At 48.3% G+C, this 71058-nt stretch overlaps 7 protein-coding genes across 7 annotated transcripts; 4 read left to right on the top strand and 3 right to left on the bottom strand.

Moving 5' to 3' along the window:
• Positions 1-23860: 23860 nt before the first annotated feature.
• On the top strand, positions 23861-24537 carry LOC130267585 (histone H1B-like). The gene has a single exon (XM_056517590.1). It carries the CDS (start codon positions 23861-23863, stop codon positions 24518-24520), a length of 660 nt encoding a protein of 219 aa, XP_056373565.1. The 3' UTR covers positions 24521-24537.
• An 896-nt stretch (positions 24538-25433) lies between these two features.
• LOC130367509 (histone H3) lies at positions 25434-25844 on the top strand. The gene has a single exon (XM_056569931.1). The coding sequence runs from the start codon at positions 25434-25436 to the stop codon at positions 25842-25844; it is 411 nt and encodes a 136-aa protein (XP_056425906.1).
• Positions 25845-28014: 2170 nt separating this feature from the next.
• On the bottom strand, positions 28015-28407 carry LOC130367508 (histone H2A type 1). Its single transcript, XM_056569929.1, has one exon. The coding sequence runs from the start codon at positions 28405-28407 to the stop codon at positions 28015-28017; it is 393 nt and encodes a 130-aa protein (XP_056425904.1).
• Positions 28408-47722: 19315 nt separating this feature from the next.
• On the top strand, positions 47723-48080 carry LOC130267590 (histone H4). Its single transcript, XM_056517596.1, has one exon. It carries the CDS (start codon positions 47758-47760, stop codon positions 48067-48069), a length of 312 nt encoding a protein of 103 aa, XP_056373571.1. The 5' UTR covers positions 47723-47757; the 3' UTR covers positions 48070-48080.
• A 1700-nt stretch (positions 48081-49780) lies between these two features.
• LOC130367131 (histone H2B 1.1) lies at positions 49781-50401 on the bottom strand. Its single transcript, XM_056569530.1, has one exon. It carries the CDS (start codon positions 50172-50174, stop codon positions 49794-49796), a length of 381 nt encoding a protein of 126 aa, XP_056425505.1. The 5' UTR covers positions 50175-50401; the 3' UTR covers positions 49781-49793.
• Positions 50402-50487: 86 nt separating this feature from the next.
• LOC130367526 (histone H2A type 1) lies at positions 50488-50900 on the top strand. Its single transcript, XM_056569948.1, has one exon. The coding sequence runs from the start codon at positions 50488-50490 to the stop codon at positions 50878-50880; it is 393 nt and encodes a 130-aa protein (XP_056425923.1). The 3' UTR covers positions 50881-50900.
• A 1771-nt stretch (positions 50901-52671) lies between these two features.
• Positions 52672-53257, bottom strand: LOC130367507 (histone H4-like). The gene is made up of 2 exons (XM_056569928.1): positions 53243-53257; positions 52672-53028 (listed from the first exon to the last, which is right to left on the bottom strand). Exons 1-2 carry the CDS (start codon positions 53255-53257, stop codon positions 52672-52674), a joined length of 372 nt encoding a protein of 123 aa, XP_056425903.1.
• Positions 53258-71058: the final 17801 nt, after the last annotated feature.

Raw genomic sequence — 71058 nt, 5'->3', positions numbered from 1 at the left:
CGGAAGAGTTGGCCTTTGGGCAGTCAATCCTAAGTGCCACTCTGCCGTAGTCCCTCCCTATTTGTGTTGTTACTCGCTAAGTCCCCACTTGTGCTGCTGGTTAGGACGTAAGGGAAGCGTTAATTTTTAACGTAAATTTGTTTTCCCTTAGTCCTAACAGCAGCACACAAATTTCCCACCCTAAACTTTTTTGTTACTTGTTATTAAGCGAGATGGCCTAGGGGAGGAGGCCTTTTATGGGGGGGGGGGGGGGGCTAATTAATTTAAATTGCTTGGGCGGAATAAAAAATTCCACCGTCCTGCCAGCTTCACAGGGGCAGAACACCCCACTTCACCACTTGTGCTGCTGTTAGGACTAAGGGAAAACAAATTTACGTTGAAAATTAACGCTTTTAGGTAAAAAAAAAAATTTACAAAAGTCATGAAACACCTGTGGGGTATAAAGGTTCACTTAACCCCTTGTTACGTTCCCCGAGGGGTCTAGTTTCCAAAATGGTATGCCATGTGTTTTTCTTTGCTGTCCTGGCACCATAGGGGCTTCCTAAATGCGGCATGCCCCCAGAGTAAAATTTGCTTTCAAAAAGCCAAATGTGACTCCTTCTCTTCTGAGACCTGTAGTGCGCCAGCAGAGCAATTTTCACGCCCATATGGGGTGTTTTCTGAATCGGGAGAAATTGTGATTCAAATTTTGGGGGGTATTTTCTGCTATTACACTTTTTAAAAATGTAATATTTTTGGGAAACTAAGCATTTTAGGTAAAAAAAAAAAATTTTTTTACATATGCAAAAGTCGTGAAAAACCTGTGGGGTATTAAGGTTCACTTAACCCCTTGTTACGTTCCCCGAGGAGTCTAGTTTTCAAAATGGTATGCCATGTGTGTTTTTTTGCTGTCCTGGCACCATAGGGGCTTCCTAAAGGTGACATGCCCCCCAAAAACCATTTGTCGCTCCTTCCCTTCTGAGCCCTCTACTGCGCCCGCCGAACAATTAACATAGACATATGAGGTATGTGCTTACTCGAGAGAAATTGGGTTTCAAATACAAGTAAAAATTTTCTCCTTTTTACCCCTTGCAAAAATTCAAAAATTGGGTCTACAAGAACATGCGAGTGTAAAAAATGAAGATTTTGAATTTTCTCCTTCACTTTGCTGCTATTCCTGTGAAACACCTAAAGGGTTAATACACTTACTGAATGTCATTTTGATTACTTTGGGGGGTGTAGTTTTTATAATGGGGTCTTTTATGGGGTATTTCTAATATGAAGATCCTTCAAATCCACTTCAAAACTGAACTGGTCCATGAAAAATAGCGAGTTTGAAAATTTTGTGAAAAATTTCCAAATTGCTGCTGAACTTTGAAGCCCTCTGGTGTCTTCCAAAAGTAAAAACTCATAAATTTTATGATGCAAACATAAAGTAGACATATTGTATATGTGAATCCCAAAAAAAAATATTTTGAATATCCATTTTCCTTACAAGCAGAGAGCTTCAAAGTTAGAAAAATGCAAAATTTTCATTTTTTTCATCAAATTTGGGGATTTTTCACCAAGAAAGGATGGAAGTTACAATAAAATTTTACCACTAAGTTAAAGTAGAATATGTCACGAAAAAACAATCTCGGAATCAGAATGATAACTAAAAGCATTCCAGAGTTATTAATGTTTAAAGTAACAGTGGTCAGAATTGCAAAAAACGCTCCGGTCCTTAAGGTGAAAAAGGGCTCGGTCCTTAAGGGGTTAAGGACCCATGACGTATGCATACGTCATGTCTTTTCCTGGTCTCCGCTGCTCACCCGGCGGAGATCGGAAGCGGATCCCTGCTGAAATCCTTCAGCAGGGATCCAGGGCAAACGCCGAGGGGGGCCATGTAGGTTTGCGATTAGCCCTTGCGATTAGCCCTTGCGATTTGCGGTGATACCGGGCTGATCGGGTCTCTGGGACCCGACCGCCCGGTAATTTCGCATGATCCCGGCTGTCACAGACAGCCAGGACCATGCTGAAGCCTAGGAGCGAGGTGGCAAGCCTGCCACCTCCTCCGATCCCCTGCAATTCTTCGGTTAGTTAACCGACCAATCACAGGGGGAGGGGGGGGGGGAGCGGTTACTTCCTCCCGTCCTGCCCGGCCCCTTGAAGTCCGGAGAGGACGGGAGGAAGACCGGAGGACGCGGCGGGGGACGGGGGAGTGCTGGGGACCGGCCCCGGTACTTACCTCGTCCCTGAAGACACGGATCCCGGCAAGGAAGATGGCGGCGACAGGTGAGTAGATCTTCAGCCGCGGTCGGGCCCTCTACAGCAATGCACGTCACCGTAAAGCGACATGCATTGCTGTAATGGGACCCTATATACTACAACTCCCAGCATGCCCAGACAGCCCTTGGCATCTGGGCATGCTGGGAGTTGCAGTTTTGCAACATCTGGAGGTCCACAGTTTGGAGACCACTGTGCCCTTCCAGATGTTGCAAAACTACACATCCTCAGCATGCCCTTACTGTCCAGGCATGCTGGGAGTTGTAGTTCTGTAACATCTGGCCCTTCAGATGTTGCAGAACTACAACTCCCAGCATGCCTGGACAGTTTTGGCATACTGGGAGTTGAAGTTTTGCAACATCTGGAAGGGCACAGATTGGGAACCACTGTATTAGTGGTCTGCAAACTGTAGTCCTCCAGATGTTGCAAACTACAACTCCAAGCATGCTGGGAGTTGTAGTTCGGCAACATCTGGCTCTAAAGATGTTGCCGAACTACTACTCCCAGCATGCCTGAGAATGTTTGGGAGTTGTGGTTTTGCAACAACTGGAGGCACACTGGTTGGGAAACATTGTCTGTTTCTTAACTCAGTGTTTCCCAACCCGTGTGCCTCCAGCTGTTGCAAAACTATAACTACCAGCATGCACTGATAGACTGTGCATGCTGGGAGTTGTAGTTTTGCAACAGCTGGAGGTCCCCACCTTGTGAATGTACAGGGTACATTCACATGGGCAGGGGGCTTACAGTGAGTATCAGGCTGCAAGTTTGCGATGCAGCAAATTTTGCGCCGCAGCTCAAACTCGCAGCGGGAAAATTGCTGTAACCCCCCCTGCCCGTGTGACTGTACCCTAAAAACACTACACTACACTAAACACAAAATAAAATAAAAAGTAAAAAACACTACATATACACATACCCCTACACAGCCCCCCTCCCCAATAAAAATGAAAAATGTCTGGTACGCCACTGTTTTCAAAATGGAGCCTCCAGCTGTTGCAAAACAACAACTCTCAGTATTGCCGGACAGCCGTTGACTGTCCAAGCATGCTGGGAGTTTTGCAACAGCTGGAGGCACCCTGTTTGGGAATCACTGGCGTAGAATACCCCTATGTCCACCCCTATGCAAATCCCTAATTCAGGCCTCAAATGCGCATGGCGCTCTCACTTCGGAGCCCTGTTGTATTTCAAGGCAACAGTTTAGGGTCACATATGGGGTATCGCCGTACTCGGGAGAAATTGCCTTACAAATTTTGGGGGGCTTTTTCTCCTTTCACCCCTTATGAAAAGGTGAAGTTGGGGTCTACACCAGCATGTTAGTGTAAAAAAAATATTTTTTTTTTACACTAACATGCTGGTGTTGCCCTATACTTTTCAATTTGACAAGAGGTAAAAGGGAAAAAAGCCCCCCAAAATTTGTAATGCAACTTCTCCCGACTATGGAGATACCCCATATGTGGGCGCAAAGTGCTCTGGGGGCGCACAACAAGGCTCAGAAGGGAGAGTGCACCATGTACATTTGAGGTGATTTGCACAGGGGTGGCTGACTGTTACAGTGGTTTTGACTAACGCAAAAAAAAAAAAAAAAAAACACATGTGACCCCATTTCGGAAACTACACCCCTCACGGAATGTAATGAGGGGTGCAGTGAGAATTTACACCCCACTGGTGTCTGACAGATCTTTGGAACAGTGGGCTGCACAAATTAAAAATGTTGCACAGCCCACTGTTCCAAAGATCTGACAGACACCAGTGGGGGGTAAATGCTCACTGTACCCCTTGTTACGTTCCTCAAGGGGTCTAGTTTCCAAAATGGTATGCCATGTGGGGGTTATTTTGCTGTTCTAGCACCATTGGGGCTTCCTAAATGTGACAAGCCCCCCCCGAGCAAAATTTGCTCTCAAAAAGCTAAATATGACTCCTTCTCTTGTGTGCATTGTAGTTCGCCCGTAGTGCGCTTCAGGTCAACTTATGGGGTACCTTCATACTCGGAAGAGATGGGGTTACAAATTTTGGGGGTATTTTCTGCTATTAACCCTTGCAAAAATGTGAAATTTGGGGGTAAACACACATTTTATTGACATTTTTTTTATTTTTTTTTTACATATGCAAAAGTCGTGAAACACCTGTGGGGTATTAAGGCTCACTTTATTCCTTGTTACGTTCCTCCAGGGGTCTAGTTTCCAAAATGGTATGGAATGTGGGTATTTTTTGCTGTTCTGGCACCATAGGGGCTTCCTAAATGCGACATGCCCCCGAGCAAAATTTGCTCTCAAAAAGCCAAATATGACTCCTTCTCTTCTGAGCATTGTAGTTCGTCCATAGTGCGCTTCAGGTCAACTTATGGGGTACCTTCATACTCGGAAGAGATGGGGTTACAAATTTTGGGGGTATTTTCTGCTATTAACCCTTGCAAAAATGTGAAATTTGGGGGTAAACACACATTTTATTGACATTTTTTTTATTTTTTTTTACATATGCAAAAGTCATGAAACACCTGTGGGGTATTAAGGCACACTTTATTCCTTGTTACGTTCCTCAAGGAGTATAGTTTCCAAAATGGTATGCCATGTGTTTTTTTTTTCCTGTTCTAGCACCATAGGGGCTTCCTAACTGCAACATGCCCCCCAAAAACCATTTCAGAAAAACGTACGCTCCAAAATCCCCTTGTCGCTCCTTCCCTTCTGAGCCCTCTACTGTGCCCGCCGAACACTTTACATAGACATATGAGGTATGTGCTTACTCGAGAGAAATTGGGCTACAAATATAAGAATACATTTTCTCCTTTTACCCCTTGTAAAAATTCAAAAATTGGGTCTACAAGAACATGCGAGTGTAAAAAATGAAGATTGTGAATTTTCTCCTTCACTTTGCTGCTATTCCTGTGAAACACCTAAAGGTTTAAAATGCTGACTGAATGTCATTTTGAATACTTTGGGGGTGCAGTTTTTATAATGGGGTCATTTGTGGGGTATTTCTAAGATGAAGACCCTTCAAATCCACTTCAAACCTGAACTGGTCCCTGAAAAATTGTGATTTTGGAAATTTTGTGAAAAATTGGAAAATTGCTGCTGAACTTGCTGAAATTTTGGGATTTTTCACCAAGAAAGGATGCAAGTTACCATAAAATTTTACCACTATGTTAAAGTAGAATATGTCACGAAAAAACAATCTCGGAATCAGAATGATAACTAAAAGCATTCCAGAGTTATTAATGTTTAAAGTGACAGTGGTCAGATGTGCAAAAAATGGCCAGGTCCTAAGGTGTAAAATGGCTGGGTCCTTAAGGGGTTAAGATCCATATTTAATAGTGAAATCGGGCAAAAGCTGCCACAATCACTCGGATCCTTCCCCTCTTTGGCCAGTAGGGAGATGTGTGCCTCTAAGGATTGCCTAGGTAATTGGGAGCCCTCAAACAGCGAGGTGCACCATTCAGTCAAATGGGGGGTCAGTACGTCTCGGTACCTCGTATAGTACTGGAGGGGGAGGCCGTCAGGGCCCGGGCTCTTGCCTGGAGGGAAAGAGGTCAGAACACGCCCAACCTCATCATCAGTGATGGGGGCTAACAGGCTCTCGGCCATCCCCTCCTCCACACGAGGCAGGGAGAGGTGTTGTAACAAGTCCTCAATGAGTGAGGTCTTCGTTTTACAGGTGTAGAGGAATCTATCGTGGCGTCTAAATTGTACAATTTAGAGTAAAACTTCTGGAAAGCCACCGCAATAGCCTCAGTTGTGGTGCAAGAGTCGCCCCGTTCGTCCCTAACATGGTGGATATGCTGTTTCGCCTTAGCTTTCTTAAGCAGGGACGACATGAGCTTGCCTCCTTTATTACCATGAGTGTACAAGCGGTGTCTAAAGTTAAGATATGCCTTAGAGGATTTATAGTTTAGGAGTGACAATAATTGTTCCCTGAGTGAATGTAGGTCATCCTGGACGGGGCCAGTGCATGTGGTCTTGTGTAATCTTTCTAAGCTAGCTATTTTAAGTAGGAGAGTGTCTATCTCTTTCTGGTATGTCTTTTTCAATTTTGAGCCTCAGGCGATGAAGATCCCCCTGATGTAGGCTTTATGGGCCTCCCAGACTATAGGGTAGGTAAGGGGAGAAGGAGGTAGGGAGGGGGGGTAGGACTAATTGAGTTAGGAGAATGGGAATGTAAGAGTGATGGGATAAGAAGGCGAAGGGATGGTGCAGCTTTCAGAAAGGATGGAAAGCGAGGCGAGAAGAAGAGAAGGGGGGGGGGCAGAGGTAGAATTAAGTGGGCAAGGGGCGTGGCTTGGCACGCTGGAGACAGGCAGCAGTGTGTGAGAGCTCCGGGCCGGGCCGAATCTTAACGGGCTAAATTCGGGCTATGGGAGGCAGATCCAGAGCCAGAAAAGCACGCTCGGCTCCCTCACACCACAGTGCTCCTACTGGCCGAATACCGGCTTATTTTGTACCGGTACCGCCGACCGCGGCCCTGACAGTGCAAGGACCGCGGCCATTACGGGAGAAACCTCCGGCTCCTCCAAACTCCTGCCCAACGGCAATTGAACTCCCCGCAGCGAGTAAGGGACTGACAAGATCATCTCCACAGTCACCTGCGACCGGAGGCCGTCACCCCGAGACCCACACCGGATCCCCAGCGGCGCTGAATAGGGTGCGCACGCGAGACCTGCCGGCTCCGGAGCGTACAGGGCTCCACAGACAGCAGAAGGAGGCCTTCCCTGAGCCCCGACCATCGGGTGAGTGGACCGTCCTACCCATACAACAACCGCAGATGATGACCCTAACAAACGATAGGGGGGCCCAGAAGATGGACACCCAGACCCCTGTTGGTGCTGCGGCACCTCCCTATGCCACAATGGAGGACATTTCACCTCTTCCCCCAGCTGAGACACTGCTAAACCACCACCCTGCTGCCTTGGAGGTAGATTCAGATCCCGGACCTGCACTTAACCCTTCCTCTCCCAGTTTTGCAGGAGCTTGTTCTGCACCATCTCTCTCAACATCCCCTGCAGTAATTGATAAGACTGTGTCTGTCCACATGGCCCCTGTACCAGGCCCACCAGCACAAGTGGTCACTGACTGGGCAGCGGAAATGGACTCTGATGATAAGTCTGCTCAGAGCTCACAGGACTCCTCAGAGGGTAGTGATTCGCCTGGTTTCTGGGAAGATAGCCCCCCTGCTAAGAAGAAGCTCTTTAAGACACCACTGAAGTACCCTGCTCACCGGGACACTGATACTCTAAGATCGTCCTCGGATGATTTACAGAAACGTACTAGATCTGAGAAGCGTCACCCCTCTACACACAAACCGAGAATCGCTCCTATGAGACCTCAAGAACCTGTGCGAATGTCCCCAGAGCCCATCCTGCCATCTCCCGAAATGGCGGCTAATACCTTGAAAAGCTTTCCTGAGTTGCAAGCTCTATTGGCTTTTTTACCTTCCAAGAACGATCTACTCTCTATGGCGTCTGACTTAAAATCGGCGTGGCAACAAGACCTCCAGCCGGTCAAGACTGATGTCTCTGAATTGCAGACCAAAGTGAAGGAACTTGAGACCTTCCGCTCCACAATCTCTTCTCAAGTCCAAGCCCTGCAGCAAACCACGAAATCGCTCTCTGACCAACAGGCTGCTACCAATTGAACACCTGGACGATATAGATAACCGAAACAGAAGAAACAATATTAGAATCAAAGGACTAATGGAAACTGTCCCCCCTCAGGAGATTTCTCATTGCTTACAGAAACTCTTTAACCAAATACTTCAAAAACCACCTGATAACCTAATCGAAATGGACAGGGCTCACAGGGCTCTCAAAGCTAAAGACCCAGACCCCAAGCGCCCTCGAGATGTGATCTGTAGAATACATCACTTTCAGCAGAAAGAAGAGATTATGCGCAAAGCGCGCTCCCTGAAAACAATTGCCTATAATGGTTCCGAAGTCCGGCTGTATCCTGATCTATCACTCCGTACCCTCAGACTTAGGGCGACTCTGAGACCTCTCCTGCAATTACTCCTGAACGCTCAAATAACCTACAGATGGGGGTTTCCATTCGCTCTGATTGCAAGACACGGATCGACGACAGCTATCCTTCGCAGACCTGAAGATCTCCAGGGATTCCTGATGACCTTCCGCCTCCCTCCCGTACAACTACCTGAATGGGTCAGCATGTTCCGACTGCCTATGATGCCTCCATTGACATCACAACCATACCGCACTCTGGCGGAGGGTGTTGAAGATGCCAGCCTACCAAGATCGCTACCACAGCGACAGAAGAAGAAGACCTGACTCTGTTATGGACTCTAAGTATACTTTTTCTCTTTAAACCCTGTCCTGATAACTTGACCCCCTCATGGCACGTTTGTCCTGGGGCCAACTCAGACGGAGTTGTTCAATGTCGGTAGAGATGTTGTTCTTTTTTGTATTACCTGAATGTGTTCTACCGCTATCGGGATAATACCCGTAGAGTTCAGATGTCATTCCTAATTTTCAACTCTGATATGACATTTGGATCGCTGTCCCCACTTCTCTTCCTCACCCACCAGTTGTGTGCTATATCTTTTGTTTACACATAGTTTACTGCCTCCCATCCACTGATAGTCAGAGGGCGCTTTAGCCCCCTTTATTTTTCCATTAGCCCACCTTAATTAGAGCCTTCATGCCCACATGGGTGTGGAGACTTCCTTTATATGCCTAATGGCCCTTATGTTCCCTGCTACATGTTATTGATAGTTTTCTTTATATCTATCCTGTACTGGCTTGCCGTGAAGCAGCTTGCTTCCTGGCGTGCCTTCTGCGTATCCCCCACTAGGTCACAGATCGGACTGGTTCCGATCATAGTGCTGGCCCTTATGGCCATATCTCTTAGCTCCCTTGCTCCCATGTCTATATGGTTGCTCTCTTACTCACTGCATCTTTCCTCTCTCCTCATTCACTCTCCTTTTCTTGTCTTTAGCAGGCCTCTCCTACCCAGTACACCTGAACCTCGTGGGCTGGGCGCTCCGGTGACCTCCAGATCGTGTGGTAAGTGTAGACCCGTGTTCTCATATCCACATGGCAGCTGAGATAAAAATAGCCTCATTCAATGTGAAGGGATTCAACACCCCAGAAAAAAGGGCACAGATACTATATTCCTTACACAGACAAAAAGTTCAGATTATAGCACTACAAGAAACCCACTTCAAGGAGGGTCATCTTCCACGAATCGCTGATAGATATTATTCACAATGGTTACACAGCACTAACCCTGAAGCAAGGACGAAGGGTGTCTCGCTCGCATTTCATAGGTCCTTGCCGGTAACTATACATTCATCACTCATAGATTCGGAGGCGAGGTACGTGTTCGCTAATTGTGAGATAGCTGGTCGCAGACTAACGGTAGCCTCAATTTACGCTCCCAACCAGGGACAGATTCCCTTTCTCATAAAGACCATTGACAGATTAGCATCCTTTGCCACAGGCCCGATGTTTCTTTGTGGAGACTTCAACCTGCCCCTCTTTCCCTCTGTTGACACATCTTCAGGATGCTCCCATATTTCACATGCCAAACTTCGTGCCCTCAGACGTAAATTACACTCCCTCCAGCTTAGTGACATCTGGAGATCACTCCGGCCCCAAGATAGGGACTATACATTCTACTCCCACCCCCAACGGTCCTACAGTAGGATAGATTATATATTTTGCCCCCACAATTTCCTACCCTCAGTCTTATCTGTCAATATTGGAGTAGTTACGCACTCGGATCACGCCCCTGTGTTCTGCACCTTCACTCTTCCCTCTTATGACAAACCTCAACCTAGTTGGAAACTGAATGAGTCTCTCCTTCTTGACGCCTTGTGTCTCAAGGACTTGAAAGACTCGGTATCTCACTTCATGCAAGATCATGAAAATGACCCCTCATCACCTATGGTGAAATGGGAAGCCCTTAAATGTGTATTAAGAGGTGTTTTAATGACCCATGGGGCAAGACTTAAGAGGGAAAAGGCGACTAAATTTCAGGAACTTATTCGAACCCTACAGATACTGGAAACCCAACACAAACAGACCCAACTAGAGAGCACTTTTCGGGAACTGATAAAAGTACGCCATGGTCTACTTTCCCACCTCAATGACAGATACCGCTACTATAGACAGATCACGGGGAAAACATTTTATGAATGGGGTAATAGAGCGGGTCGACTATTAGCTACTGCCCTTAAAGCGAAAAGGTCCACATTATTCATCCCAGCGATTCGCACCCCTGTGGGCTCCACCTCTTTTCTTACACCAGACATTCTCTCTGTTTTCCGTTCTTACTATTCTGCTCTTTACAACTTGCCAAAACCTCAGGTCCCGGCCTCTTCTGCAGAGGCTTTTCCCTCTTTAGAGCAATACATAGCATCAACGGCACTTCCTGAACTTCCCCAAGAAGTGGCCCAATCACTAGAATCTCCATTCTCCTCAGAGGAACTGATGGGGGCGATATCTTCCTTAGCGGCCGGTAAGAGCCCGGGACCTGATGGTTACACTGCCAAGTTCTACAAAATACTAGGTACTGACCTCTCTCCCACATTACTCTCAGCTCTTAACTCCATTTCAGGAGACACCCCACCCCCTGCCTCCTTCCTGCGCGCCTTCATTACTGTCATCCCAAAAGAGGGTAAGGATCCTTTGCTCTGCCCCAGCTACCGACCTATTTCTCTAATTAATAGTGATGCTAAACTGTTTGCAAAACTTATTGCGAATAGGTTGGCGGATCACATGCAGTCCCTCGTCCACCCTGATCAAGTAGGTTTTATAAGGGGGAGGGAGGCCAGAGACAATACCCTAAGGGTGTTCTCGGTTCTCCACGGTGCACGATCACATGATATCCCATTGTGTCTGCTCTCTTTAGATGCAGAAAAAGCCTTCGATCGGGTGGATTGGGGATTCCTGCATGCCACCCTCTCCCAAATTGGACTGGGTGCAGTCATGAAGTCGCGCATAATGGCACTTTACTCCCACCCTCAGGCCCAAATTAAGATAAATGGTCATCTGTCGTCTCCCTTTGACATTGGCAATGGCACGAGACAGGGGTGTCCTCTTTCTCCACTTCTATTCGTGCTTTGTATGGAGCATCTCCTTGTAGATATTAGACAGAACCCGAACATCACAGGTCTCTCACTCTCCTCGGGCCATTGCAAATGCTCGGCATACGCAGATGATCTTCTTCTCTTCCTCTCCTCACCTGTCACCTCTCTCCCTTCTCTGCTCGCTTCTATACGCAGATTCTCTGCCTACAGTAATTATAAACTGAATACTTCCAAAAGTGAGGCCCTTAATGTGAACCTCCCCCCTATGACGGATAAGACACTACGGGACTCCTATTCCTTTCAATGGCAATCGAAATCCCTAAAATACCTAGGCATTCGTGTCCCAGCTAACCCTGCTGACATCTACACTCTCAACTTTCCCCCCTTACTATGCGCCCTGAAGTCGGATCTGTCGAGGTGGGATAAAACTGATGTCTCATGGTTAGGTAGAATTAACATATTTAAAATGAATGTACTCCCATGACTCCTCTACCTGTTCGCGGGTATACCCACTCATATCCCTCGAACCTTCTTCCAGGCATTGTCCTCCCTACAAACTAGATATGTATGGGCGAATAAACATCCCAGACTAGCTAGACACATACTCATTAGGCGTAAGAAAGACGGAGGACTGGCTCTTCCTGACTTCCTTTCATACTACCTTGCGGCGATCCTTTCTAGAGTGTTGGACTCGTTCCGTACAACTGATAGGAAACAATGGGTTTCCCTAGAAAGTGCTCTATCTGGCAGAGATATTAGAGCTATCTTATGGACGAATACACACCTGGCCTCCCCCCTCCCTAGACCCCCCATATACGCCTCCATTATACGTGCCCGACTGACTTACCTAAGACGCTCTCCCTTTTTCTCTTCTGACGGACCGCTCACTCCGCTCTTTGGTAATGCAGCATTCCCACCAGCTTTTAGAGCTCGTACCTTTCTGACCCTACCTCGCTCTGAAGGCACAACCTTTCATACTCTCACGCGTGATGGGGATCTAAAAACCTTAAGTGAACTTTGCCCAAATAGTCCGACTATACCATTATATCAGTTCCAATACGCCCAGCTATCTCACTTTTACCGCACCAATAAACAAAGCTTGGCTCTCAATCGTCCCTTGACATCGTTCGAGCGCCTTTGTGCTGAATCGCACCCTTCCAGGGGTCAAATTAAGATGCTATACGCCCTCTTTTTAGACAGCTTTGCCTCTCCCCCACTTAGATTTAGGTCCTCATGGGAATCTGAATTGGGACACACGATTAGCGATACAGACTGGAACAGGGCGATATCAGTTTGTCACAAAATGACGATTTCCTGTAGAACGCAAGAGACCAACTACAAAGTGCTGACCAAATGGTATAGAGTCCCATCCTTGTTGGCCCATATATATCCTGGGGTCTCGGAGATGTGTTGGAGATGTGGAGTTGAGAGAGGTAATATGACCCATATTTGGTTCACCTGCCCATCACTTGACTCCTATTGGACGGGCACATTAAAACTCATGTCCAAGCTAACTTCCTGCACATTCCCCAAGACCCCGGAACTGACTTTATTATCCATCCTGCCCCCATCGCTTCCTAAACACTCAACCCGCCTTCTACACTACGTGTTGATGGCTGCCAGATCGGTGATCCCCAGGCTATGGAGATCTCCCAGACCTCCAACCCTCTCGTCCTTGCTCCAAGAAATATCACATATTTGTAGAATGGAGGAACTGATGGCAGTATCGGAACAACAGATTGACAAATACCAGCATATCTGGGGTCCTTGGCTTGCCTTTATGTCTTCTGGGGAATTTGAGTCCTTTCACTTGGAGGCATAATGTGCTACATCTGTGCTCAGCTGCCACTCTTTTCAGTACTACCCTGGTGGCCGCGGATCTGGAGGTGACCGGACCTGCCAGACTCATGAGGTACGTCCTTCCCTAGCTCGCCTGCTTCCCTATTCCTTCTTTTCTCTCTAACATTCATCTCACATTCTTGTCCTTGTTCTACTTTGATCCCCCCCACCCCCCCCCTTTTTTCCTTTCTCTTCTCTCTCTTCTCTCTTGATCTATGTGACTGTGCTTATATCTTCCATAACTTGACGGCCCTTACCTACACCTGGCCTACACCCTTATTGAGATTTACATTCCAGTTACTGTGTTTATTCTCATGTTCTCTCTGAATTGCACTGTTATATTGAATTGAATTAACCATTGTCATGCTGTAAGAAGCACCTTCTATGATATTGAACTGGCCGTCCCATGAGCGTATCGAAGAGAGTCACTTATATCATCCTTTTTCTCTGTAAGATGCTCTTGTTGTTTTTAGTGTCTTGTCTGCTATTTTTGAAAATAAAAAATTTTACTTTGAAAAAAAAAAAAAAAAGAATTAAGTGGGCAAAGGGTAGAGAAGAGGAAGGGAGACGAATGATGCATGGATGATGAAAAGCGAAATGAATAGGGGATAAAGGTAATAGTAGAGGTACAGATATAACACCTAAGGGAGATAAAGTAAGCTCTGTTGGCCACCAACAGTGAAAGGGCCAGACAGTAACTAGGTCACCATGCCGAATTTCAGGGCTAGGAAAATCTCGATCTAGATGAAGGAGGGATCAGTAGCAGTCACCCGTCCGTGGGATTTCATCGGTGGCTCCTCGGAATGCCAGGGCATTCCATGCCAGGGATCTGCCCGGTGCATCTCAAGCAATGCAGACCAGGTATTTGGGATGGGGCAGGAGAGTCAGGGAGGGGGGGCGATGGGGGGGTGAGGAGACAGGGTGAAGTCCTCGTATCCACGCTGCAATCCCGGGCACTAAAATTCTCTCAATCCTCCACGCAGAGGCAAGGTGGGCAAAACAAAATAACAGGAGAGTTCTAGTTACAGCATCAATCAGGAAAAGTCACTGGTCAGCCATCCATATAGGCTGGAGATGAGGGCCATCAAAAAAGTCAGAAGGGGTTACTTATCTCAACCCTCTGGGGCAGGCGTCTTCACCGGGGTCTTCTTCTGCTTCGGAGACTTGGAGCGAGCGACCATCTTCCACTCTCCCAAGTTCGGCAGCTGCGGGAGCGGCACATGATCTGACAGCGGCATCCACGATGGTACCTCAACAGGGACGATGTCCAGGACTCGCCAGGCGCTCCGCAGGTCGTCAGGGGTCCTAATGGTGATCATCTTCCCTCCTTTTAGAACCGAAAGCCCGAACGGGAACAACCAGGCGTACGTCAGGTTTTTCTCCCAGAGTTTTTCGAGGAGGGGGGCGCATGATGCGTCTCTTCATCAGCGTAGTAGGAGCAATGTCCTGATATAGGGAAATGTCATCTGCTCCGTAGTGGATGGGTCTCTTTTCCCTCGCAGCTTGTAAGATGGCAGCAGTATCCACAAACGACAAGAGACCACAGATAACATCCCTGGGGGTTCAGCTGGCTTCGGCCGAGGCCGGAGGGCCCTGTGAATGTGCTCTATGACGATGGAGCCAGCGCGCTCGTCCCCCAGCAATCCAGCAAAAATCTCACGGGCAATTTTAGGCAGCGCATCAGGCGCCCAGGATTCCAGAAGTCCTTTGAAGCGAATATTTTTCCGCCTACTGCGATTTTCCTGGTCTTCGATCAAGGTAAGGGCATTATTGACATGCGTCTCCATGGCTTCGGTTCTGGTGGCAAGTGCAGCAGAGTGTGTGGCGAGCTCCGTGCATGCCGACTCGAGGGCCTCCGTGCGAAAGCTGATGGCCCGAACCTCCGATTTGATTTCTGCCAGGTCCGCTCTCACTGGCTTCAGGGCTTGTGTTAGAGCCTTCTTCATGAATGATTTGAAGAAGGCTGGCGTAATAGCCTCCACTCTGCCGCCCTCTGAATCGCTGTCCTGGCCTCCTTCTTCTTCAGGGTTACAGCGTGTGGTGGGATCAGGCGCCATCTTGAGCGCTCGTGCATGAGACCGGTCGCAGCGTTTAGCAAAGAAAGTCGTAACAGCTGCTTGGCTTTTCTGTTTAGGCATCGCAGGTGGGTCACCAGGTATATAGCAACCAATTTTCACCATTCCTGGTGAGATAAAGTGGGAATAAAAGGGTGCTCAGGAGGTGCGAGGCAGGAGCGCTCAGACTCGCACAGCCATACCAGTCCGCGGCCAGACTCCGCCCCCCACTCATCTGATGTATTGTCCCTTCCTTTCCTCTTCCTCTGTATGGTACCTGGGGGAAGAAGCAAAGGAAAATCCTCCTAAGAGTGGGCGCCAGCAGCTGAAGGGGGTTTAGGTGCTGCTGAGCCAGGGGAGAAAGGAGGCTGGGTGGGGCGGGTAGCAGGAGAGAGTGCCCGGGCAGGGGAGGACGGGGCAGCGGTGGGACGGGATGCGAGCGGTCTGCTTGGTCCTGGCCATGATCCTCTGTACACGTACACAGCGGAGAAGTGATGGGAAGAGAGGAAAGAGCAGAATATTTATACTCCTGGTCTCATCCTTATTGGCTCATGTAAACCACACCCCTTCTTCCCATTGGCTGATTCATACAAACTAGAGCCCGCCAAAACACATGAGACATCTGTGATGGATCTTTGTTCTGAAGCGGCGGGGCCCATCCTCAGCGATGATAGCGCCCCCCATGTATGACACGATGCCGGGTCCCGGGCGTTCACACTGATTCCCCGCTCCTCGGATACAGACTCCTTTATGCCTACAATTCCTCGGAGCTCTATCTGCTTCACTATTTCCAATCTCTATATACATGGGGCAGTACAGTAGAGTGACCCCATGATCGAACAAAATGCCCAGTAATTCTCAGAATGGGTTAGTAACTTCATATGTGCACAACCTATTAAGTAGAGTAGAGGGTTAAAATCAGCACAATGTTTCTGGTTAATTAATATTAATAATTTCCAATAAATATTTTCTATCAGTCACTGCACGAAATTCTTACAGTTTCAGGATAGACAAATCAGTTACAGTGTGAGTGTTACAATAGCGACACCTGGTGGTGAGAGCTTTGTATTCTAACCTTTGCATGTTGCCAGATTGTAACAAGTCTTTACATTTCCTCAAGAACTGACACTAAAATTGTTACAGAGGCGCAAATAGATACAACTAGATGTTATATGAACACCACAATACCAGGCTCTCTAATATGGAGAATATAGTCAAGCCGGGAGCTTGTGTCTCTTCTTGAGGATCTAGGACAAAGGCATATGCATTGTAATGTGTATGTGTGTGTGTGTGTATATATATATATATATATATATATATATATATATATATATATATATATATATATATATATATATATACACATACACACACACACACACACACACACACACACATACACATTTCTCACCCACTCTAATTTGTTTTATATAAAACGCAGGTTATACTACAGTGTATGTAATGAGTATTTAAAAGCTAAATTTTAATAATCGGTTCAAAGGTATTGGGGTAAAATTAAGAGGTCAAAGTGTCTCCTGATGATATGCATGATTGGCAATGCGCCCCAGGACTTCTGTAAACCCTCGGCCTCCTCCCCTTACATCCTGGGCTCTAATCCCTCAGTATATCTGCGCTCCTGTCCTGTTCTGCCCCAGTAAACCCCAACAGGATTCCCCAAATACACCAGACTATGATGGCGCTTCCTTCTCTTCAGGATCTCTGCTGTCTGGAGGAAAATACACGGGCTCCGGGGAGTGTTAGGTCGGTAAGAGAGGAGGAAGATGCCGCAGGTATAAGATATGATCCGACTGAAGCTCTGGATGTGGAAATGGTGGGGTCGGCGGGTGATCTCCGGGCTGCTCAGCGGTGAGAAGAGAGCGGGAGAAAGGAGACAGGGATAGCGGGAACCGGCGAGGACAGCGGAGGGAGCGGAGAGCAGTGAGGGGGTCAGAGGGGCTGAAGATGAAGAATAAGGGAAGAGAACAAAGGAGAAGATTCTGAGAAGGAAAGTAATAATCCTGATCCAGATACAAGACGATCCGGACTTTCTGTAGGATCCTTCACAGACTGAATTGTATCCGCAGATCCCTCGTCTATTCAGTGATGATCTCTGGGATCTATTACAGAATTGAAGATTCCTCTCTATTATTATGTATAGACGATATAACATTATAGTGACGTCATACACGTCTTGGAGGTAAAGCTCTATACTGCCCATTACTCTATTACAGTCTCTGCTCATTAACCCTTAATTCTCCTGAGAAGTCTCGTTGAGAGCAGGAAGGGGAGTTACAAAAGTATACAATGTAACAACAATGTATTAATAAGAATAAACAAATGAATAAATAACTAATGTATCAACGTGGAAACTAACAGACAGGAGTCCATCATAAAGAGTGAATAAGATGTGTTGGTCCTGGAGAGACTGCACAAAACAAAGAATTTATTACTTTATAATGTTGCCCCGTTGTGGATGGGCTGTGGTCTGGTGTCATCTATATAATACATGACATGGACATTCTGTAACACAGTAGGTGACATGTCCCTAATGTACATGGGCCGTGACGTCATCGTTCTCTCTGCACATTTACAATGGAAGTATAAATGACATCATTCTATCAGAGACAGGAGGATTTATGGTTATAGAGAGTTATACCGTGTTATATCCCGTTCCGAACCTGTAGGGTGGAGTCTAGTTTGTGGACTTACCTGTTACATCTGTATGAATTCACATTGTTATCTATATAAACCATTTATATTAATATGATGCATTATAATTCCGTGCATTGTATAAGGTAAACATAATATTTTATTACATTATTAATTAGAAGATAATAAAGAAGAGTTTTATTGTCCGCCCGGGCTGGAGTTCCTCTTGGATGTCGGCAGTCTGATGCTTGCTGTGCGGCTCTCCACCTTTCCCGAGCACAGGAGCTGGGATTCAGCAGGCGGACTGGCTTCATACAATTGTTGTGTGGAATACAAATATGACATGGAAGTATCAGTGCAGCGGCCGGGATAGGGCTTTCTCTCCCAGGTATAATGTTCTCTGTTATCAGGACCATATATACAACCAATATAAGAATCCCCGATGTCATCCTGGTAATATACAAGCAGGTCCTGTAATGGAGATAATCTGTGAGAGAAATCACAATAGGATCCTCGGGGTCATCACTTAACAGACGAGGGATCTGGGGATAGAAGACATTCTGTGAGGTGGAAGGATCCTACAGAGAATACGGAGTCTCTTGTATCTGGATCAGGATTCTGACTTCTTTGTTCTCTTCACTTCTCCTTCCATCTTCAGCCCCTCTGACCCCCGTCACTGCTCTCCGCTCCCTCCGCTCTGTCCTTGCCGGTTCCCGCTATCACTGTCTCCTTTCTCACCGCTGAGCAGCCCGGACACGATCCTCCGACCCGACCACTTCTACTTCCAGAGCTTCAGTCGGGGACCGGATCAGATCTTATAACTGCGGCATCTCCTTCCTCAGTTCCCGGCCCGAACACTCCCCGAAGCCGGATCAGCTGTGACAGCTCCTGCCCGGTGGCTTCAAAACACGTTGGAGATTACAAAGAATAACAACAAGGAGATCACATAATTCCCCATCATGGAGAATCTGTATCCCCTTCCCTCTGACCTCCTGCACAGCCGGGATGTGAGAGAATATCCCCAGGGGTAGGAGCCCCAGCTCTAGGTCCAAATCCTCCTCCTCCCCCCCGCACCCGTGCCAAGTGCTCTCTGCAGACATGAGGAGACATCTGCGGGTGTTATGGGTCGGGAAGCTGTAAGGAAGATGAAGGAGAGAACAGTCATCACATCTACTTGTAGACAACTCCCCCCATCATCTCCGGGTCAGTAAATGGACACGTTGTCCGTATTATATCTATATATCAGGACAGGGAGCCGGCAGTGAGCGGAGGCGCCGCCTGTGTTACCCTCCGGGGCTCTCAGCAGCTCCAGGCCGTCTCCGCATCGTACAATCAGCTTCCTGGACGGTAGATGTTGTATTAAAGATCCGTGTGATGGTGACCGGTGCCGGGAATAGAAGGAACGATCCCCAGCAGCAGATTTATATTCCCGGATACACAGTGATGTGCAGATCGGGAAGACTGTGACGGAGATCCCGGGGCCTCCTCCCGGCTCCTCCCCGGCACCTCCGCCAGTGACGGGTATAGACTGTTAGGGGGGATGTTGGGGAGGAGGAAGACACGGAGAAGGGGAGCTCTCCTGTCCGGTTCTAGCCGGTAAAGATCTTTTATCCCGGGCAGGGAAGCACAAGGTTGTAGCGGAACTTTGGCCGGGTCCAGACGGGATGGGGCGGGGCCTGTTCTCTGTGTCAGCCAATAGCAGCTCCGGACGGTGACATCTCAGCAGCCAATCATTGCGCAGCCGCTGTACATATAAGAGGCGCCAGCAGCTCCGGTCTCAGCATTTATCGTTCACGATATTTCTGTAGTTTTGATTTCTAAGATGGCAGAAACCGCACTCTCTCCTGCCCCCCGCCCCACCCAGCCTCCTTTCTCTCCTGGCCCAGCAGCACCTAACCCCCCTCCAGCTGCTGGTGCCCGCCCTTCGGAGGACTTTCCTGTGCTTCCTCCCCCAGGTACCATACAGAGGAAGAGGAAAGGAAGGGACAACGTATCAGAAGAGTCCCACAAAAGAAAGATAATCGAGACCTGCGAGACCCCTCAAGCTTCAGATGAGGAGGAGGAGATGGAGCAGGTCTGCGAGAGCCTTGAAGCTTCAGAAGGAGAGGAGGTGATGGAGCAGGCCCAAGTGGAGCAGGTCCAAGCAGAGCCAGTCCAAGCTCAATCTATGGAGGAGCTGCTGCAGGACCCAGAGGTTAAGAAAATCCTGGACACTCCGTCCAACACGGTCTACGACGAGTTCTTGGAAGGGCGCTACGAGAAGCCACAGGAGCCGACAGGCGCCAGAGAAGAGGACCCGTCCGACCAGACTGGTAACTAGTATCAGAACTAACCTCTCTTTTTATTCCCATGGCTGATCTCAACATCTTCTGCATTAATGTGAGGAGTATTAGAGCTTGGTTTAGATTTCAGACTGTTCTTACGTTCTTAGATTCCCAGAGGTGTGATGTTTACATGTTGCAGGAATGTGCTTTGTCTGCTTCTAGGTCTTACAACCATCTGGCCAGGCAGTGGCCTCACGGCCCTTCCTACTGGTCTGGTGGGGGCGACAATAGGTCTGCGGGGGTGGCCATCCTGATCAGGGGAGGTAACTTTGCACTTGATTCCGTCCGGGAGCTCGTCTGTGGCAGACTTCTTGTCGCAGACGGCTCCTGGGCGGGTGAGCCCGTGCGGCTCATCAACGTGTATGCCTCCCCTGAGAGGGATGTCCGACTGGAGGTTCTCCAGGCCCTGCGGGCTGAACTCGCCACCACTAGAGCAGTAGTGTTGGGTGGTGACTTCAACTGCCCCATTGAGGTGGACGGGCGCAGTTCTGGCACATCCGCCAACCTGGACGTGACGTCTAAACTGCTGATTGAGATGGTGACGGAGGCATCCTTGCAGGACGTTGTCGGGTCCATCGGGAACGGCTCCGTAAACTATACGTGGAGCCGCCCCGATGGCTCGCTCCGTTCTCGGATAGACTTCATCTTCACTTCGAGAGCAGTCAGAAAGGTGTCGTACTCTATGGTCCCCTGCTTCTTCTCTGACCACAGGGCCATTCGATTCCGGGGGACTCTGGGCCATGGATTCCCACCTGGCCCGGGCTCCTGGAAGTTGAATTGTGCCCTGTTGGAGCAGAGGGAGGTCATGGAGGAACTTAGGGATGCTTACCTTGTATGGCGAAATGACAAATGTCTGTTCAAGTGCATCAGCGATTGGTGGGAATATGTTACAGTCGAATTCCGTTGTTTCTTTCAGGCAAAAGGCAGACAACAGGCGTGTGCGAAGAAGTGGGACTTGAGGAAACTGCAGCGCGAGCTGCGGTCCCTGCAGGACCTGCTCCAGTGTGGCTGGGACGTCAGGGAGGAGCTGGAGGAGACCAAAAAGAGCTTGAAAAGGCACTTTGAGGAGGAATCCAAGCGAATCGTCTTTCGTTCCAAGGTGGAGAACCTGGAGAAGGGTGAGAAATGTAACTCTTTCTTTTTCAGGAAGCTCCATGCCGGCCACACGCCCCTGACTGAGCTACGAGATGAGACCGGACACATGAGGAGCGGCAAGGAGGAAGTGATGGGGGTCGTCCACGACTTCTACAGCAACCTCTACGCCCCCAAGTCATCCGACCCCGAAGCCGCCGAGAGGTTCCTGTCAGGTGTCACTAACGTTGTTGATCCCGCAGGTGCGGCGGCTATGGACGATCCCTTGACGGTGGGGGAGCTGCTCTCTGCCGCTAAATCCTTTAAGCCCGGCAGGACCCCGGGCAGTGACGGTCTCCCGGCCGAGCTCTACGTAGCGCTGGGTGACCTGATCTGTCCGGACCTGTTGGAGGTGTACGAGGAGATGGTGGTGGGGGGCAGAATGCCTCCGTCGTTGAGGGAAGGGATGATCACGATCTTGTATAAGCGGAAGGGGGAGAGATGTGACCTGAAAAACTGGCGTCCCATCTCTCTCCTGAACGTGGACTACAAGATCCTCGCCAAGGTGCTGGCCAACAGGCTGAAACCTGTCATGGGGCAGATCGTCCATCCGGACCAGACCTGCAGCATTCCTGGCCGCAGGATTGCCGACAGCCTTGCCCTTGTGAGAGACACGGTCCATTACATCCAGGACCGCGGGGGCCGCGCCGCCCTGGTCAGCTTAGATCAGGAGAAGGCGTTCGACCGTGTCTCCCACGCATTCATGGACAGGGTTTTGCGCGGGCTGGGTCTGGGGAAGATGTTTTGCTCTTTTGTTAACGTTATGTATTTTGACATTTACAGCACGGTGTTGGTGAACGGCTGGAAGACTGACCCCTTTCCTATTCTTTCAGGGGTTAGACAAGGCTGCCCTCTTTCACCTCTCCTTTTTGTTTGTGTTATAGAGCTCTTCGCTGAGACTATCCGGCAGAATGGAGAGATCAGAGGGATCACCGCACCAGGACCAGATCGCCACGAGGTCAAGTGCTCGCTCTACATGGACGACGTGACCGTCTTCTGCGCTGACCAGCGTTCGGTGACTGCACTCGTCCAGACCTGCGAGGACTTCGGCAGAGCTTCGGGGGCAAAAGTCAACTGCGGGAAGTCGGAGGCCATGCTCTTCGGGGAATGGCACCTGGCTTCTTCCGCCCCCTTCCCCTTTGCTGTCAAGCCGGACTTCATTCAAATTCTTGGAGTCTGGTTCGGGAAGGAAGGAGCGGCCCTTAAGTCTTGGCAAGACCGACTAGGAAGGATAAACTCGAAGATCGGACTGTGGAGCTCCAGAAAGCTCACGATGGAAGGCAAGGCACTTGTCCTGCGGAGTGAAGTTTTGCCTGTGCTCCAATATACCGCACAGGCCTGGCCTCCCCATACCACCGTTTGCAAGGCCATCACCCGGACAGTGTTTGGCTTCGTCTGGGGCAAAATGGACAGAGTCAAGAGGACCGTGATGTACAAGGAACCCCGCAAGGGTGGGAAGGGAATACCCGACATCCCCGCTCTGCTGAGGGCCTCCTTTGCATGTGTCACGGTGCAGCGGACTCTTGTAGAAAAGACTGGCTCAGCGGGCAGGTCCATGTCTCGCTTGCTTCTCATGCCCCTCTGGAGACAGCTGGGCTGGGACAAGTGGGACAGCTCCATCCCTTACAACTGGAACACTCCCTGGTTCTATGGGGATGTTGTCCGGTTTGTGAGGGAGCACCAGCTGGAAGGACTGAAACCAGACCTATGGAAGCCAAAGACAATCCACAAGCTCATCCGAGCTAAGGACTCGACCGAGCTGGTTCCGGGACTCCCCGCAGCCACTGCAGAGACAGTTTGGAACAATGTGGCCTCAAAGCGGCTTACCAATGGACACAAGGACTTGTCGTGGATGGCCGTCATGGGAGGTCTCTCTCTCAGGTCATTCATGCATGCCCGCAACCTGTGCAAGACCCGGTACTGCCCCCGTTGCCCCTACGTGGAGGAAACATCTTTCCACGTGTTTTGGCAGTGCCCCTTTGCACAGGGTCTGTTGGACGCCCTAGAACAGGAACTCAGAGACTCAGTGCCCAGGAGCTGCCTATCGTACCATTCGGTGCTTTACGGCCTGTTCCCTGGGACCCACGACGTGGAGGCCATCCAGGAGGCCTGGCGCCTTATGAACTGTTTTAAGGACGCAGTGTGGCTTGCCAGGAACCGCCTCGTGATCAACAGGGAAAACATGTCCGTCCGGGACTGCCGCAGGTTCATCAAGAACCTGCTTAGAGACTATTCCATCTTGGACAGCTCGGCCGTTGATGAGGAAGAAGAGGAGTGAAGACCCCTCTCCTTCTCCCATGTCTCCCTGAAGATACAGCCCAACAGTTTGGCCCTGTGATCCGCCCCCTCCCTACCCCCACATAGTCGCCCACACCCCTACCCCGATCACAGATTGTATTATTTGGTTTTTGTTTGATCTCTTGTGCCTTTCTATTGCAGGATTGAGCTGAATGTTAGAGTAGCATGGTGTGCGATGTATAGCTTAGGGAACCTTTGCTGTGTATTGTACTATCATGCTTTGTGTGACTGTAATTTATTGTACGACTTGTAATGACTGAACGGAAAATAAAGCTCTTTCAATCAAAAAAGATGGCAGAAACCGCACCAGCCGCTGCTCCTCCCGCCGAACCGGCCGCAAAATCCAAGAAGCAGCCGAAGAAATCAGCCGCAGGGGCCGCCAAGAAAAGTCACAAACCCTCCGGTCCCAGCGTGTCCGAGCTGCTCGTTAAAGCCGTGTCCGCCTCTAAGGAGCGCAGTGGGGTGTCTCTGGCCGCCCTGAAGAAGGCTCTGGCTGCCGGAGGATACGATGTAGACAAGAACAACAGCCGCCTGAAGCTGGCCATCAAGGGGCTGGTGACCAAGGGAACCCTGCTCCAGGTGAAAGGCAGCGGCGCCTCCGGATCCTTCAAGATCAACAAGAACCAGCAGGAGACTAAGGACAAGGCGGCCAAGAAGAAGCCGGCGGCTGCGGCCAAGAGACCTGCAGCAGCTAAGAAAGCGACCAAATCCCCTAGGAAGCCAAAGAAGGCTCCGAGCACGGCCAAGAGCCCGAAGAAAGCCAAGAAGCCTGCAGCGGCCAAGAGCCCGAAGAAAGCCAAGAAGCCTGCAGCGGCCAAGAGCCCCAAGAAGCCGAAGGCTGCTCCTAAGAAGGTGGCCAAGAGCCCGGCTAAGAAGGCGGCCAAACCCAAAGCTGCCAAGAGCCCGGCTAAGAAGGTGACTAAAGCCAAGAAGAGCGCGGCTAAGAAATAATCGGGAGCCTCGTCCTGTACTTATCCCACAAAGGCTCTTTTCAGAGCCACCACCTCCTCCAGACAGAGCTGTACGATCAATGCCCGTGTCACCCCCGGGATACATAAAGGATATAATACAGTGATATAAATCCCTTCTATATTATCATCACTTTATTATATTTTATCAATCCCAATACATCTGCCTTTACTAATTCTAGATCCCCTTATGAACACTCAGCTGAGTCTGATCTGTAACCAACCATTGTATCTTTCTGCCGCTGTAACACTTGTAGGGTCAGCGCTTGGGGGAAGTATAAATATTGTTACAAATCGGCAACAAAAAGATTATAAATCTCTCCACCAGGTGTCACTATTGTAACACATTGTAGATCCTATGTATAAACTATAAGGATTTACACTGCTGTGATAGACGCCCTAAGGATAAACGGGATTATGGCAATTATTGACTTGCCAGACATTGGGGGATAAATGTAACCCTTTGGGTAATAGGTTGTGCACATATTATTTCCCCCATCCTGAGGGTTAGTTTGCTGCTTAGTTTTATTACTATATAAAGTCATGCAGTCCCGAATAGAGTCTGAATATAGGGGAGCGGCAGGCAATCAGTGTGAACACCCGAAATGCGGTACCGCATCATGTCTGAGGGGACACGGGGGAGGGCGCTATTATCGGGAGTTACGACAATCCGCAGGGAAGGGCAGAATAGGGAGAGGATGGGTCCTGCCTCTTTCTAACAAAGATCAATTGTTGACGTCACATGTATTTTGGCGGGCTCATTGGTTGTAAGAATCAGCCAATGGGATGCAGAGGTGGGGTTTACATGAGCCAATGGGGATGAGACCAGGAGTATAAATGTTCCGCTCTTTCCTCTCTTCTCATCACTTCTCCGCTGTGTACGTGTACAGAGAATCATGGCCAGGACCAAGCAGACAGCTCGTAAATCCACCGGAGGGAAAGCTCCCCGCAAGCAGCTGGCTACTAAGGCCGCCAGGAAGAGCGCTCCCGCCACTGGTGGGGTGAAGAAGCCTCACCGCTACCGTCCAGGTACAGTGGCTCTCCGTGAGATCCGCCGCTACCAGAAGTCCACCGAGCTGCTGATCCGGAAGCTCCCCTTCCAGCGCCTGGTAAGAGAGATCGCCCAGGACTTCAAGACCGATCTTCGCTTCCAGAGCTCGGCGGTCATGGCCCTGCAGGAGGCCAGCGAGGCTTACCTGGTGGGACTCTTTGAGGACACCAATCTGTGCGCCATCCACGCCAAGAGGGTCACCATCATGCCCAAAGACATCCAGCTGGCCCGCAGGATCCGTGGGGAGAGAGCTTAGATCTAATCGGGACCCGCATACAACACAAAGGCTCTTTTCAGAGCCACCAAATTATCTATAGAACGAGCTGATTCCTGATCCTCTCCATTGTTCTGCTCCTATACTCCGCCTGTCCTCATAAGCAGGATCCCGGGATTGTCCTGCAGTTAACCCTCAGTGCTGAGTTATGTTCAGTTACTATAGTGATGTAGATCGTGTCCCCCGCAGTGTAATGCGCCTGTGTGTGATCGGTGCTGCTGGCTTCAGTCTCCCAACACTTGGGATCGTAATTGGTGCATAGAGGGGAAACGAGCGGACACTAAAGGGTTAACTCTAGGTGGAGTTATAGACACGAATGTTCGCTCATTGGATGATCAACGCAGTTAACTTGAAATTCCCGCTCTTCTGGTCTTTTCTCCCTTTGTCTCGTCCTCTTCCCTGTACACGTGACTACATTCCTCTGGTTTCTGTAAATAGGAAGAAAAAGGCGGCGGAGGGGAAACTGTTGGGGCCGATCAGGGGGATTCTAGTGAGGCTGATGCGGAAGGAGAGGGGACACTATGTCCGGGGCTGACATCACAATGGTGGGTGAATTCGGGGTCGTCCCTGTCCTATTCCAGACCTGATACCGATCACACCCTGCAGCCTGACACTGCTGAGAATGCGGCGGGGAAAGCTATCCTGTATTTTATACATTGTCATTTTGTTATTTAATGTAATAAATTCCGATATTATGTCACTCTGCTGCAAGAGATCGCCCAGTGTGAACACTAACCGTGCGGTTGTTTTACAATCCATTTTACTTGTCAGCGATCACCGTGTATTTAGACCTGATGAAGTCTTAGTGGGGGGGGGAGAGATTCCTGGGCCCGTCATTGATGAAATCCTTCCCGATCTGGATATAACACGTGTCAGTGTGAGGAAAGTTACAGGGGAGAGAAAAAAAAGAAATAAAAAATTATATAATATACGTACACACACACCATTTATCATGAATCATAAAAGTAATCTCAGGACCCTGTGGTTACTAATATTATTGGTTAAAATAGACCCCACCGATCTCTCCCCTTCAGGCTTCCATGCGCGGCCGATTTATTCACAAGCTGAGCCGAGATAGGGTGAGCGGTGAGTGTACACCGGCCTTTTACTATTAGTTCAGGACTATAATTTACGAATATTGCGCATAGGACTCACATTTTAATTGGTAGCATACACACAGTGCGATATCATACATCGTGTCCAACCAAAACTATTCAAAGGGTGTTTCATGTTTCTTTATTGGAATTAATATTGAGACATTTTCTTAGTAACAAAGTTTTTTCCTAGTGTCTCATTCGTTAAATCACAACAAAATCTAGCGGGATTGTTACTTTTTATAACAGATCGGTGAAGTGAAGGAAATTCTGAGCTGTCTGTTTTATTAGTGCAATAATGGGTTAAGTATTTAATGTTTATGTGATTACTATCTATTTTAACCAATAATTCTAGTAGCTAAAGGGCTCTGAGATGACTATTATGTTTCATGATCAATGTTATTGTACTCCGAGCGACCCAGCTGAGAATATTTAGTTTACTACAACTTCCCTCGTTTTATTCTTAATTATATTTGTGTCATTTATATTTTTATTTATTCATTATTCTCATTCTACAGCGATAGTTGTAGAATGAGCGGGAAAATAAGTTTTATAGCCGGATACTGAGCGCTTATTGGCTGATCTCTGGGGCGATTATTCCCGGGCACTGTATACAGCGAGTGCCGGGATCTTTATGTAACCAGCGATGGAGAAGCGATGACCCCTGATCGGCTGGATGGAAGCCTCGCTGTGTATTGCGGCTGGAGATCCGATGTGTTCAGGAGCTTCCATTACACACAGGAGGCTACAGTATAGGGGGCGCCATCTCTACACTGCGGTCCTGTCTATTGTGGAGGATCCGTAAACTACATCGTGAGAACAATCTTAAGAAAGCGTAGTAGTTACAAAAGAGAATTACCCCCTCACATACCAACTACATTCTGCACAACCCGCACGGTGTCCTATATTAGATAAAATGTGCCGGATGTTCTGTTTAGTCCCTATAACAGCCCAGATCCCTATCACACCCGAGATCAGCGGCGCCAGCTCTGTAGGAGACAATGTGGTGGCTCTTAGAAGAGCCTTTGGTGTTCGGGATGATCTGGGATAAGCGGTGATCACTTGCTCTTGGCCGCTTTGCTGCTCTCGGTCTTCTTGGGCAGCAGCACGGCCTGGATATTGGGCAGGACGCCTCCCTGGGCGATGGTCACCCCACCCAGCAGCTTGTTCAGCTCCTCGTCATTGCGCACGGCCAGCTGCAGGTGACGGGGGATGATGCGGGTCTTCTTGTTGTCCCGGGCGGCATTACCGGCCAATTCCAGGATCTCAGCAGTTAAATACTCCAGCACAGCGGCCAGGTAGACCGGAGCACCGGCGCCCACCCTCTCGGCGTAGTTCCCTTTGCGGAGAAGCCTGTGAACACGACCGACGGGGAACTGGAGTCCTGCCCGGGATGAGCGGGTCTTTGCCTTAGCCCGAACCTTCCCTCCTTGTTTGCCGCGTCCAGACATAATGATAAGTAAAACCTAAAACGCTCAAAAGAAGCCTTTCTGTGATGTAACCGTAATTTCCTTTCTGCTGCTTTTTATAGGTTTCTGCTCCGCCCTCCGGCTCCTGTGATTGGGTAGATTTGAATCCGGCCAATGGTGACGAGAATTAAAGAGACACCAATAAACTGCACTGGGTGGGGCTTATGACGCTCCCACAGGTCACATGATTTGCTCCTCCAGTAGAACAGCGAGCAGACAGCATTTCTCATTTGCATGGGCTGCCTATAAATACGGCTGCGGTGGGAGGAGGAGGCATCATTATTCTCTCTGTTCTAGTGAAGGATTATTGTGTTTGATCATAATGCCTGATCCCGCCAAGTCTGCACCAGCGCCCAAGAAAGGCTCAAAGAAAGCCGTGACCAAGACTCAGAAGAAGGATGGTAAGAAGCGGAGGAAGACCAGGAAGGAAAGCTATGCCATCTACGTGTACAAGGTGCTCAAGCAGGTCCACCCTGACACCGGCATATCCTCCAAGGCCATGGGCATCATGAACTCCTTTGTCAACGATATCTTCGAGCGCATCGCAGGGGAAGCCTCCCGCCTGGCTCACTACAACAAGCGCTCCACCATCACCTCCCGCGAGATCCAGACCGCCGTGCGCCTGCTGCTGCCTGGAGAGCTGGCCAAGCACGCCGTGTCCGAGGGCACCAAGGCCGTCACCAAGTACACCAGCGCCAAGTAACCTGCTCCGCCTCCTGCTGTCACCCCAAAGGCTCTTCTAAGAGCCGCCACATTGTCTATAATAGAGCTGGGGCTTCTATCTGCTACAATTATCTTTATTCTATTTGTGACCGAGTTTATACCGGTGCAGCCACTTTATACTGTATATATTGTGCTGCTCCGGGATCGCGGTCTGTGATATATAATCTGACTGCAGGTTACATCAGTACCGTATATATACGTCATATGGTAACGGCAGAATAAGTAATTGTGTCTCCTGCAATGACCGGACATATAAGTATCACAGTGGTGATCGGTATCGCCGGGATTCCCGTAGCTTTTCTGCGGTTCCGTTTAGATGCCGGGACATCTATACAAATCGTGAGATTCAGGTCCTTGTGTCTCCCGGAAACGATCAGATCTCTTATCAGTTCAGTCCTGTATACATATTCCCACCAACAGATCTGATCGCGAACAGACTGGGCAGGAAACAATCGATCAGACACATTACAGGGAGGGTCTGCGCCATCTCTAGTCCCAGGAAGATCTCATCCCCCCCCATGTATCTATCGGCTCCTCGTGGACAGTGATTTCCCGATCTTGCTGATCGCTTCTCCCGATATTTTACTCTTCATCCATATAAAATGTGAAACAATAAAGTGAGAAGAGAGGAAGATGGACGGAGATTATACCTGATCGTTTATAGATTTGCAGAGATCGTTCGGGAAATTCTCTCCTAGACCTCCGGCCCCTGATTGTTATTGCGGTAATAATCTGCTGGGTGTGATCAGGGGTCTATGGGGGATGAGATCTTCCTGGGACTAGAACTGACAGTAACTTTCTTATATATCCACATAAACAATAAATGTACAATGTAATAAAAATAGAAAACAAATAAAAGGGGTAAAATACAACTGGATCACTGGATGGTAAAAGGCAGAAATGCAAATCAATAAAACATCCAGTAAATAGATGATGCGGCTCCTCTGATCAGATGTACAGGGGATAAAGCTGCTGTGCGGAGATCAGTAGTGTGTACTGGGCTGTAGGATAAAATGTATGAAATAACACAGGGAACCAACCGTGTGCACAGACTGATGGTTACAGCCGCCGACCGGGATCCCGTCGATACAGGAGAGATCTAGTGTTGAGCGGCATAGGCCATATTGGAATTCGCGAATATATGGACGAATATTCGTCATATATTCGCGAATATTCGTATAGTCGTAATATTCTCGGTTTATTTTCGCATATGCAAAAATAACATATGCGAAAATTAGCACATACAAAATTCGTATATGCGCAAATTTGCATGTGCGAAAATTCGCATACCAGTCTCACACAGTAGTATTAGAGCCTTCTTTACACCACACAAGCTGGAAGCAGAGAGGGATGATCACTGTGATGTGTACTGTGAAAAAAAACAAAAACAAAAAAAAACGAATATTCGTAATTATGAATATATAGCGCTATATTCGCGAATATGCGATATTCGCGAATAAAATTCGTATTGCAAATATTCGCGAGCAACACTAGAGAGATCTCGGTTTAATCCTTGGTGGGAAACTATATATTTTTTCTATTCTGTTCAGATGATTAATATTAGCGCTTCAAAGCCTCAATTATAATGTTTCTAAATAGAATAATTACTGATGTAACAACAAAGTGAACTGATCAAAGACAAAACACCTGAAAGGTCACTGCAGGGGTTAATAGGATATGAAGATTGGCAGTGAGTTTACGTGAAGACAGATGGAAACTATACTACAAACCACCACTAGAGGTCCCCAGAGGACAGGAGATGAGGCTGATGGATTCAGTCCTCATTGTGAATGCAGTAAATGCTTCTGAGGCTTCATCCAGACCGGATGATATTTGTGTTATAACTTTTAGATCTAAAACATTTCCAGGCGCTTCCAGTTTTTCAAATCTGTTAGATTAATGGGCTGGTACCTGTTTACTTGGAGGGATATAAGTGGAATCTCATGTGTTAGGCACAATAGTGTGAGGCAATCTGCTTCATCAGTTCTCTTATGTTCATTTCATCCCAAAAGCAAAGAACTACACAGCTCAGAAACATAAAGGGAACACTCAAATAACACAATGTAACTCCAAATCAATGACACTTCTGTGAAATCCCACTGTCCACTCAGGAAGCAACACTGATTGCAGGGGCATACCTAGAGCATTTGGAACCCGGGGCGGACCATTTGTTTGGCACCCCCCCTCTAATTACACCCCCTCCTTCCCCCCAATTACACCCCCTCAACCCCTTGGGGACCGAGCCCATTTTGACTCTAAGGACCAGAGCATTTTTTGCAATTCAAACCACTGTCACTTTAAGCATTAATAACTCTGAGATGCTTTTACCTTTCATTCTGATTCCGAGATTGGTTTTACGTGACATATTCTACTTTAACAAGGTGTTTCACAAGAATAGCAGCAAAGTGGAGGAGAAAAATCAAAGTCTGCATTTTTTACACTAACATGTTCTTGTAGACCCATATTTATTTATTTATTTATTTTTTTTACAAGGGGGTAAAAGGAGAAAAATTCCCCCAAAATTTGTAACCCAATTTTTCTCGAGCAAGAAAATACCTCATATGTGGATGTAAAGTGCTCTGTGGGTGAACTAGAGGGCTCAGAAGAGAAGGAACGACAATGGGATATTAAAGAGCAAATTTTGCTGAAATGGTTTTTAGGGGGCATGTCACATTTAGGAAAACCCCATGGTGCCAGAGCAGCAAAAAACACCCCACATGGCATACTATTTTGGAAACTACACCCCTCAAGGAACATAAAAAAGGGGTACAGTGAGCATTTACACCACACTGGCGTTTGACAGATCTTTGTAACAGTGGGCTGTCCAAATGAAAAATTACATTCTTCAATTTCACGGACCACTGTTCCAAAAATCTGTCAGACACCTGTGGGGTGTAAATGCTCACTAAAACCCCTTGTTAAGTTCCATGAGTGGGGAAGTTTCCGAAATAGGGTCACATGTGGTTGTTTTTGTTTGCGTTTATTTCAGAACCGCTGTAACCAGCAGCCACCCCTGTGCAAATCACCAGTTTAGGCTTCAAATGCACATAGGGCGCTCTCACTCCTGAGCCTTGTTGTGCGCCCGCAGAGCATTTTACGCCCACATATGGGGTAGTTCCGTACTTGGGAGAAAGTGTGTTACAAATTTTGGGGGTCTTTTTTCCATTTACCTCTTATGAAAATGAAATGTATGGGGCAACACCAGCATGTTGGTGTAAAAAAAAAAAAAAAAAACAATTACACTAACATGCTGGTGTAGACCCTAACTTTACATTTTCATAAGGGGTAAAAGAAGAAAAAGCCACCAAAAATTTGTAGCGCAATTTTGCTGTAATAGTTTTTGGGGGGCATGTTGCATTTAGGAAGCCCCCATGTTGACAGAACAGCAAAAAAAAAAAAAAAAAAACACCCCACATGGCATACTATTTTGGAAACTACAACCCTCAAGGAACGTAACAAGGGGTACAGTGAGCCTTAACACCCCACAGGTGTTTGCCGAATTTTCAATAAAGTTGGACGTGAAAATGAAAAAATATTTTTTTTTTCCTAAAATGCTGATGTTACCCCAATTTTTTTATTTTCACAAGGGGTAATAGGTGAAAATGTCCTCCAAAATTTGAAACTCCACTACTCTCGAGTAAGGAAATATATTATATGTGGATGTAAAGTGATCTGCGGGTGCACTAGAGGGCTCAGAAGGGAAGGAGCAGCATTGGGCTTATGGAAAGCAAATTTTGCTGAAATGGTTTTTGGGGGGCATGTCCTATTTAGGAAGACCCCATGGTGCCTGAACAGCGAAAAACACCCCACATGACACACCATTTGGGAAACTTAACCCCTCAAGGAACATAAAAAAGGGGTACAGTGAGCATTTACACCCCACTGGCGTTTGACAGATCTTTGTAACAGTGGGCTGTCCAAATGAAAAATTACATTCTTCATTTTCACGGACCACTGTTCCAAAAATCTGTCAGACACCTGTGGGGTGTAAATGCTCACCAAACCCCTTGTTACGTTCCATGAGTGGGGAAGTTTCCGAAATGGGGTCACATGTGGGTGTTTATTTGTTTGCGTTTATTTCAGAATCACTGTAATCAGCAGCCACCCCTGTGCAAATCACCAGTTTAGGCCTCAAATGCACATAGTGCGCCCTCACTCCTGAGCCTTGTTGTGCGCCCGCAGAGCATTTTATGCCCACATATGGGGTATTTCCGTACTTGGAAGAAAGTGTGTTACAAATTTTGGGGGTCTTTTTTTCCCTTTACCTCTTATATAAATGAAAAGTATATGGCAACACCAGCATGTTGGTGTAGAAAAAAAAATAATAATAATTACACTTCTTTCAGAAGATATGAAGGCTTTGGGAGGATTATGATGATTCTCTGAATAACCACTGATGCGCCATGGCCATGCGAGATTCTATCTTTATTTTATAGTCTTTCTTTTATTTTTTATTTTAATTTTTTATTTCATCATTATTTCTCTTTTCATTTTACTTTCTTTCCCTTTCTCTCCTCCTACTTCATCTCTACAGTGTTTCTCCTTTATATATAAGGTTGCAAATTTCACTTTATATATTGTAAAGTGCTCATGCTCACTGTACATATGTCGTATTTTTCTTCTGTATTAAAATACAATATTCTTTAAATAAAGAGTTATACAAAAAAAAATTACATTAACATGCTGGTGTAGACCCCAACTTTACATTTTCATAAGGGGTAAAATGAGAAAAAGCCACCAAAAATTTGTAGCGCAATTTCTCCTGAGTACAGAAATACCCCATATGTGGCCCTAAACTGTTGCCTTGAAATTCGTCAGGGCTCCGAAGTGAGAGAGCGCCATGTGCATTTGAGGCCTAAATTAGGGATTTTCATAGAGGTGGACCTGGATGCAAGCATTACACTTGTTTCCTCTACTAAAAATACTGTATGTCAGTTTTCCCCAAACAGGTTGTCTCCAGCTGTTGCAAAGCTCCCAACATTCCTGGACAGTCAATGGCTGTCGGGCAATGCTGGGAGTTTTTATTTTGCAACAGCTGTAGGCTCCGTTTTCTAAAATCTGACGTACAAGACGTTTTTTTTATATATATTTTGGGGGGGGGGGGGCACAGTGTAAGGGTGTAGTGTATATGTAATGTTTTACTCTTTATTTTGGGTTAGTGAAGTGTAGTGTTTTTAGGGTACATTCACACGAGCGGAGGTTTACAGTGTGTTTCTCTCAAACTTTTAGCGGGAAACATGCTGTACACCCCCGCCCGTGTGAATGTACCCTGTACATTAATGTTGGGGAGGGGGTTGGTGGGGGACTACAACTCCCAGCATGCACTGACAGACCGTGCATGCTGGGAGTTGTAGATATGCAACAGCTGGAGGCACACTGGTTGGGACTGGGAAACACTGAGTTGAGTAACAGAATACCGCAGTGTTTCCACACCACTGTATGTTTCCTAACTCAGTGTTTCCCAACCCGTGTGCCTCCAGCTGTGGCAAAACTACAACTTCCAGCATGCATGGTCTGTCAGTGCATGCTGGGAGTTATAGTTTTGCAACAGAAGGAGGCACACAGGTTGGGAAATACTGAGTTAGGAAAAATACAATGTTTCCCAACTAGTGTGTCTCCAGTTGTTGCAATACCACAACTCCCAGCATGCCCAGACAGCTGAAGGACATGTTGGGAGTTATAGTTATGCCACAACTGAAGGAGAACAGTTTAGAGACAACTGTGTAGTGGTCTCCAAACTGTAGTCCTCCAGATGTTGCAAAACTTCAAAGCATGCCAAGACTGCCCAGGCATGCTGGGAGCTGTAGTTCGGCAACAACTGAAGGGCCAGATGTTGCCAAAGTACAACTCCCAGCATGCCTGGACAGTCTTGGCATGCTTTGAATTGACATCTGGAGTGCTACAGTTTGGACACCACTGTTTAGTGATCTCCAAACTGTGCCCTTCCAGATGTTGCAAAACTACAACCCCCAGTATGCTGAGACTTTCTAGGCATGCTGGGGGTTGTAGTTCTGCAACATCTTCTCGGTCTGGATAAGACCGCCATGGGAATTTCTTAACATCTGCAGGACAAACATGTCAGACTCAGACTCTGTGTAGAGGAGGGCATTGTTTCAGTGCCCTCCTCTACACAATCTTTCCATCTATAGGCCCACAAACTGTAATAATGCCCTCCTTGGTGTCCTTCAAAGTAAAAGGACAGGTAGGTAGCTGGGTAAATAGGAAACTAGGTAGGTAGATCAGGAAGCCAGATTTATAGTTAGGTGACAAGCCAGGTAGGTAGGGGGCTAGCATGGTAGTTAGGCAGCCATGTAGGCCAGGAATGTACATAGTTAGGTAGCTGGTTATGTAGGTAGTTAGATAGCCTGGTATGTAGGTAAGTAGTCAGGCATCCAGGTATAAAGTTAGGTACTCCCCCCCCTTCCCCCTTTCCCTGTAGGTATAGGCAGCAGAGTTTACCCCCCTTTCCCTGTAGGTATAGATAGCAGAGTTACCCCCCCCCCCTTTCCCTGTAGGTATACACAGCAGACTTAACCCCCCCCCTTCCCCATCAGTATAGGCAGCAGAGTTAAAACCTCTCCCCAATAATTATTGAAACAGAGTTCACCCACATTTCTTCTTAGGTATATGCAGCAGAGTCCCCCCACCCCCTTTCCCCATAGGTATAGGCAGAGTTATCACCCCTCTTCCCCATTGGTATAGGCAGAATTACCCCCCTCTTCCCCATAGGTATAAGCAGAGTTACCCTCCCCTTTTCCCCATAGGTATAGGCAGAGTTACCCCTCCTTCCTCCCCTTTCCCCATAGTTATAGGCAGGGTTACCCCCCTTTCCCCATAGGAATAGGAAGAGTTACCCCCTCCTCCCCACTTTCCCCATTGGTATAGGCAGAGTTACCCCCCTTTTCCCCATAGGTATAGGCAGAGTTACCACCCCCTTTTCCCCAAAGGTATAGGCAGAGTTACCCCACTTCCTCCCCTTTCCCCATAGTTATAAGCAGAGTTACCCCCCTTTCATTATAGGTATAGGAAGAGTTACTCCTCCTCCCCACTTTCCCCATAGGTAAAGGAAGAGTTACCCACCTCTTTCCCATAGGTATAGGCAGAGTTACACCCCCCTCTCTTTCCCATAGGTATAGGCAGAGAAACACCCCCCCCTCTTTCCCATAAGTATATGCAGAGTTACACCCCCCCCCCCTCTTTCACACAGGTATATGCAGAGTTACCCCCCTCCCCCTCTTCCGTATAGGTATATGCAGAGTTAAACAAAATATATATGTATGCTCACCTGATGTCCCACGCATGGTTCTCCTCAGCAGAAGGGGCCCGCGTCTTCTCCCCTACACAGTACAGGTGCCGATGAGTGACGTCATCAGTGCCTGTACTGCGTGCTGCGTGGGGACGGAGGTCATGTCTCCTCTGTGTAAGCTGCAGCTGTGTATCACACATACCGGAGAAGGCAGCGATGTCTTCTGGGGATCTGGGGAGTGTCCCGGATCCTCAGTAGCGGCAGCGGTGGTGGGCCCTTAACCCGGTCGGGTCCTTGGACGACATCCAATCGGACCGGCCAGTCAGTCCGCCCCTGGCATCCACCTGTGAGTGGCACCCGGGGCGGGCCACCCCCCCCCCCCCCCCCCTTGGTATGCCACTGACTGATTGACAATGAATTTAACATGCTGTTGTGCAAATGGAACAGACAACAGATGGACATTAAAGTAATTAGCAAGATGCCCCCAATAAAGAAGTGGTTCTGCAGATGATGACCACATACCACTTCTCAGTTCCTATGGTTCCTGGCTGATGTTTTGGTCAGCCAGGAAGCATAGTAACCACTCTAGTGGTAGTGTGGTGAACCACAATGAATGGCGGGACCACGGGGTGTAGCGGTGTAGGTGGATGGTATTAACCTCAGGGGCAAGGTGTTATTAACCCCTAATGTTTGTTACGCCAGAGTGTTTTTTTTCCCCTCTTTTGCGGGGGGGGGGGGGGGGGGGGGGGGAGGGGTTGGGGGTGTATCAGGAACCACCCAAATGATATCTCCACTATCCCAATGGCTAGTGCACGACCGGGTTATGGTTTAACGGAGGCTTTACTGAGGTCAGACAGTTGTTATAGTCTCTACAGCTCGGCCAGAATCCCAGAGAGTTGGCCAGAAACACGGAAGGACCCAGCAGCTTGCTGGGACTAATTATACTTGTAACAGACTGTAGATTCTTGACTTTAGGCTTGACTAGACTGTAGGTAGTGGCAGCATGCACAGACTTGACTTACTTGAAGTGACTGTAGATTTGAGGCCTTCCAGGTAGCTGGACACTAGCACTGAGACATCTGGTCTCCACTTTTCCACAGCTAGAGTGATGGTAGAAGAGCTCAGAGATCTTGTGCTGGTAGAGAGTGATTGTAATGGCTGACCCTCTTATAAATGGGGGCTGAGCAAGAAGCCCATAGGTCAATATGCAGGTCATGTGTTAAAAAAAAAATTTAAAAAACAATGCCATTTTTGGCTTCTGCTTCTACGCAGTGCACTTTTCGGTAAAAAATACACCTTGTCCTTATTCTGCAGGTCCATACAGTTACAAAGATACCCAATTTATGTAAGTTTTAGTTTATTATACAGGTATCCCTCAACATACAATATTAATCCGTTCCAAATGAACAATCGTTTGTTGAAACCATTGTATGTTGAGGGATCTGTGCAATCCCAGATCTGTGCAATGTAAAGGTTTTCTATCCGAGTATGGAGGTACCCCATAAGTGGACCTGAAGTGCACTATGGGCGAACTGTAATGCTCAGAAGAGAAGGAGTAATTTTTGGCTTTTTGAGAGCAAATTGTGCTCGGGGGGCATATCGCATTTAGGAAGCCCCTATGGTGCCAGGACAGCAAGAAAAACCCACATGGCATACCATTTTGGAAACTAGACCCCTTGAGGAACGTAACAAGGTATTAAGTGAGCCTTAATACCCCACAGGGGTTTCACGACTTTTGCATATGTAAAAAATGTTTGTGTTTTTTTCACTAAAATGTGTGTTTCCCCCCAAATTTCACATTTTTGCAAGGGTTAATAGCAGAAAAGACCCCCCAAAATTTGTAACCCAATTTCTTATGAGAATGGAGGTACCCCATAAGTGGACCTGAAGTGAACTGCAGGGGTGCTACGATGCTCAGAAGAGAAAGAGTCACATTTGCAAACTTTGCTGAAATGGGGGGGACATGTCGCATTTGGGAAGCGCCTATGGTGCCAGAACAGCAAAAAAAAAAAAAAACACATGGCATACTATTTTGGAAACTAGACCCCTTGAGGAACGTAACAAGGGGTAAAGTAAGCCTTAATACCCCATAGGGGTTTCACGACTTTTGCATATGTAAAAAAATATATATTTTTTTTCACTAAAATGTTTTTTTTTTTTTTTTTCCAAAATGTTACATTTTTACAAGGGTTAATAGCAGAAAAGACCCCCCCCAAATTTGTAAATACATTTTTTTGGAGTAAGGACATACCTTAATTTTTGATGATTTTCGCTCCGTGGGTGCACACCAGGTCTTGGAGTGGGAGGTCAGTCAGAGGCCTTGAGCTTATTATAGCAGCCAGGATGTGGGACCCCTCCTCAAGGAGCGTTAATGGGGGGAGCACTGAGCCCTAAAATAGGGGAACACTATGGGGGACAACGGGCCGTAACTGGGGTAGACAAATGGGGTACAGAGGCCCGTAATATGGGGTACAGTGGGCCAGAAAACTATAAATCATAAAATAATAAAACAGCATATGTTCCCAGAATGATGACCCAGAGCATAGCCAAAACTAAAAAAAACTATGCCCTCCCCAAACCCTATGCTCTGAATCATCATTCTGGGAATGTGATGTGTGCGGCCGTCCCTAACCAGTTGCCTAAAATGCGCACCCCTCAGGTGGAGAGAGAGCGCTGCGCAATTAAGGCAACATAAAAAGTCCCCGATGATAGTGAGTCGGTGACCTATGACCCATTTCTGAAAAAACACCCCCAGAGGTCTTATCAGGTTTTTTTTCCAGATTTTTTTTTGCAATTTAGTGATTTATGGGGTTAACAATTTTGAATGTACTCTGGACTTGGTACATTGTTCAAATTATGGAAAATTGAAATGAAAAGGGAAAAATTAGTACTCCATGAAAGTGTGATACTCCCTGAAGCAGCCTATGCAGAGGCCCGGATTATCGGGGCAAGTGTTGCACTGATAGGTGGTGTCCTTCCGTCTCTGCATTTTTTCTGGCGCCTATAACTCCAGACCCTTGGGAAGTCCGGCCTGCTCTTTCCCGGTCAGCGAAGATCAGGAACCTTAGGACTTCTTCTTGGTACTGGAGGAATGTCCCTGTGTTGCCAGCGTACTGGGATAGTACAAAAGCGTTGTACATGGCAACCTGTACCAAGTAGACCGCAACTTTTTTGTAGCATGCCGTGTTTTCCGCATGGCGTTATATGGCTTGAGGACTTGATCTGAGAGATCAACTCCCCCCATATACCGATTGTACTCCAGAATACAATCGGGCTTGAGGACCGGTCCCACGGTACCTCCCACAGGGACAGGGGTGCTGCCGTTCCCATGAATAGTGGTGAGTATAAGGACACCCCTCTTATCCTTATACCTGACCAGCAACAGGTTATCATGGGTGAGGGCACGGGACTCACCCTTGGGAATAGGCATCTTAACAAAATTTAGAGGGAGATCTCTCTGGTTCTTCCGCACAGTCCCACAAGTGGACGTGGATCTGGCGGCAAGGGATGTGAAGAGAGGGATGTTGATGATGTGTCCATGGATGCCACGTGGGTGCCAGCTAGAAGAGAAGAAGAGGGGGAAAGTTTAGATGGGGAGACAGAGAGGAGGAGGAGACGAGTTGGAAGCAGGGGGAGGTCGTCGCAAGGAGCTAGTGGCACAGTCAGACAGCATGCATCGGCACCCGGGGTCAGCCAGACGGGACACCAATCAACGCATGCTGTTGCCACCACCAGAATGCCGTCATCGCAGAGCTTAGCAGTGTGGCATTTTTTTTGTGTGTCTGCCTCTCACAACAACGAGGCCATTTGCAACCTGTGCCAGAAGTAACTGAGTCGTGGGAAGTCCAACACCCACCTAGGCACAACTGCTTTGCAAAGGCACATGATGTCACATCACAAACGCCTATGGGATCAACACGTCAGTACAAGCAGCACACAAAGTCAAAGCCGCCATCCTCCTCCTGGTCCAGCATCTTCAGCCAGGTCAACCACTGCTGCCCTCCTTGCCCCCTCTCAACCATCCGCCTCTCCTTCTCTCGCCTTGAGCAGTTCCTGCTCATCTGCCCACAGGAGATGTTTGAGCGCAAGAAGACAATGTCTCAAAGTCACTCTCTAGCCCGGCATCTGACAGCTGGCTTATCGGAACTGCTAGCCCGCCAGCTTTTACCATACAAGCTGGTGGAGTCTGAGGCCTTTAAAAAATTTGTAGCCATTGGGACACTGCAGTGGAAGGTACCCGGACAATTTTTTTTTGCACAAAAGGCAATCCCCAACCTTTACTCCATTGTGCAAAAGGAAATTATGGCATGTCTGGCACACAGTGTAGGGGTAAGGGTCCATCTGACCATTGATACCTAGTCTGCAAAGCATGGTCAGGGCAGGTATATCACCTACACTGCTCATTGGGTAAACCTGGTGACAGCTGCCAAGCATGGGATGCATGGCTCTGCAGAGGAGTTGGTGACACCGCCACGACTTGCAGGCAGGCCTGCTGCCACCTCCTCTACTCCTCCTACTCCATCCTCTTCCATAACATCCTCGTCCGAGTCCTCTTCCACTGCTGCATCTTGCTCCACATCACCGGCAACCCCCCAGCTCCCCAGGTGCTATTCCACATCCCGGATACGGCAGTGTCACGCCATCTTGGGATTGACTTGCCTCAAAGCAGAGAGTCACACCGCACCAGCGCTCCTGTAAACCCAGAGCACGGGTGGACCAGTGGCTGACTCCGCACCAACTGGAGATCGGCAAGGTGGTTTGTGACAATGGAACAAATTTGTTGGCGGCATTGAGGTTGGGCAAGTTGACACATGTGCCGTGCATGGCACATGTGTGTAATCTGATTGTACAACGCTTTGTGCTCAAGTACCTAGTCTTACAGGATGCCCTGAAGCAGTCCAGGAAGATGTGTGGCCATTTCAGGCGTTCCTACACGGCCATGGTGCACTTGTTAGGTATCCAGCGGCAAAACAACATGCCAGTGAGGTGCTTGATTTGCGACAGCCCGACACATTGGAATTCAACACTCCTAATGTTCAACCGCCTGCTCCAACAAGAAAAAGACATCAACAAATATTTTTATGACCGGGGTGCTAGGACATCTGGGAATTGTTTTGCCACGTTACTGGAGGCTCATGCGCAATGCCTGTAGGCTCATGCGTCCTTTTGAGGAGGTGACAAACCTGGTCAGTTGCACCGAAGGCACCATCAGCGACATCATACCATTTGTTTTCTTCCTGGAGCGTGCCCTGCAAAGAGTGCTGTATCAGGCAGTAGATGCACATGAAGAGAAAGAGTTGTGGACACCATCACCACCAGAAACAGACTTATCAGCATCGCTTGCTGGACCTGCGGCAACGCTGGAAGAGGATTGTGAGGAAGAGGAGTCAGAGGAGGAATGTGGCTTTGAAGAGGAGGAGGAAGACCAACCACAGCAGGCATCCCAGGGTGTTCCTTGTCACCTATCTGGTTACTGTGGTGTTGTACGTGGCTGGGGGGAAGAAGATTATACCTTCCCTGACATCTCTGAGGACGAGGAACGGGACATGAGTAGCTCGGCATCCGTCCTTGTGCATATAGGGTCTTTCATGCTGTCGTGCCTGTTGAAGGACCCTTGTATAAAAAGTATGAAGGAGAACGACCTGTACTGGGTGTCCACGCTACTAGTCCCCCGGTATAAACATAAAGTGCCTGACATGTTACCGGATTACAGCAAGGCGGAAAGGATTCAGCAGGTCCAAAATAAATTAAGAAGTATGCTGTTCACAGCGTATAAGGGTCATGTCACAGCACAACAGGCATCTAACAGGGGAAGAGGTGAAAGTAATCCTCCTCCCACGAACACGCCGGCTGTACAGACATGCTGTTGATGGAGGACATGCAGAGCTTTTTAAGTCCTACACATTGCCAAAGCCCTTCGGGGTCCACCATCAGAGAACGACTTGACCGACAGGTAGCAGACTACCTGGCCTTAACCGCAGATATCGACACTCTGAGGAGCGATGAACCCCTTGACTACTGGTTTTGCTGGCTTGACCTGCGGCCTGAGCTATCCCAATTTGCGCTCAAACTTCTGGCCTGTCCCGCTTCAAGTGTCCTGTCAGAAAGGACCTTCAGTGCAGCAGGAGGTATTGTCACCTTGGTCAAAAAAGTCTGGATTACCTCACCTTTCTTAAGATGAATGAGGGATGGATCCCGAAGGGACTGACACTAGGTGATACATTTGACTGAACAAGGCCTGATCAGATGACCTGCCTTGGCCTAAAAATGGTCCACACGCTGCTGTATTTGAACTCTGAATGCTGGATAACTTGCGTGACTTATCCGCCACCAACTAGGGTTCAAGCTGCAATGTTTTAGGGCACTTTCTGCCTGGCAACAGTGGCGTTGCGACCCGGGTGCAGGGGGTGTGGCCCGTACCGGGTGACACCAACCTAAGGGGGTGACACCAAGACCCTCCGCAGCACCCAGCCCCCCCTCCTCAGCTACACCGACACCCCCCATCTTTGCCCAACCAGCCTCCCGTCCGTCAGCACCCCCCCCCCCCCCCCGCCTTCACCTGCGCTGTGTGTGCGGTGCGCCCGTCCGTCAGCAACCCCCCCTTTCACCTGCACTGTGCGCCCGTCCGTCATCACCCCCCCCCCTCACCTTCACCAGCACTGTGCCCGGCCTCCGCTCCCACGTCTGCGCCGTCCTTACGTCACACCGCATGGCCGCATAGGAGGACGTCAGTTACGTCACTCGCAGGGCGCCCGGTGAGAAGGAACGCTGCGCTGGATGGGTGAGTGTGTGTGTGTCTGACTCTCTGTCTGTCTCTATCTATGTTTGTGTGTGTGAGACCGTGTGTATGTGACTGTGTGACTCTGTGTATGTGTGACTCTCTGAGTGTGTGTGACTGTGTGACTCTGTGTGTTTGTGCGACTCTGTGTTTGTGTGACTGTGTGTGTGTGACTGTGTGACTCTGTGTGTGTGTCTGTGTGAGTGTGTGTCTCTCTGACTGTGTGTGAGTGTGTGTCTCTCTGACTGTGTGTGAGTTTGTGTGTGTGTCTCTCTGTGTTGTATGTTTTTTTTTTATTTGTGTGTGTGTGTGTGTGTGTGTGTGTGGGGGGGGGGGGGGGGGGTTGTACCAGCGATCTAATGTGGGGAGACTTTGACCCATTGTGGGGAACCTGCAAGGGATCCTGCGGCCTAATGTGGGGAAACTACTACCAAATGTGTGAAGTCTATGCTACCAAATGTGGGGAGTCTATGCTACCTTATGTGGGGAATCTGTGCTACCTAATGTGGGGAATCTGTGCTACCTAATGTGGGGAAATTTCTACCTAATGTGGGGAATCTGTGCTACCTAATGTGGGGTAACTGGTACCTACCTAATGTGGGGGAACTGGTACCAAATGTGGGGAATCTATGCTGCCTAATGTGGGGAAAAGATGCTACCTAATGTGGGGAAACTGCTACCTACCTAATGTGGGGGAACTGCTGGCCAGTAGCACCCTCATCATCCTCCAGCAACACCCCCCCAGTAGTAGCACCCCCATCATCCATTAGCAACACCACCAATACCCCCCTCCCGTGGTAATAGCATCAGCTAACGGATGTTGAGGGGTGTTACTGCGGTTGTGGTATTATATTCAGAGGGTGCACTGTATGGCAACGTTATATTCAGAGGGCGCAGTTTGTGGTAGTATTATATTCAGAGGGTGCAGTGGGTGGTAGTATTATATTCAGAGGGCGCAGTTTGTGGTAGTATTATTAGAGATGAGCGAACTTACAGTAAATTTGATTCGTCACGATCTTCTCGGCTCGGCAGTTGATAACTTATCCTGCGTAAATTAGTTCAGCTTTCCGGTGCTCCGGTGGGCTGGAAAAGGTGCATGCATTCCTAGAAAAGAGTCTCCTAGGACTGTATCCACCTTTTTCAGCCCACGGGAGCCCCTGAAAGCTGAACTAATTTATGCAGGAAAAATCATCAACTGCCGAGCCGAGAAGTTTGTGATGAGTTGAATTTACTGTAGTTCGCTCATCTCTAAGTGTTATATTCAGAGGGCGCAGTGGGTGGTAGTATTATATTCAGAGGGTACCGTATGTGGCGGTATTATATTCAGGGGTACAGTATGTGCAGATTTATATTTAGGGGTACAGTATGTGGCAGATTTATATTCAGGGGTACAGTATGTGGCCAATTTATATTCAGAGGGTACAGTATGTGGCAGATTTATATTCAGAGGGCACAGTTTGTGGTAGTATTATATTCAGAGGGCGCTGTGGGTGGTAGTATTATATTCAGAGGGTACAGTATGTGGTAGTATTATATTCAGTGGGTACAGTGTGTTGCGGTATTATATTCAGGGGTATAGTATGTTTCAGATTTATATTCAGGGGTACAGTATGTGGCAGATTTATATTCAGAGGGTACAATGTGTGGCAGATTTATGTTCAGAGGACACAGTGTGTGATAGTATTATATTCAGAGGGTACAGTATGTGGTGGGCTCTCCTGGTCTTCTCCGGTCCTCTTCTGTCTTCTCCGGTCCTCTGCTGTCTTCCGCAAGGCCTTACTAGGCCTGCGTAGCGATTTCATTACGCCGCTGAGTACGCCATTCCTATTGGATGGCGTGCGCAGCAGCGTATTGACGTCATTGGAGAGGGCCGAGAAGACACCGGAAGACCAGCGCTGGACCCATAGGGCGCCCTGGAGCATCGTGGAGGGGTAAGTAATACTTACCGCACCACACGAGGAACATTAAGCTGCAATCCGGCAGCAGCTTAAGCATTTTGCGCTGCCGGAGAGCACTTAATGCGATGGCCCCAACATAAAAAAAGCATCATATGTCAATTTGATCATATGTCGGGCCATAGTAGGTCGGGGGGTCACTGCATATATAGATAGGTAGATAAAGTCATCAATTGTGTTGAGCGGCATAGGCCATATTCAAATTCGCTAATATTCGCGAATATATGGACGAATATTTGTCACATATCTTTTTGAATATTCGAATATTCGTTATATTGTCGGTTTATTTTCGCATATGCGAATAGTCACGTAAGCGAAAATTAGCATATGTGAATATTCGCAAATACAAAATTAGCACACGCGAAAATTTGCATATGCGAAAATTGGCATATGCTACTTTTCGCATATTCAGCCTTCTTTACACCACACAAGCTGGAAGCAGAGAGGGGTGATCACTGTGATGTGTACTGTGAAGACAAAAAATAAATAAAAAAAAAAAACGAATATTCGTAATTACGAATATATAGCGCTATATTCGCGAAAAATATTCGAATTGCGAATATTCGCGAGCAACACTAGTCAACAATATATAGAATCTAGGCTAAGGGAGCGTTCAGTCCTGTTTTCTGTTCATTGTGCAACAGCGACATCTACTGTCAGTTTACTGCAATCACATTACTAGATATCAGGTTCCCGCTAATTCTGTTTCTTTTGCGGTCACCTCATTATTCTATAAATGATTACATTCTAATAACATCTACTGATCAATAATCACAACGTTAACCCTTTAACCACGAGAGATACATGAGATCTGATCTCACTGCTGGTCTCATAACTCAGTCCCGCTTCGCTTCTAGTGTTGAGCGGCATAGGCCATATTCGAATTCGCGAATATTCGCGAATATATGGACGAATATTCGTCATATATTCGCGAATATTCGCATATTCGTTATATTTTCGTTTTATTTTCGCATATGCGAAATTTCGCGTATGCGGAAATTATCATATGTGAAAATTAACATATAGGAAATTCGCATACTGGGAAATTCGCATATGTGAAAATTAGCATACACTAATTTTCGCATATGCGAATATTCGCACGCCAGTCTCACACAGTAGTATTAGAGCCTTCTTTACACCACACAAGCTGGAAGCAGAGAGGGGTGATCACTGTGATGTGTACTGTGAAGAAAAAAAAAAAAAAAAAATTAAAATTCGTAATTACGAATATATAGCGCTATATTCGCGAAATTCGCGAATTCGCGAATATGCGATATTCGCGAATAATATTCGAATTGCGAATATTCGCGAGCAACACTATAATCGCTTCCCGTTCGGCCCGGATTTCTATTGATCTTTTCCACATTGAATCAGACTTTTTATTACATTTTTCCTTTTATCGTTATTTTATGTAAATAGTTATTGTATATGATCTTACTCTGCTGTAAAATATCGTCCAATGAGAACTCTGACCGGAGTCTTAGCGATTGTTTTATAAACAATTTAACCCCTCAGCATTCAAGGGATGTTTAGACCTAATAAAGCGCTTAGTGTGAACAGCAAACGTCTCCTCTATTAGTTGTTTTTTCTAGAATAAAGCGATTCTTATTCTGCGTTATACATTGGGATATCTGATCTTCTATACCAGTGTGGAGAGATCCCAGTGTCCGTCCTTCATGAAGACTTCGGCCGGAGAACTTCTGGAATGTAATCTTATCCATCTAGATTTGGAATTAACGCTTGATCGTGTGAATATATCGCTAATAACAGAGTAGCTCAGTAATAGTCCGGTCCCTGACTTTGCTATTACGGTGCAGAGCTGGATTGTTGTAATAATCTGCTGGGTGTGACCAGGGGTCTATGGGGGATGAAGCTTCAGACATAGAGCTGATGTGATGAGCGGCTTTTTCTTCCACAGAGATGACTGCGGTTTCGTTACATTGTAGAGACTTGCGGTACCTGCTGTGCCCCGAGCACAGATTATTAGGTCCCGTCCATCCCTATAGGACTCGTTTCCTTGTAGAATCTTGGCGGCCCCGATAATCACTGAGATACACAGATGTCCCTGTCAGTGATGTCCCCGTCAGTGGTCCCAGCCATTGGACACCGCAGTCTCCTTACAGCTGTGAATTAATGTCTTTGACTGATATAATGAAAATAAAACAAGGAACAGAAAATGTGGACACTAAAGAGTTAATGTACGGATCTATAGCTCTGATACTTAGTACCGATCGGATGATAACGGAGCTTTGGGGATTTTTTCTTTTCTCCTCCTCATCCATGTAATAACAGGAGCCCCCTCATTGGTGCTTATTCCCGGTGACTGTATACGGAGAGTGCCGGCATCCGCAGCCTGAGAAGGAGCCGCCTGTATATGAGATCACATAACACGGGACAATTGTCTTCTCTCCCAGAGCGGAGAATTACAGGGTGAGCAGGAAATTCAAAATCAACTAAGCTTTTGTGTTCAGCCAATCAAAAGAGAAGGGGAGGGGCCGGGAATGTAAATTATTAAAGGAAACGCCCATGATGACGTCATCTTGTTTGAGTTCTCCGTCTGGTCCGCCATGTGCTATATAAACCAGGACTCCGCTCCTCAGACATAATTCATTCTATTCGCAATCAGCAGGATGTCGGGACGCGGTAAAGGAGGGAAAGGTCTCGGTAAGGGCGGAGCCAAGCGGCACAGGAAGGTGCTCCGGGATAACATCCAGGGCATCACCAAGCCTGCCATCCGCCGTCTAGCTCGCAGGGGAGGTGTGAAGCGCATCTCCGGCCTCATCTATGAAGAGACTCGCGGTGTCCTGAAAGTCTTCCTGGAGAACGTCATCCGTGACGCCGTCACCTACACCGAGCACGCCAAGAGGAAGACCGTCACCGCTATGGACGTGGTGTACGCCCTCAAGCGCCAGGGCCGCACTCTCTACGGCTTTGGAGGTTAATTCTTCTCCTGAAATCATCTCCTCCCCCCAAAGGCTCTTCTCAGAGCCGCCCACATGTTCTATAGAAAGGCTACAATTCCTTGTGTCTTCCCTACTGAGTGGTTGTGTGGTCGGTGTTGTGCTTTGGTGGTTGCGGTGTTTTTTTCCCTCAATTCTTACTTAATCAGAGAAGGAGCGGGAAATACCGGCAGACTATCTGCCCCGGGAGATTTCCACTAAATGTTCTGACTACTGCCCTCACCATCTACATCATTCTTCCCCTCCTCCAGATTTCATTACTTCCCTCCCCCACCAAATCACTATCTCCCTAAAGAGTCCGTGTTATAGAGGATGCAGATCTCCTGATAACGGGATATAAATGCGTCTTATCCGGATACCACTGGATAGACGAGTCTTCGCTCTATAGCACCTGTAAGTTAATTAATGGAGCAGTTCACACCGAACTAAATTGCTGCGGCTTTATTCTAGTGTAGATGCAGGTTCCTCTATATCACTCCTCAGCACGTTGCAGGCTGGCGCAGTGTGCGCTTCTCCCTGTGATACCGATCCTCACTGATGTCCCGGACTGTGATAGCGGCACAAACCCCCATACACCGGACTATGATAGCGCTATGTTCTACTACCCAGCGGGAACAGCGAGAATCGGAGTCCCGGTGATCACTGACTGTTCCTCTAACAATTCCTGTATAAAGTTTTGGCAATGATTCCGGAGAAATAATTGTAGAAATGAGCGGGAAACTCCCAATATGTATAACACTACATGTCCGCCAATTATTCCTCAGCTTAATAACTATACATATCATCCAGCATCATGAGCGGGGAGAGGTACCGGTCCCCGCCACTCACCCCTGGCAGGTGCATGTTAATCTGGTTTACACAGACTAATAGGGGCAGATTTGGAGCTGATGGTATCGTCTATTATGGATCTTTATCCCTGCGCCCGGATACATTGTTATATCTCCATCAGTCGGTGACATTTGGGGAGCTATAGCCCTGAGCGTTGTAATTGTCTCATTATTGTAGTGCACATGCCGCTAAAGGGTTAACAATGAGCCGTGCGCGCGGTCCCGTCCGATGCCTAATGCTCATTGGCTGATCACAGGATGTTCAGGATTTGAATTTCCCGCTTCCCCCAGACCCGATAACAATGGAGAGATCTCCCCGAGATGTAGAGCCTGATTCAGTGTCTGACTACTACCCTCATCATCCTTGTTTCTCTATTGTACCCCCTAGTCAGTGCACAAAGATTATGGCAGCAGGATGCGCGTCTCATTATAAACCCCGGCGATTCCGATCAATAGATTCCCCGGTCAGTAAATTAGGATTTATAGCGTTACCGCAACAATCCACTCCAGTAAGGCTGTGTGATCGATCAGGACCGCGGAGATTATAGAAGAAATAATCGGGGAATCTGGTGGAGGAGATACTGATCACAAGACAGATCGGGCAATGGGTTAACTACGGAGAACTGATCTACAGCGCCCCCCGCTCCACCACAGGAGAATATACATCCTGCAGTCAGTGAGAACCGCAGCCGCCGCTCTGATCTCACCCGATCCCGGAGCAGAATATATATAGTCTCAATAGACTGTACTGACAGAATAGCGGCCACATATACAGAAGAGAATACGGGGAATACAGACAGGAGAAGCCCCAGCTCTATTATAGACAATGTGGGTGGCTCTTAGAAGAGCCTTTGGGGTGACAGCAGGAGGCGGAACAGGTTACTTGGCGCTGGTGTACTTGGTGACGGCCTTGGTGCCCTCGGACACGGCGTGCTTGGCCAGCTCTCCAGGCAGCAGCAGGCGCACGGCGGTCTGGATCTCCCGGGAGGTGATGGTGGAGCGCTTGTTGTAGTGAGCCAGGCGGGAGGCTTCCCCTGCGATGCGCTCGAAGATATCGTTGACAAAGGAGTTCATGATGCCCATGGCCTTGGAGGAGATGCCGGTGTCAGGGTGGACCTGCTTGAGCACCTTGTACACGTAGATGGCATAGCTTTCCTTCCTGGTCTTCCTCCGCTTCTTGCCGTCCTTTTTCTGAGTCTTGGTCACGGCTTTCTTGGAGCCTTTCTTGGGCGCTGGTGCAGACTTGGCGGGATCAGGCATGATTATCAATCTCAAGAATTCCTAACTTAAACAAAGAGGATAATGATGTCGCTTACTCCCTCTGCAGCCGTATTTATAGGCAGCCCATGCAAAAGAGCAATGCCGTCAGCCTCTTGCTCTACTGGAAGAGCAAATCATGTGACCTCAGTGCTGTCATACGCCCCGCCCAGTGCCGCCTATTGGAGAGTCTTCAATTCCAGTTTCATTAGCCGGATTCAAATCTACCCAATCACAGGAGCCGGAGGGCGGAGCTGAGAACTATAAAGCCAGCAGAACGTGTGGGAATGATCACATTATTCTGAAATAAGTTGTCATGTCTGGACGCGGCAAACAAGGAGGGAAGGTTCGGGCTAAGGCAAAGACCCGCTCATCCCGGGCAGGACTCCAGTTCCCCGTCGGTCGTGTGCACAGGCTTCTCCGCAAAGGGAACTACGCCGAGAGGGTGGGCGCCGGTGCTCCGGTCTACCTGGCCGCTGTGCTGGAGTATTTAACCGCTGAGATCCTGGAATTGGCCGGTAATGCCGCCCGGGACAACAAGAAGACCCGCATCATCCCCCGTCACCTGCAGCTGGCCGTGCGCAATGACGAGGAGCTGAACAAGCTGCTGGGTGGGGTGACCATCGCCCAGGGAGGCGTCCTGCCCAACATCCAGGCCGTGCTGCTGCCCAAGAAGACCGAGAGCAGCAAAGCGGCCAAGAGCAAGTGATCACCGCTTATCCCAGACCATCCCGAACACCAAAGGCTCTTCTAAGAGCCACCACATTGTCTCCTACAGAGCTGGCACCGCTGATCTTGTCTGATAAGGATTAGATTTCTTATGACATGTTCTTTATACGGGGTTATAGTAGAACTGATGAGTTTCTTTCATTAACAGTATGAGAGGGATTGGACACCTTCACTTTTATAAAAAAAATAAATAAAATAACTACCAGAAAACTTCCTATAGCAGAATGTGACCCTCAGCACAAGGACAGTTTCCTCCTCACTCCATCCCCGCTACCCTCACTAAGGGGGACGGGTACAGTTTCTACATATGGATTTTGAGGTGCAGCCAGCCTTTCCCCGCGACAAAGACAGTAATGTAATCACGTGTACAGGGACGAGACAAAGCGAGAAAGTCAATCTCCAATGAGCGTAAACTATCGGGGTTATTGCTCCACCTACAAAGTTAACCCTTCATTGTCCCTCGTTATTTATGCTCTGTTTCCCCTTCAGTCCCCGGAGCGCTCTCTGCTTCACTAGTCCCAATCCCTATATACGCTTACACGGTGCACTATAGTAGAGCGCCCCCATATTTAGTCTCCATTCGGGGCTGCATTGGCTTTATATTACGTTTACAAGAAATAAATAAAAGATAATTCTCCAGATGGATAAAACGCCATGTGCACAACCTATTAACTAAAGGGTTACATTAACCCCCAAATCTCTGGTAAATTAATTGTTTCCTTATATCTATCCATAGATCGTCTATCGCAGCAGTATAAATCGTTAGTTTATACAGATCAGATACATTGTGTTACAATAGCGACACCTGGTGGTGAGAGCTTTGTATTCTAATCTTTACATGTTACCAAATAGTAACAAGTATTTCTATTTCCCAGGTGCTGATACAAATTACAGAGGCGCAAATAGATACAACTGTGGATGGTGACTAAAACTTATAATAACACAGCACAATAATTTCAGCTGCTCTTATACACCCTGCTTATCCTATACCAGATATGTGTCCTAAGGGGATCTAGAACAAATAAATGCATCTGCATTGTCCTCGATATAACATAAAGTGATGTAATGTAGAAGGTTTGTATATTAGGGTGAGGAGTGACATATTTATCGCCAGGATCCTGAATTATATCTCTTTGTTGGAGCTGCGGGGCAGGAGCTGTCACCTCTGACCGGGCTTCGGGAGTCTTCGGGCCGCCAGGAGAGGAGAGATGCCGCAATATAGAACATGATCCGGCGAGAAAGAGGAGGGAAGCGGGTGTCGGCTAGTAATGTATTCTCCGCATTGTACAGTGTTAGTACAGAACTCCCGGGCAGCGATCATAATCTGGGCCATGTAATGTTATACTACGGTCCCTCCACATGTTTAGGGGAAGGAGTCTCCACATCTATTATATTCATCGCTCTGTATAGAATCACATCTCCCACCTGATCTGCTACTAGTTCCCCCATCACTGAACACATCGGCCGATCTATATTTACAGCAAAGGAAACTATGGAGCTACTAAACTAAACACTTTGAGCACCATATACCGGAGCCACAGCTCGGGCCATTGAGATAAGATCCTTGCAAATCCCAAAATCGGGTTTCCTCTTCAATATGCAGCTTCTATATCTTAACCACGATTATTGTACAGACAAGGACAATACACTACGACAGATTTCCGATAACACAAAGCAGTGTAAACACAGAATTGTAGCTTTTCTATAGAACATGTGGGCGGCTCTGAGAAAAGCCTTTGGGTTGATGAGATGGAGCCGAGTAGAAGCAGAATTAACCTCCGAAGCCGTAAAGAGTGCGGCCCTGGCGCTTGAGGGCGTACACCACGTCCATAGCGGTGACGGTCTTCCTCTTGGCGTGCTCGGTGTAGGTGACGGCGTCACGGATGACGTTCTCCAGGAAAACCTTCAGGACACCACGAGTCTCTTCATAGATGAGGCCGGAGATACGCTTCACACCTCCCCTGCGAGCTAGACGGCGGATTGCAGGCTTAGTGATGCCCTGGATGTTATCACGGAGCACCTTCCTGTGCCGCTTGGCTCCGCCCTTACCGAGACCTTTCCCTCCTTTACCGCGTCCCGACATCTTGCTGGTTGAGAATTGAATGAATAAAGTTTGAGGCGCGGAGTCCTAGCTTATATAGCACATGTGCGGACCAGAAGGAAAACTTTAACAAGATGACGTCCACATGGGCGTTTCCTTTTACTGAATTTACATTACCGGCCCCTCCCCTTCTCTTTTGATTGGCTGAACACAGAATCGTTGGTGATTTTGAATTTCCCGCTCACCCTGTAATTCTCCGCTCTGGGAGAGAAGACAATTGTCCCGTGTTATGTGATCTCACGTTCAGGCGGCTCATTCTCAGGCTGCGGATGCCGGCACTCTCCGTATACAGTGACCGGGAATAATCACCAGGGCCCGTCCTGACATCTCCTGTTCTTATATAGAGGAAGAGGAGAGAAATCACCAAAGCTCCGGTATCAGCCAATCGATACTATGTATCAGGACTATAGCTCCGTACAGTGTTAACTCTTTAGTGTCCACATGTTCTGTTTCTTGTTTTATATCTGTACGGAGACTGCGGTGTGTAATGGCTGGGACTGTATATATTATATATAATTACACTGCAGTCACCATTCTATGTCCATTCTGATCTCTCACATATTGTCTCCGTTCATTTTCATCCTACATCGTCATTGACTTATATTTACCCATGAAATTAGATACTAACGAACTCTTAATTAATTACATCCAAATGTTCTCTTTGTAGCGTCAATCATCCTATTTAGTTCTATTAAGTTCATTGATGTTACTTTGATTAATTGGTCTTTTCACTCTCATTCCTAAATGTCATCTCCTGCCGGGGCTCGTTCCTACGATCGGTCTCCTATACGGTATAATATATTGGGTTACATAGAAAACTATTTACTGCCATGTTGTGGTAGCTGAACACAGTACAAGAAAAAAACTTTTGAATAGTCTTTACATTCTTCAGCCTTACCACTAGGTGGGGACAAAGTACAGTGCAGCCTCTTCTAGGGATTCAGGCGAGAAAGGAAAAGTGTTGAACAGTGTCTTCTGCCATCTAGTTGCCGCAGAGCAGATTTCAGCGAAGTTCTATATAAAGTTACTAATTTTGGCCAAGTTTCTTTTCTCATTCTGCTATAATTTTAGCCCTTAATTAATTTGATTGTAATAGTGTTTAATAGAAATATGTATTTTTTGTTACAATTTTTTTTCTAATCTCCTTTTTACATTAACCCCTCAATGATGTTGTATTTTTTTTATATATATTTATTTTCTCTTTTAACTTTTCACAAAAAAAAAAAAAAAAAAAAAAATCAATATCTCTGTCAATGTTTCATCTACAGACCCATATGAAGGCTTGTTATTTGTGAGACCAACTACACTTTGTAATGGCATCCTTCATTTTACTACTAAGTCTACAGCAAAGCCAAAAAAGAGAAAATTATAGGGTGAAATAAACAAAAAAAAGTAAAAAAAAAAAGTTTAAAAATGATTATTTATTATTATTATTATTTTTTTTTTTTTGAGGGGGTCCAAGTTTAAGGGGGAGGGGAAGTGATGGCTGCACATTCACATGTCATACATTGTAATTTTCATACTTGTGCTGAGAAGCAATAGAACAATCAAGTGTTACTATACATTTCACTCAAACTGTACAAGCCAACTCGTCACTTCACGGTCACCTGATTCAAGTGAGTCCCTAACTTAACAACTTCTCCTTTTAATGACATGGGTGGGTGCTGCGGAGCATCTTGGTGTTACCCCATTAGGTTGGTGTCACCCGGTGCGCAACCGGGTCACAACGCCAGTGTGAGGTAATGAGGAGACTGAGGATAGGGTACGGGGGGGGGGGGGGCTGGGTGGTGGTGTATGAGGTGATGAGGAGACTGAGGATAGGTTACAGGGGGGGCTGGGTGGTGGTGTATGAGGAGAATGAGGATGGGGTGCAGGGGGGCTGGGTTGTGGTGTATGAGGTGATGAGGAGACTGAGGATGCAGTATGGGGGGGCTGGGTAGTGGTATGTGAGGGGATGAGGAGACTGAGGATGGGGTACTGGGGGGGGCTGTGTGGTGGTGTATGAGGTGATGAGGAGACTGTGGATAGGGTATGGGGGGCTGGGTTGTGATATATGAGGTGATGAGAAGACTAAGGATAGGGTACGGGGGGGCTTGGTGGTGGTAAATGAGGTGATGAGGAGACTGAGAATGGGGTACGGGGGGGGGGCTTGGAGGTGGTGTATGATGAGAATGAGGATGGGATGCAGGGGGACTGGGTTTTGGTGTATGAGGTGATGAGGAGACTAAGGAGACTGAGGAGGGGGTACTGGGGGGCTGGGTGGTAATGTATGAGGTGATGAGGAGACTGAGGATGGGGTACTGAGGGGGCTGGGTGGTGGTGTATGAGGTGCTGAGGAGACTGAGGATGGGGTATGGGGGCTAGGTGGCGGTGTATGAGGAGACTGAGGATGGGATACGGGGGGGGGCATGGGAGGTGGTGTATGATGAGAATGAGGACGGGGTGCAGGGGGCCTGGGTTGTAGTGTATGAGGTGATGAGGAGGCTGAGGATGGGGTACTGGGGGGGGGGCTGGGTGGTGGTGTATGAGGAGACTGAGGATGGGGTGCAGGGGGGGCTGGGTGGTGGTGTATGAGGAGACTGAGGATAGGGTACGGGGGCAGCTGGGTTGTGATGTATGAAGTGATGAGGAGACTAAGGATAGGGAGGGGGCGTGGCTTGGCCGCTGAACTGAATGGCCGCGTGTTAGCTGAGCTCCGGCACTAGCACTCTCTAAACGGCTTATATTGCCTGCCAGCGACTATTATCTCCTCTTTTGAGACAACCAAGACCGAGATGTCGACTAGGGGCAGGAAACGATACAATAACTCGGGGGACTCCGGCTCCTTGAAACAGTTTTTCTCTGCTGGGAAGACCAGGGACGAGTCTCTTAAAGATGGTGCCGGCCTCTCCGCCTCGCAGCGCAGTGAAGCGCGAATGCAGAGATCCCTGATCCCTCAGCCCCGCAGATTCAGCGGCTCCCCCACTGACAAGGTAGGCGATGCCTCGCTTACCTCCAGAGCTCCAAAAGACTGTCTACTACCCCTGAATTGGGAGGCCCCCGTGGATATGGAAGCCAACCTGTGGGGTGAGTCGACAGCTGGGGATGATACCCTCCCGCTGGAACCGGGTGATGTGTCGGCCTTGCAGCATGTTACTAGCGACTCGCCAGTGATGGCATGTTCCTCACCTAAAATCAGCCCTGTGAAGCAGAAACCTAGGCTTACTGTGGGGGATGCACTGGAAGGAGAGAATGGTGTGGTGGGAGAATCAGGAGCTGAACAAGTAGAAGGGGACCTGTTTGCAGCATACCAAGTCTCTGATAAGGCTGTTTCTGAAAGCTCCCTGAAGGACATGTTGACATTACTGCGCTCCTCTATCAATATATACTTTACCTCTATCCTTGCTCCCTTAAAGGGTACAGTGTCCACACTTGGTAAAAAATTACACCACGTTGAGAACAAAATGGCGTCATTTGCTGCGGCACACAACGGTATAGTGGATGCACACAATACCCTGGATGATAAAGTAGCTGACTTGCAGGCCAAGGTAATAGACGCCGAAGATCGGAACCGGCGAAATAATATAAAATTTTGTGGTATACCAGAAAGCATCCCGAACTCCCAGTTAGCGAAATATGTACAGGACCTGACCCGCCATTTCTTGCCTGATTTGGATCCCTTTGAGTACAGTATTGACCGTGCACACAGAGTCTCTAAGTCCAAATCGCTACCTGAAGATGTACCCCGTGATGTCTTAGCAAGGTACACGTTCTTTAAAACTAAAGACTTGCTCCTTCAGTACTCTAGGAAGCGTAAATACCTACCTGAACCTTATGAGGATATCCAGCTCTTTGTGGATCTTTCGGCTGTGACATTTCGGGCGAGACGGGACCTGCAACCTTTGACCTCGGAACTCCGCAGACTTGATATACCCTACAGATGGGGTTTTCCGACCAAGATTCTTGTGCTCAAACACAACAAAATGCATGTCTTTACCTCAGTGGCAACTGGACTAGAGACTCTGTTGGAATGGGGATGCCAAGTGCACGATCTACGCACCTCTCCGAATCACTGTTCCCTGGAGGGGAAAACACTTACCGCAACCTGATTACTTCCCCCTGAATTGTATCCAGAATATTGTTCATAACTAGAGAGTGTGATGTTACTTCATTGATCTTTTTCTGTTTGCCACGTTTCCCGGTTGTAGTGTGCTGAAGCCTCTCTAGTTCACACTACTCTGAAGTACACATCTTCCTTTTTATTGTTTTAACTATATTGTCATCTCTTTTTTTTTTCTCCTACCTTCTATTGATTTATTGTGACCTGCCTGTTTGCCAATTTATCCTTTTTTACCCTAACCTCCCTTTTTTTCCCTCCCTTTTTTTTTTTTTTTTTACTCATAAGCTGCAGCCCGGACCAGTGATCAGTGAGCTCCAAATCCGGTAAGGCACAGATCCACTTACTATACCTTCTCTTCTTTTCTTATTTTCTGTTCTTTCCTTCTTTTTCTTACTAGCCTACTGCCTAAATTTTTGCATACTGAGATGGGCTTAAAGATATTATCCTACAATGTTAACGGCCTAAACAGCCCTCAAAAACGAAACTTTATGTGGCGAGAAGTGGACATAGCCTTAGCAGACGTGATTTGCCTGCAAGAAACGCATCTAGCTGACAAAAACACTCCAATTCTGCGCCACAGAAAGTACCCTATTGTTCTCACCTCTACATTTGTTAAAAAGCAAAGGGGCGTATTGGTGGCCTTTAGCGATCGCATAGCGGTTACTCTACACCTCCAAATCGTTGATCCACATAGCCGGTACATCATTGTTGTTTGCACCATAGCCAGTGTTGATTACACAATTGTAAACGTATATGCTCCCAACACTGGACAGGGACGTTTTCTACAGAAAGTGTTGAAAAAAACAGAACCCTTGAAAAGGGGATCCTTGCTCCTTTGCGGGGACTTCAATTCTGTTGTCTTCCCCTCCTTGGACCAATCTGCCCCTAGTTCTCGGAGAACCTTCTATCTCGAGAGCCTCCTGAGGGACAACGACTTATTTGACATTTGGCGTCTCCACCACGCAGCCGAGCGTGATTACACATATTTTTCCCCAAGATTTCATTCCTACTCCAGGATTGACCTGATACTTGTGGATAGGGCCCTCATTGAGAGAACATCCACGACTGCCATCGGTCAGCGGACGTGGTCAGACCACGCTCCGGTGGAAATCACCTTGCATGACACGCGGTCTCATCACAGTGATTTCGTATGGCGTGCAAACACTCACCTGATTGCACACACAGTACATTCCGCCACGCTTAATGATGCTCTACTCGACTATTTTCACCACAATGTCACTCCTGATGTTAATGAGTTTGGCTAGCCCACAAGGCAGTGATTCGCGGCTCCTTCATTCAACTGGGTGCAACCCTGAAAAGGTGCAAACAACTGGAATTGAAGGAGTCTATGAATAAGATAGCTGCCTTGGAGGCTCTCCAAAAGCATTTGTTTGACCATGATAGAAACGAACACTTGAATAGGGAACGACTACGCTTACGGAGACTCTTGCTACATGACTATGAAAAGGCTATGCACCGTTCCAAAGTGAAATTTTACTCCCAAGATAATAAAGTGGGTTCGCACCTGGCAAGGAGGCTGAAACCAGCTTTCTATAAACAACGTATCCCATTCTTAAAACACTCAAAAACCCAGAAGCCTTATTCGGCACCCAGGGAGATTGCCAACGCGTTTAGGGACTACTATGAGAGCCTTTACAACTTAAACAAAGACCCTGCCTGTCCACAACCTCAGCAAAGCATGATTGACTCCTTTCTCTCTTCCCTCAATCTCCCCACACTACACCCTTCTCTGCTTTCCTCTCTTAATTCTCCTACCTCTGCCCAGGAGGTGACCGATGCTGTAAACTCTCTCTCGACATGTAAAGCGCCCGGCCCAGACGGACTCCCCAACGAATACTACAGACGCTTCTTATCTACTCTTCTCCCCTATCTCACCCCTGTCTTTAACAAAGCTATGACTACAGGATCTTTGCCCCCCGACATGTTGAACGCACTTATCACGACGATCCCCAAACCGGATAAACCGACAGATCAGACTTCCAACTTTAGACCGATTTCCCTTCTTAACGGTGACGCAAAAATCTACGCTAAAATTTGGGCTGCTCGACTCAGGCCCGTGTTACCCGCACTCCTGCATAAGGATCAAGTGGGTTTCACCTTGGGGAGACAAGCCCCGGATAATACTAGGAAGGTGATTTCGCTCTTACAACATTGTGAGAAACTGAAGCTCCCAACAGTTTTCTTGACGTTGGATGCCGAAAAAGCATTCGACAGGGTGAACTGGCAGTATGCATTCTCAGCATTACAAGCCTTTGGCTTTGAAGGACATATTGTCACTGCCATTAAAGCATTATACTCTAATCCAGTTGCTAGTGTGTTCACTAATGGTGCATTGTCCAGCCGGTTCACCCTGTCGAAAGGCACACGTCAGGTGTGCCCTTTGTCCCCCTTGATTTTCTTGATCACCATAGAACCTCTGGAATAAGCGATTAGGATGAACCCGGACATCAGAGGCATCCCTATAGCTGACAAAACCCATAAACTTGCACTTTTTGCCGACGACATTCTTCTTTCTTTGACGGACCCCTCTTCTTCTTTGACTGCTCTATTCTCTTTAATTGACAAGTTCAGTGCCCTATCTTACTATAAATTGAAAATTGAATGTATCTAAATCCCAAGTACTGCCAGTGGGGATTCCGATTGGTTTTCTGCACACCCTCCGTGAGCTCTACAATCTAGACTGGCAACTGGAATCGGTCTCCTACCTGGGCATACTACTTACCTCCCCTTCTTTGAATCTTTTCAGCAAGAACTTTCTTCCTCTCCTTTCTACGCTCTCTTCCTCTTTAACGTCTTACTCTAAACATATCCTATCTTGGTCTGGCAGACTCGCAGCATGCAAAATGCTACTCCTCCCCAAACTTCTCTTATCTATTCCGCACTTTACCTGTCTCTATCCCTAAGTCTTACTTTGTTTCTCTAAACCGACTGTTTGACAACTTCATTTGGCAAGGTAGGAAGCCGAGGGTGTCAAGAAGTATAATGACTCAACATGCTTTACATGGTGGACTGGGTAGGCCTCACTTTGAGGACTATTATAAGGCAGCAATTTTGGATCAGATGAGACATTGGTGGGCAGGCACCCCTGATAAACTTTGGGTAGAATTGGAACAGCACCTCAGTCCTGAGTGTTCTTTGCAGTCGAGAATGCTGGCCATAGCGTCTAATACACCGCTAACTAAGACACATATCACGGCAATAGATGTATCTGACAAAATTTGGAGATCATGTTTGGGGAACCTCCCTGATGCAACCCCTTTCCCGTCCTCGGCCATTCCGTTGCGCCATCTGTGTCTCCTAATTCCTGACCTTGATATTACAAAGTGGACAGACTCCGGCATATTTTCTATCGCTGACATTTTAGATGACACAGGTTCGGTTCATTTTCCCCACATCAGACACAAATATCACCTATTCAATAAGGAATTCTATAAGAGCCTGCAAATCAGGAGCGCACTTAGTTCTGGCCTATTGACTGCTATAAGAATCCCTCACAAAATGCTGAAATACCTAAACTCTGACACCCCAACCAAAGGCATTACATTTTTTTATGACATTTTAGCAGATAGATCTAATGTACATGCATTCCCTTACATGCACAGATGGGAACTGGAGCTGGGGATCTCCATCTCCTCTGACCGGTGGCAAGAGACTTTCACATTCATTAAAAAGACGTTTAAATGCACAAACCATCGGGAGGCTCTCTTGAAAACGATATTCCGTTGGTATTTCACACCCGAACGGCTACACCAAATTTACCCCACCTCTTCTCAATTGTGCTGGCGTGGGTGTGGTGTTGTAGGCTCCCTGAAACATATACTCTGGGACTGTCCAGTGATCAGACCTATGTGGAAGGGGGTTGAACTGATTGGCTCTAAATTACTAGGATTTGATGTGCCGCTTCTCCCGGCCACAGCTCTCCTATTGATAGATGTGTCGATCTACCCACGCAATGCTAGAACAGTAATGGCTCATCTATTTATGTCTACTAAACTTCTGCTGACTAGGAAGTGGAAAACATGCGTCCCCCCCTACCCTGTCCGAAATTATAGCCCATGTCAATTTCACTTGTGCCATGGAAAGAACCTATGCTCTAGCCAATTTTAGAGATTCTGCATTCCTTACGAACTGGGACATTTGGATTCACAGCCCCCATTACTTTTCTTAAAGCCGGAACTCTAGATTTGCTCTTCTCTCTTTCCGTCTTCTGATCTGTCTCTCTATCTTTTCTATTCTCAATTTCCCTGTCCCTTCCTTTCTCTACTCCCTCTGGATCTGTGCCTTGGACTGAGACACACAAACGCAATATATGTGTGGAGTGGATTAGTGTTGCTCGCGAATATTCGCAATTCGAATATTATTCGCGAATATCGCATATTCGCGAATTCGCGAATTTCGCGAATATAGCGCTATATATTCGTAATTACGAATATTCGTTTTTTTTTTGTTTTTTTTTCACAGTACACATCACAGTGATCATCCCTCTCTGCTTCCAGCTTGTGTGGTGTAAAGAAGGCTCTAATACTACTGTATGAGACTGCCGGACGAAACTTCACATATGCGAAAATTTGCATATGCGAATTTTCGCATATGCGAATTTTCGCGTACACTGATTTTGTGTATGTTAATTTTCGCATATGTTAATTTTCGCATACGCGAATGTTCACATATGCGAAAATAAAACGAGAATATTACGAATATGCGAATATTCGCGAATATATGACGAATATTCGTCCATATATTCGCGAATATTCGCGAATTCGAATATGGCCTATGCCGCTCAACACTAGAGTGGATGTGTGCACTACCTCACAGGCATAATCACTGGCCTGTCCGCACATTCTTTGTTTATGTTTTCATGCTCTCAACTCCATGCTGCCATACCCTGATGCCATTGAATAGTGTGGACGCTCTAGATTTGCTAACCCACATCTGTGATCTTATGTTGGCTAGTTTATTGTTAGTATTGTACTGTATCTTATTCTGTTCTGTGCTATACTGCCATATGACACTTTTGTTTATCATGGCGGGATCCGCCGTTGTTGTTGTTTATTGGAAAATAAAAAACCTTTTAAATGAAAAAAAAAAGGAGACTAAGGATAGGGTATAGAGGGCTTGGTGGCGGTGTATGAGGTGATGAGGAGACTGATGATGGGGTACGGGGGGCTTGGAGGTGTTGTATGATGAGAAGGAGGATGGGGTGCAGGGGGGCTGGGTGGTGGTGTATGAGGTCATGAGGAGACTGAGGATGGGGTATGGGGGGGCTGGGTGGTGGTGTATGAGGTGATGATGAGAATGAGAATGGGGTACTGGGTGGGCTGGGTTGTAATGTATGAGGTGATGAGGAGACTGAGAATAGGGTATGAGGGGGGGGGGCTCGGTGGTGGTGTATGAGGTGATGAGGAGACTGAGGATAGGGTACTGGGGGGCTGAGTGGCGGTGTATCAGGAGACTGAGGATAGGGTACAGGGGGGGGCTGGGAGGTGGTGTATGAGTTGATGAGGAGACTGAGGATGGGGTACAGGGGGGGGCTGGGAGGTGGTGTATGAGGTGATGAGGAGACTGAGGATGGGGTACAGGGGGGCTGGGAGGTGGTGTATGATGTGATGAGGAGACTGAGGATGGGGTATGGGGGGGCTGGGAGGTGGTGTATGAGGTGATGATGAGACTGAGGATGGGGTACTGGGGGGCTGGGTGGTGATGTATGAGGAGACTGAGGATGGGGTGCAGGGGGGGCTGGGTGGTGGTGTATGAGGTTATGAGGAGACTGAGGATAGGGTACGGGGGGCGGCTGGGTTGTGATGTATGAGGTGATGAGGAGACTAAGGATAGGGTACGGGGGCTTGGTGGCGGTGTATGAGGTGATGAGGAGACTGATGATGGGGTACGGGGGGGCTTGGAGGTGGTGTATGATGAGAAGGAGGATGGGGTGCAGGGGGGCTGGATTTGGTGTATGAGGTGATGAGGAGACTGAGGATGGGGTACTGGGGGGGCTGGGTGGTGGTGTATGAGGTCATGAGGAGACTGTGGATGGGATGCAGGGGGGTTGGGTGGTGGTGTATGAGGTGATGAGGAGACTGAGGATGGGATATGGTGGGGCTGGGTGGTGGTGTATGAGGTGATGATGAGAATGAGAATGGGGTACTGGGTGGGCTGGGTGGTAATGTATGAGGTGATGAGGAGACTGAGTATAGGGTATGAGGGGGGGGGGCTCGGTGGTGGTGTATGAGGTGATGAGGAGACTGAGGATAGGGTACTGGGGGGCTGAGTGGCGGTGTATCAGGAGACTGAGGATTGGGTATGGGGGGGCTGGGAGGTGGTGTATGAGGTGATGAGGAGACTGAGGATGGGGTATGACTCTGTCCATTTTGCCCCATATGAAGCAAAACACTGTCCGGTTGATGGCCTTGCAAACGGTGGTATGGGGAGGCCAGGCCTGTGCGGTATACTGGAGCACAGGCAAAACTTCACTCTGCAGGACAAGTGCCTTGCCTTCAATCGTGAGCTTTCTGGAGCTCTATAGTCCGATTTTAGAGTTCATCTTTCCTAGTCGGTCCTCTGCCGAAGTCCTCGCAGGTCTGGACGAGTGCAGTCACCGAACGCTGGTCAGCGCAGAAGACGGTCATGTCGTCCATGTAGAGCGAGCACTTGACCTCGTAGCGATCTGGTCCTGGTGCGGTGATCCCTCTGATCTCTCCATTCTGCCGGATAGTCTCAGCGAAGAGCTCTATAACACAAACAAAAAGAAGAGGTGAAAGAAGGCAGCCTTGTCTAACCCCTGATGGGAAAGGATGGGAAATGGGTTAGTCTTCCAGCCATTCACCAACACCGTGCTGTAAATATCAAAATACATGACGTTAACAAAAGAGCAACACATCTTCCCCAGACCTAGCCTGCGCAAAGCCCTGCCCATAAATGCGTGGGAGACATGGTCGAACACCTTCTCCTGATCTAAGCTGACCAGGGCGGCGCGGCCACCGCTGTCCTGGATGTAATGGACCGTGTCTCTCACAAGGGCAAGGCTGTCAGCAATCCTGCGACCAGGAATGCCGCAGGTCTGGTTCGGATAGACGATCTGCCCGATGACAGATTTCAACCTGTTGGCCAGCACCTTGGCGAGGATCTTGTAGTCCACGTTCAGGAGAAAGATGGGACGCCAGTTTTTCAGGTCATATCTCTCCCCCTTCCGCTTATACAAGATCGTGATCATCCCCTCCCTCAACGACGGAGGCATTCTGCCCCCCACCACCATCTCCACGTACACCTCCAACAGGTCCGAACAGATCAGGTCACCCAGCACTACATAGAGCTCGGCCGGGAGACCGTCACTGCCCGGGGTCCTGCCAGGCTTAAAGGATTTAGCGGCAGAGAGCAGCTCCCCCACTGTCAAGGGATCATCCATAGCTGCCGCACCTGCGGGATCAACCACGTTAGTGATACCTGACAGGAACCCCTCGGCGGCTTCGGGGTCGGATGACTTGGGGGCGTAGAGGTTGCTGTAGAAGTCGGAGACAACCCCCACTACCTCCTCCTTGCCCCTTCTCATGTATCCGGTCTCATCTCGTAGCTCAGTCAGGGGCGTGTGGCCAGCATGGAGCTTCCTGAAAAAGAAAGAGTTACACTTCTCACCCTTCTCCAGGTTCTCCACCTTGGAACGAAAGACGATTCGCTTGGATCCCTCCTCAAAGTGCCTTTTCAAGCTCTTTTTGGTCTCCTCCAGCTCCTCCCTGATGTCCCAGCCACACTGGAGCAGGTCCTGCAGGGACCGCAGCTCGCGCTGCAGCTTCCTGAAGTCCCACTTCTTCGCACACGCCTGTTGTCTGCCCTTTGCCTGAAAAAAACAACGGAACTCGACTTTAACATATTCCCACCAATCGCTGATGCAGTTAAACAGACATTTGTCATTACGCCATACAAGGTATGCATCCCTAAGTCCCTCCATGACCTCCCTCTGCTCCAACAGGGCACAATTCCACTTCCAGGAGCCTGGGCCAGGTGGGAATCCATGGCCCAGAGTCCCCCGGAATCGAATGGCCCTGTGGTCAGAGAAGAAGCAGGGGACCATAGAGTACGACACCTTTCTGACTGCTCTCGAAGTGAAGATGAAACCTATCCGAGAATGGAGCGAGCTATCGGGGCGGCTCCACGTATAGTTTACGGAGCCGTTCCCGATGGACCCAACAACGTCCTGCAAGGATGCCTCTGTCATCATCTCAATCAACAGCTTAGACGTCACGTCCAGGTTGGCAGATGTGCCAGAACTGCGCCCGTCTACCTCAATGGGGCAGCTGAAGTCACCACCCAACACTACTGCCCTAGTGGTGGCGAGCTCAGCCCGCAGGGCCTGGAGAACCTCCAGTTGGACATCCCTCTCAGGGGAGGCATACATGTTGATGAGCCGCACGAGCTCACCCGCCCAGGAACCGTCTGCGACGAGAAGTCTGACACAGACGAGCTCCCGGATGGAATCAAGTGCAAAGTTGCCTCCCCTGATCAGGATGGCCACCCCCGCAGACCTACTGTCACCCCCCACCAGTCCAGTAGGAAGGGCGGTGAGGCCACTGCCTGGCCAGATGGTTGTAAGACCTAGAAGCAGACAAAGCACATTCCTGCAGGATGTAAACATCACACCTCTGAGAATCTAAGAACGTAAGGACAGTCTGAAATCTAAACCTAGCTCTAATACTCCTCACATTAATGCAGAAGATGTTGAGATCAGCCATGGGAATAAAAAGAGAGGTTAGTTCAGATACTAGTTACCACTCTGGTCGGGCGGGTCCTCTTCTCTGGCGCCTGTCGGCTCGTGTGGCTTCTCATAGCGCCCTTCCAAGAACTCGTCGTTGGCCGGAGTGTCTAGGATTTTCTTGACTTCTGGGTCCTGCAGCAGCTCCTCCATAGACTGAGCTTGGACTTGCTCCTCTTGGACCTGTTCCACTTGGGCCTGCTCCAGCTCCTCCTCTTCATCTGAAGCTTGAAGGCTCTCGCAGACCTGCTCCTCCATCTCCTCCTCTTCATCTGAAACTTGAGGGGTCTCGAAGGTCTAGATAATCTTTCTCTTGTGGAACTCATCTGATGTATTTTTTTTTCAACTATAATTTTTATTGAGCGAAAAAGACAAAAGGGAATGAAGTCCACTCGCAGGTGGGGCGTTTGTAGTATGCTCAGTTTTTGCAATTCAAAACAAAACAGAACAACAAATGAGAAATAGTATACACGATTTCTGTTAACCTGACACATGGGGAGGGGGACGGCATGAAAAGGAGAGGGAGGGGGGGGGCATCACAGCATCTCGGGGGGGGGGGGAGAAAGGGGGACATATATGATGAGCGAGAAGGTTAAGTGGAGGGGGGGGGGAGAGGGAGAAGCTGGAGTAATGCCACTATAAGCGACAATTAATTTCAGGTGGGGATAAGTGAGCAGAAGGGTTGGGTAAATGGGGGATTGGGGGATGGGGTAGTAGGCAGTAGCTGAGTGAGGGGGAAAGGAAAAAAGGGGGGGCTGTAAGTGAATGAAGAGAAGAAGGTAAGCGAGAGAGAAGGAATAGGGGGTCAGGGTGGAAAGAGGGTAAACGAGGAAGATGAAGGTGGGGTGAGTAGGGCAGGGGGATAAGGGCAGAGAGCCTAAGGGGGGGGTTGGTAAAGCGGGGGGGATGAGGGGAGAGGGCGGGCCTCAGCAGCCATGAAATCTCATGAGGAATAGGGGGAGTTTAGCCAAGGCTGCCAGGTCTTGAGGAATGAGTCATAGGATCTATTTACACGACTGGACATTACCTCAAACCTGCAGATCTGGGAAATTTTGGTGTACCAATCCTGCATTGAGGGGAGCGAGGTTTGCAACCAGTGTAAGGGAATCAGTGACTTAGCAGCCGCCAGAAGTTGGGAGATCAGAGTGTCGGATGTGGGGGTATAGGAGATGGAGGGGCCCCCCAGCAGGACCGATTCCGGTGTGAGTTGAATAGTGGTACCAGTAATGTCGGCCAGCTTGGCCTCCACCTCCTTCCAGAACAAGGCTATGCTGGGGCAATGCCACAAGACATGTGAGTGTGTGCCTACCTGGGCTTTGCATCTCCAGCATAGACCAGGGGGGGCGAGACCGTGGGCATGTAGGAACTCAGGCACCTTGTACCAGCGGGAGAGGATCTTAAAGTGATTTTCTTGCAGACGGACACATCTGGAAGGGCCCATCGTGAAGGAGAGAATACGATCCACCTCCATGTCACTCAGGGGGAGCTGAAGCTTGGTCTCCCACGAGGCCAGGTAACCCGGCCTTCCCCGAGGCCTCGCCCGCCTCCAGGCTAATTTTGAGTCAGTAAGCCTCCATGGCCTATCCTCTGTGGAAAGCAAGAAGCTTTCAAATTCAGTAAGCGCTATGAGGGGCAAATGTTTTTTGGCGAAAGCAGTACAGCATAAGACGATATGGTTTAGGTGCAGGAAGGTCAGATTTACCTCAGGGAATAGTTGGCATATATCCCCTGCGGCCGGAACCCCACCGTCAGAGAACAACTGCGAGACTGGAACCCCTGATAACCTCCTCCACAAAGGAGTAAAGGTGGGTGAATCCATCCCCACGACCACAGGTATAAGATGCGAAGGAAGAAGAGGAGAAATTCCAGGGGAGAGGAAAGGCGAGAGAAAGGACCAGGAGGAGATAATGCCCTCAATTAATAAATGATTGCTTTTTGCATTATATTTGGCGTGGGACGCAGGGGGCAACCAGACATCCGCTAGTGGGTCAGCATCAGCAGGCGCCTGGGGGAGAGTCAAACCACGCGGCGCATGAGATGGGTGGGTGTACCATACCTATCGCTGGAGCTGAATCCCCCTATAAAGGTCACGGACATCCGGCAGCCTGATGCCCCCCTCCGACCTCAGGCGGGTGAGCAGTGTATGTGACATGCGGGCCCTTTTTCGCTTCCATACGAATCCGGGAAAAAGCCTTCTAATTGCAATGAAAAAGCGAACAGGAAGTGCTATGGGAACCATGGTGAGTTTGTATGTGATTTTGAGGAGGACATAACATTGGATGACATTGCGTCTACCTAACCAAGAGATCAGGGGCAAATCATATTCCTCCAGAATATTTTTGATGTCTGTCAATAATGGGGCAAAGTTGGCGTCGTATAAAGAGGCAGTTTGTGCGGTGATATGTACTCCCAGGTATTTAATATGCGTATCTGACCATTTAAAATCAGATTGAGAGCGGAGCAGCCGGGATGTTCTAGGGGGCAAGGTAATGTTCAATTGTTCCGACTTCGATACATTCACCTTGAAGTTGTAAACTGCACCGAAGTCGTCAAATAGTTGAACCAGGGGGGGTAGGTCCTCCAGAGGGCTCGCCAGTAGGAACAAAAGGTCGTCAGCAAATGCCAGCACTTTCATTTCGGCGCTCGGTGTGTGGAATCCCCTGAGACCTGACCACTGGTGCACCCTCTGCAGCAATGTCTCCATCACAAGGATGAACAGAGTCGGGGACAGGAGGCAGCCCTGCCTGGTGCCGTTTTTTATATGGAAGGGGGATGAGATGGAGTGATTTACCAGTAGAGAAGCGGAGGGGGAAGAGTATAGGGACATAATTGCAGAAATAAACCAGTCTGGAAACTAAAACTTCCTTAGGGTCGCCGCCATGAATTGTCAATCAACTCTGTCAAAGGCCTTCTCGGCGTCTACTCCAAGAAGAGCCAGAGGCCGTCCAGAGAGCTGTGCCTGAGAGATAGCCTGCAAGAGCTTTTCAGTGTTGGTACGGCCTTTTCTACCTGGTACGAAGCCGGCCTGCTCCTCGCCTATTAGGTGGGGGAGTAATTTTTTGATGCGGAGGGAAAGGAGTTTTGCCCACAGCTTAAGATCCATATTTAATAGTGAAATCGGGCGAAAGCTGCCACAATCACTCGGATCCTTCCCCTCTTTGGCCAGTAGGGAGATGTGTGCCTCTAAGGATTGCCTAGGTAATTGGGAGCCCTCAAACAGCGAGGTGCACCATTCAGTCAAATGGGGGGTCAGTACGTCTCGGTACCTCGTATAGTACTGGAGGGGGAGGCCGTCAGGGCCCGGGCTCTTGCCTGGAGGGAAAGAGGTCAGAACACGCCCAACCTCATCATCAGTGATGCGGGCTAACAGGCTCTCGGCCATCCCCTCCTCCACACGAGGCAGGGAGAGGTGTTGTAAGAAGTCCTCAATGAGTGAGGTCTTCGTTGAAGGTGTAGGGGAATCTATCGTGGCGTCTAAATTGTACAATTTAGAGTAAAACTTCTGGAAAGCCACCGCAATAGCCTCAGTTGTGGTGCAAGAGTCGCCCCGTTCGTCCCTAACATGGTGGATATGCTGTTTCGCCTTAGCTTTCTTAAGCAGGGACGACATGAGCTTGCCTCCTTTATTACCATGAGTGTACAAGCGGTGTCTAAAGTTAAGATATGCCTTAGAGGATTTATAGTTTAGGAGTGACAATAATTGTTCCCTAAGTGAACGGAGGTCATCCTGGACGGGGCCAGTGCATGTGGTCTTGTGTAATCTTTCTAAGCTAGCTATTTTAAGTAGGAGAGTGTCTATCTCTTTCTGGTATGTCTTTTTCAATTTTGAGCCCCAGGCGATGAAGATCCCCCTGATGTAGGCTTTATGGGCCTCCCAGACTATAGGGGTGGGCAGTCCCGACCGACCATTAAGGTCAAAGGTAAGGGGAGAAGGAGGTAGGGAGGGGGGGGTAGAAGTAATTGAGTTAGGAGAATGGGAATGTAAGGGTGATGGGATAAGAAGGCGAAGGGATGGTGCATCCTTCAGAAAGGATGGAAAGCGAGGTGAGAAGAAGAGAAGGGGGGGGGCAGAGATAGAATTAAGGAGAGTCAGGGAGGGGGGGTGTGGGGAGACAGGGTGAAGTCCTCGTATCCACGCTGCAATCCCGGGCACTAAAATTCTCTCAATCCCCCACGCAGAGGTAAGGTGGGCAAAACAAAATAACAGGAGAGTTCTAGTTACAGCATCAATTGGGAAAAGTCACCGGTCAGCCATCCATATAGGCTGGAGAAGAGGGCCATCAAAAAAGTCAGAAGGGGTTACTTATCTCAACCCTCTAGGGCAGGCGTCTTCACCGGGGTCTTCTTCTGCTTCGGAGACTTGGAGCGGGAGCGGCACATGATCTGACAGCGGCATCCACGATGGTACCTCAACAGGGACGATGTCCAGGACTCGCCAGGCGCTCCGCAGGTCGTCAGGGGTACTAATGGTGATCATCTTCCCTCCTTTTAGAACCGAAAGCCCGAACGGGAACAACCAGGTGTACGTCAGGTTTTTCTCCCTGAGTTTTTCGAGGAGGGGGCGCATGATGCTTCTCTTCATCAGCGTAGTAGGAGCAATGTCCTGATATAGGGAAATGTATTCTGCTCCGTAGTGGATGGGTCTCTTTTCCCTCGCAGCTTGTAAGATGGCAGCAGTATCCACAAACGACAAGAGACCACAGATAACATCCCTGGGGGGTTCAGCTGACTTCGGCCTGAGGCCGGAGGGCCCTGTGAATGCGCTCTATGACGATGGAGCCAGCGCGCTCGTCCCCCAGCAATCCAGCAAAGATCTCACGGGCAATTTTAGGCAGCGCATCAGGCGCCCAGGATTCCGGAAGTCCTTTGAAGCGAATATTTTTCCGCCTGCTGCAATTTTCCTGGTCTTTGATCAAGGTAAGGGCTGTCACGATGCCGGCTGGCAGGAGGTGGATCCTCTGTGCCAGAGAGGGATTGGCGTGGACCGTGCTAGTGGACCGGTTCTAAGTCACTACTGGTGTTCACCAGTGCCCGCCGCAAAGCGGGATGGTCTTGCTGCGGCGGTAGTGACCAGGTCGTATCCACTAGCAACGGCTCAACCTCTCTGACTGCTGAAGATAGGCGCGGTACAAGGGAGTAGACAAAAGCAAGGTCGGACGTAGCAGAAGGTCGAGGCAGGCAGCAAGAATCGTAG

This window comes from Hyla sarda, chromosome 4 (assembly GCF_029499605.1).
Source record: "Hyla sarda isolate aHylSar1 chromosome 4, aHylSar1.hap1, whole genome shotgun sequence".
NCBI classification, from domain to species: Eukaryota; Metazoa; Chordata; class Amphibia; order Anura; family Hylidae; genus Hyla; species Hyla sarda.
This window is presented reverse-complemented; position numbering and strand designations above follow the sequence as displayed.

Bases quoted from the DNA above. Each gene is read 5' to 3' on its own strand.
- LOC130267585 (XM_056517590.1), top strand. From the start codon at position 23,861: ATGGCAGAAACCGCACCAGCCGCTGCTCCTCCCGCCGAACCGGCCGCA.
- LOC130367509 (XM_056569931.1), top strand. From the start codon at position 25,434: ATGGCCAGGACCAAGCAGACAGCTCGTAAATCCACCGGAGGGAAAGCT.
- LOC130367508 (XM_056569929.1), bottom strand. From the start codon at position 28,407: ATGTCTGGACGCGGCAAACAAGGAGGGAAGGTTCGGGCTAAGGCAAAG.
- LOC130267590 (XM_056517596.1), top strand. From the start codon at position 47,758: ATGTCGGGACGCGGTAAAGGAGGGAAAGGTCTCGGTAAGGGCGGAGCC.
- LOC130367131 (XM_056569530.1), bottom strand. From the start codon at position 50,174: ATGCCTGATCCCGCCAAGTCTGCACCAGCGCCCAAGAAAGGCTCCAAG.
- LOC130367526 (XM_056569948.1), top strand. From the start codon at position 50,488: ATGTCTGGACGCGGCAAACAAGGAGGGAAGGTTCGGGCTAAGGCAAAG.